Source organism: Macaca thibetana, chromosome 10, assembly GCF_024542745.1.
Source record: "Macaca thibetana thibetana isolate TM-01 chromosome 10, ASM2454274v1, whole genome shotgun sequence".
In the NCBI taxonomy this organism is placed as follows: domain Eukaryota; kingdom Metazoa; phylum Chordata; class Mammalia; order Primates; family Cercopithecidae; genus Macaca; species Macaca thibetana.
In genome coordinates, this window is record NC_065587.1 from 93,528,728 (window position 1) to 93,589,675 (window position 60,948).

At 48.4% G+C, this 60,948-nt stretch overlaps 2 protein-coding genes and 1 non-coding gene across 10 annotated transcripts; 2 read left to right on the forward strand and 1 right to left on the reverse strand.

Annotated features, from left to right (window-relative positions):
• The first annotated feature begins 17,997 nt into the window (after positions 1-17,997).
• CST7 (cystatin F) lies at positions 17,998-28,544 on the forward strand. Its single transcript, XM_050745512.1, has 4 exons — positions 17,998-18,310; positions 25,888-26,060; positions 27,549-27,665; positions 28,252-28,544. Exons 1-4 carry the CDS (start codon positions 18,175-18,177, stop codon positions 28,327-28,329), a joined length of 504 nt encoding a protein of 167 aa, XP_050601469.1. The 5' UTR covers positions 17,998-18,174; the 3' UTR covers positions 28,330-28,544.
• Positions 28,545-31,147: 2,603 nt separating this feature from the next.
• On the reverse strand, positions 31,148-59,170 carry APMAP (adipocyte plasma membrane associated protein). 8 transcript variants are annotated; one of them, XM_050745476.1, is made up of 10 exons: positions 48,631-49,097; positions 48,356-48,469; positions 48,131-48,303; positions 47,419-47,534; positions 42,347-42,439; positions 39,631-39,747; positions 38,354-38,528; positions 37,688-37,822; positions 37,057-37,249; positions 31,148-32,248 (listed from the first exon to the last, which is right to left on the reverse strand). In XM_050745476.1, exons 1-10 carry the CDS (start codon positions 48,736-48,738, stop codon positions 32,039-32,041), a joined length of 1,434 nt encoding a protein of 477 aa, XP_050601433.1. In that variant the 5' UTR covers positions 48,739-49,097; the 3' UTR covers positions 31,148-32,038. The 8 variants fall into 8 exon arrangements, with proteins under 8 accessions (XP_050601433.1, XP_050601437.1, XP_050601436.1 ...); XM_050745480.1 differs by having other exon boundaries at positions 48,356-48,412; positions 48,579-49,095; XM_050745479.1 differs by having other exon boundaries at positions 48,356-48,412; positions 48,527-48,696.
• On the forward strand, positions 42,875-42,981 carry LOC126929979 (U6 spliceosomal RNA). Its single transcript, XR_007717404.1, has one exon. It is a non-coding gene; the product is annotated as a U6 spliceosomal RNA (small nuclear RNA).
• Positions 59,171-60,948: the final 1,778 nt, after the last annotated feature.

Genomic DNA, 60,948 nt, shown 5'->3' on the forward strand with positions numbered 1-60,948 from the left:
GCAATAAGTATCTACAATTAGCGCAAGTTTACTCTTTCTTTAATTACTTAATTTGCAAGAGCAGAGGGTGAAATTCAGCATTCCCCAGCCTGCGGAAAGAGGTAACGGTATTGTCCAGGCACACATTTTTCTTTTACCAGAACATTTTAGCTTTGGGCAGTGAGGAAATAAATTGGGCAAAGATGGGTTGCTGGATGCCAGGGTTCATCCAGTTCTAATGGTGACACCACTCTCTGGGGACTTGGCGAGGACCCCAGCCCCAGGTGCTCAGCAGAGCTAGTGACACGTGGGAATGGAGAGTCACAGAGGCTACTCTATGGCCTGGCCAGCCCCTGAGAAGACCCCACCTGAGAGGGAGCCATGCACCAAATGCAAGCAACCTGCTCCAGGGAGGCACCTGCCCCTGGCTAGCAGCCAGCGTGTCTGAGGCCACCTGCAGAGGGGCTGGTGTGGCTGCCCCAAGAGTAAGACAGGTATCCTCAGACAGGACACGCAGGACTCTGGCTACCACTCTAGACCTTCTGGCTATTTTAGGGGCAACTGTTTCCCCAGGAAACTGTGTAAGCTTAGACCAGCAATTCTCCAGTTCTCCAGGTGGGGCCCTGGGTGGGCAGCACCAGCCTCCCACTGGTGAAAGAAGCTGGAGAGTACCCTGCACAAGAAGCCTTGGGCATGGGCCCAGCCCTATGCTCTCCATCTCTTGAACAGAGATCAAGCAGGCATTGGGCAGGGGGGTCCTGGGAATTTAACATTCACTATAGTGCAGTTTACTTTGAAAAGTGCCAAAACAATCAAATTCATGGATGGATAAATGGATAGATACAGGATAAAAGAAGAAAGAGTTCACTGTGAAATCTAGCGTGTGGGCACGTGAGTGTTCACTGAGCAATTCATCCAGCTTTCCTGGAAAAGTTTAAAAACCTTTATAATAAAATGTCGCAGGAAGAAATCAAATGAAGAACTGAGTGAGATCCCTTCCAATCCTGGATTGCGGTTCTCCCACATCAGATGGTAACTGACACCAACGCCAACCACAAGGAATGATCTGCAAATCCAAGCCAGCCAAAAACACCTAGGGCAGAGCCTCCTGGAGACTAAGCAAGGTCAGCAAGGATGGGTCAAGGGTGAGGGAAGAGGAGAAATCAACCCTAAATCGTCCACACAAAGGGGGGTTTGCTCAAGAAAGACCAATGCAGAACCTGCAACCTGGAAATTTACACAAGAGCTACAGAAGTTAATGACAGAGCAAAACCAGTGAAATACATTTATCCTCAGTTCCATGTCAGCACTGGGCAGATGAGTGACGCCTGGGAGCTACAGATGCCTGTGGGGAAGATCCATGGGAGCTTAATTACGCAGTCATAATGGGTCGTCAGAGCAGAAGGAGATTGAGGCAGAAATGCCATCTCCATAAATTTACATCAGCACTCACGCTGGGAGAAACAGGAGGGAGGTCCTGGAGAGAAAGCGGGTGAGGCGGGGCAGGAGCCTCGGCCGGCCGGGTAGCCTGCCTGTGAACCCCGTGGAGACGCCATGCACAAGGTTCTACCTGGGTACCCAGGGAGCCTGTGAAATGCTCATTCCCGGGCTCCATGCTCTGATCTACAGAATGAAACCTGAAATAAAATTCTAAGTCCCCCAACCAACTGACGGACCCCTCCTCTTGGCCAAGGACATTCCAACATAAATCTGAACATCTAATTCTGGCCATGATGGGAAGTGGGGGCCAGACATGCCTCATTATTTCCTCCTCCCATTTGAATCCAGGCACAGCTGACCAGCATTCACATCAAAACAGGGCAAGACTCTGTAGCAATGAGACACCGAATTCCAACCTAACTCTAGTATAGCCTCACATGACAGGCAGCAGGTCCTGAAAGAAATCCAAGTATTTTACCCTAAAATATCTTTCTTTGACATGTTTTGAAACGTCCCTGCAAAGCTGTCTCTCGTGGGGAGAATCCACATTCTGTAGAGAATCCCTTTCCTTTCCAGGTCTTTTCCCTGATGCAGGAGAGAATTAACTAAGAGCCTGGCACCTTTTCAGGTCTGATAAGAGCTCGGAAGCCGCTACCTGGAGGCTTCGTCTTCATGATAAATCTTGCTCTCCACAATCCCCCATCTTAACCCATACATTCCCTTCTACTGATTCCAGGTCTTCAGATAATAACTCTTTCAGCCAATTGCCAATCCACCTGTGACCTGGAAGCCTCCTCCTCTTTGCATTGCCCCGCCTTTCTGGACTGAACCAATGTACACCTTCTATGTATTGATTGATGTCTTATGGCTCCCTAAAACTCAAAAAAAAAAAACAAAAACAAAAAAACACACAAGCTGCAGCCCGATCACCCTGGGCACATGTTCTCAGGACCTCCTGGGGCTGTGTCACAGGCCTTTGGTCCTTATATTTGGTACAGAATAAATTTCTTCAAATATGTTTCGAAGTTTTTTTGGAGAAGAATGAGGGGTCCTTGAGGAACACCGGCTGCATGTTCCCAGGTTTGCTGGCTGTTCTGATGAGCAGCACTGGAAGAGCCAGAAAGCCCCAGGGACCCCACCCACACCCCAGTGCCTTCCTGGGCTCCAGCCCACAGACCCAGGGGCCACCGTCAGCACCGTCTCTGCCTGCTCTTGCACGTGGGACGCACAAGCCAGGGCTGCTGCCCTCCACCTTGAGCCCAGCACCCACCTCTCCTCCCGTGGCCAGCATGAGTCCCCCAGGGAGCCTGAGCCCCAGTGTCCACGGCCACAGCTGCTCTTAGCCCTCCCTGTTCAGATGGCTCATGACCCTGCCCGGCCCACAGCCCGCCCTCCCGCCATGTGCCCTGGCACAGAAACAGACCAAGAGCATCCAAAGGAGCCTAGGGGCTCAAGGCATACAGCAGCGGGAGGCAGCACCACCAGGCGGGGACCTGCATGCAGGCAGGTGTGGGAAAGCCTCACAGAGGAAAGAGGGGGCTTCAGAGGTGCCCCAGTGGGGGTGGCTGTTGGGCAAGCAGGAGGGGCTGCTAGAAGTGGGGTGGCCCCTGTGACTGGCCAGCGGAGCATGTCTGGCTTCCTTCTCTGGCTGATCCTCAATTGAAGAAGGATGAGGGAAACTGGCAGTTACTGGCCAAGCCTGTGGGCAGTAGTGATCTGGCTTCCCGGGCTGGTGCTACAGGCTGCGGGTCCGAGTTCTCCTGTCCTGCGTGCTCTGGCTATCACCATTCCAGTTGGGTTCTCCAGTTTTGCTTGGCTTTGTTTTTCAGCATGGAGGAGCTGCAGCTGGCACAGGTGAGAAGCAGCTCTGTGGCTGGGTCAGTATCAGGTGTGCAAGTTGCCAGTGGCCAGCAAATTGGGAAGGGGGAGGGTTAGAGAGGCTGGAAATGGCATTTCTCCGAAGAACCGAGAGCCCTCCCGGGAGGCTTAGACTTTCATTCTCTTTGGACATACTTGAGCAGATGACGTTCCAAAGGTGCCACACCAGTACATCCCCTCCCATCTGCTTCTGGTGGTGGGACCTGACACTGTCCCACCAAGAGGTGGGGTCTGCTTGGTTCCCCATCTCTTGAATCTGAGCGGGTCTGCAATTCTGGCAGAAGTGATACTAGGTGACTTTCGAGGCTAAGTCATAAAAAAGGATGACTTCCACTCGCTGTCCCAGGGAACACTCATTCTCACAGCCCGGCCACCATGCTGTGAGGAAGCCCAGGTGGCCACCGGGCAGGCCACGTGGAGGCGTTCCCGCCCCAGCCCACTGAAATGCAGTCAGCAGCCAGCGCCACTCCAGACATGTGAAGGAAGAGCCTTCCAGGATGCCAGGCCCCACCCTCGGATCCCCCAGCTAGCATCCCAGACCTGGTGGCCACAGGCAACCCCACCATGTGGTCCCGATCCCTGGCCTCAGAAGGTCTGAGAATGATGGAAGGAATGGTGGCTCCAGGGCTAAGCTTGGCTGTGACCCGTGCAGCTAAGTTAAGAGAAACCCTCCAACCCCTAAACGCCGAGATTCTCCACGCCAGAGGCCCGGTGGGTGGGTGAGGGGCCTGCCAAGCCTGGAAGATTTATTTGCAGGATTTTCCCCACGGACTGATAACTGAAACTGCAGAAGGCTTTGCGGTTTAGAGACCCTGTCTCATGCCCAAAATTGCATTTCCCCAGAAAGGGCGCAGGGTGGCCGAGGTCCCAGCCGCTGCGGAGCAGGCTAAGGACTGGGGCAGGTCCCGGCACAGGGGCGGGGGCGCTGCCAAGGTCTCACAGCTGAAGAGAGAAGCTGGGGCCTGCGGAAAGCCGGGAAAGGCGCTCAGGCAGGGCCCTGCTCATGGCTGGGATCACAGCGCCACCCTGTGGCCGACGCTCTCCTTCCACTCCCAACAGTCTGGAGAAACTGAATTGCATTCTTCACGGAGAAATACAGACAGAAAAAGATCTTCCAGCCCGGCAGCCAGATAACCACCGCTGACTTTTAGAAGTTGAGTGCAGATAGAACAGAAAGGTAGTGAACGCCACCGCCCCCTGACTCCTCCCCTTCTCTAGAAATCCACCCCAGGGGATTTTGTGTTTCTTTCATACATTGTTTTTGCACAGAAAAAGTCTCTCTCATGCACACATGAGACTCCTGAGGCGACCTCACCCCTGCCTTGCATACTTTGTGGGTAGTCCTGGAGCAGTGATGCCCTTCTGTGTCTCCTGGCACACGCAGGTCACAGCCAGAGGCCACCCCCACCCCACTGGCAAGCTGGCGTCTGCAGGCGGAGTTCACAGGTCACTCAGTCCCAGGCCTGGGCCCAGCAGAGGGCCTGAGTGGCCCCTGCCCCTCAAGGGGGACAGCCTTGAGGACCCAGGAACCAGGACCATGCTTCCAGGGCCTGATCCCCAGCCTTGCATAACTCTGGCAACTTCTCGCTCTCTGCATGCCCGTTTCCTTGTCTGTAAAATGAAGGATTCAGTGAAGACACAGCTGGTTCAGGAGATCTGTTGTACAACATGGTGACTCTAGTTAGTGACAGTGTACACATGCTTGAACATTGCTGCATAGAATCTTAAGTGTTCGCATCATCAGTAAGGGTGTACAGTAGTGTAGATGTTCATTGGTTTGATTTAGCTGTTCCACAATGCAAACAGACATACTTCATGCTATACAAATCTTCATGCTACACACCATGTGTTCAATATGTATTTGTCAATTAAAATAAATTGTGTTAAAGAGAAAAGGGAAGTCATACAATGTTAAGGAAGTGCCTGGTGCCTAGTAGTACTATAAACACCATTCTCTCATCATTATTATTTCTATCATTGTAGTTAATGATATCATGTTACCCTGCAGCCTCCTGGCGCCCTTGGTGGAGGCTGTAGTTTTGGAAGCCACAAGTCAACTCAGGTCCCTGCCCTTCTCACAGAGTGGCACGGCAGGGCCACTGGCACAGGACAGCCCACCATGAGCGTGGCATGATTCCATCAACCCACACCCACATGGCACAAACGCCTCCCTGCAGGAGCCCGGCCCTCCGGGCCTCTCAAGACCCAGCCCAGACCTAGCACTCTGGGTCAACCACAACCTCCTTCCCAGTGGGGGCTCTGATGGCCACACCCTGCTCTCCCTGCAGCCCTGCAGCTGGGTGTGGTGAGGGCTATGTGCTGAGGTCCATGCTGATGTCAGCACCAGCTGCAAGGACAGAGGGTCCTCTGAACTGAGCACATTTGCTTCAGATGACCGCTCGCAAGGACCCCAACTCACAACCCACCAAGCTGTGTTCTGGCCCCCACACTCATCCCTGCCTCTGCAGAAACAACAGACACTCAGGGAGTCACAGGTCAGACCTGCAGGCCCTTCCCTCCAGAAAAGGGGTAGCCTCCAGCGGTGTCCTAGGCTGCCAGCTCCAGAATGTTCTCAAGTCACCGGGCAGGTGCATTTGCAAGCAGACAGCTATGCAGATGGTCAGACCATGGCCTGAGCTGTCAGAAAGGGCAGGGAGTAAATGAGCCTCACTCCCCTGAACCTCAGTTTTCTCATGTGTAAAGTGGGGACACACACACACCTGAAAGGGTCGTGATGAAATGAATTGAACCAGTGTGAGAATGCACACAGGAGACTGTCAGTACATGTCAACGGCTCTGAGGATCTCCATCCACTCAGCCACCTCCACCTTTGCTGCCTCCACCCGCAGCTCTTGGGGCACAGCTCTGGGGGTCACTACAGGTGAGTTGACCCCAGGAACGCAGGTGCAAGGCCACCCAGCCGGCTGCTTTGACAAGTCTTTCAGGAAACATGGCTTTTCACAGTCACCCACAATAACAGCCGCTGCTTTTTGAGTGTTGTGTGGGGACTGCTCTAAGTGCCCCGGAGCGCTGTCTCATTTATCCTCCCAGGGCTTCCAGCAGTGGCCATTTCACCCCCATGTGTCTTCAGGTGAGATGGAGGCCAAGGCTGGCTTCACATGTGCAGCACTCCCCCTCACCCCACAGAGCCTGGCTGGGGTCCTTCGTGCAGGGCAGAGTCTGAGGTTCAGAAGGCCTGTGTGCTGCCTACAGTCAGAGGCAGCTGAGCTGGAGCCAAACTCAGGGTCCCCAACAACCAGGCCCACTCCTGCCCAACAGGCCTGGCTGCCCTCAGCCTCCAGCACCGCCAGCCAGGGTCAACAGCATGGGACCCGCCCTGACAGGAGTCCTGTCTTGACTGGGCCCAGGAATGCTGTTTCATATCAGGCCTGCCTTCCCATGCATCCTCAAAACCCCAGGGCGGGCAGCTGCGGGCCAGACCCGCAACTCCCTTCAGGGTTCTAGGCCTTGCCCTGTTGTTTGTTTCTGCGGCTCCCTACTTGTCCCATGCAAAGGCCCTCAAACCCAAGCCCCAGATGGCATCAGAGATGCTCTGAGCAGAGGCGGTTCCATCTGCCTTTGTAAATGAATATAAGCATCTGCACACCATACCTGCCTTCTAAAGGCTCTGAGAAGTCCTGCATCAAGAGACTGCTTGGTTTTCTTTACCTCCACATTCCTCGTGTGTCTTTGTGCAAGGGAATATGTGGGTACACACACCTGACATCTGACAGTTTGGAAGCCCCACTCCTGCTGTAAGGATAACAGAAAACCACGTCACTGTCAGGGAGCTCACTCTGAGCCATGCCCCGTCACTCATCTCCACCTCACATGAAGCCTAAGAGATGAAGAGTCGACTAGCCGGGGGGGCGGAGCAAGATGGCCGAATAGGAACAGCTCCAGTCTCCAACTCCCAGCGCGAGCGACACAGAAGACCGGTGATTTCTGCATTTTCAACTGAGGTACTGGGTTCATCTCACTGGGGAGTGCCGGACGATCGGTGCTGGTCAGTTGCTGCAGCCCGACCAGCGAGAGCTGAAGCAGGGCGAGGCATTGCCTCACCTGGGAAGCGCAAGGGGGAAGGGAATCCCTTTTCCTAGCCAGGGGAACTGAGACACACAACACCTGGAAAATCGGGTAACTCCCACCCCAATACTGCGCTTTAAGCAAACAGGCACACCAGGAGATCATATCCCACGCCTGGCCGGGAGGGTCCCACACCCACGGAGCCTCCCTCATTGCTAGCACAGCAGTCTGTGATCTACCGGCAAGGCAGCAGCGAGGCTGGGGGAGGGGCGCCCGCCATTGCCGAGGCTTAAATAGGTAAACATAGCCGCTGGGAAGCTCGAACTGGGTGGAGCTCACAGCAGCTCAAGGAAACCTGCCTGTCTCTGTAGACTCCACCTCTGGGGACAGGGCACAACTATACAACAACAAAAGCAGCAGAAAACTCTGCAGACGCAAACGACTCTGTCTGACAGCTTTGAAGAGAGCAGTGGATCTCCCAACACGGAGGTTGAGATCTGAGAAGGGACAGACTCCCTGCTCAAGTGGGTCCCTGACCCCTGAGCAGCCTAACTGGGAGACATCCCCCACTAGGGGCAGTCTGATACCCCACACCTCACAGGGTGGAGTACACCCCTGAGAGGAAGCTTCCAAAGCAAGAATCAGATAGGTACACTCGCTGTTCAGAAATATTCTATCTTCTGCAGCCTCTGCTGCTGATACCCAGGCAAACAGGGTCTGGAGTGGACCTCAAGCAATCTCCAACAGACCTACAGCTGAGGGTCCTGACTGTTAGAAGGAAAACTATCAAACAGGAAGGATACCTACACCAAAACCCCATCAGTACATCACCATCATCAAAGACCAGAGGCAGATAAAACCACAAAGATGGGGAAAAAGCAGGGCAGAAAAGCTGGAAATTCAAAAAATAAGAGCGCATCTCCCCCGGCAAAGGAGCGCAGCTCATCGCCAGCCACGGATCAAAGCTGGACGGAGAATGACTTTGACGAGATGAGAGAAGAAGGCTTCAGTCCATCAAATTTCTCAGAGCTAAAGGAGGAATTACGTACCCAGCGCAAAGAAACTAAAAATCTTGAAAAAAAAGTGGAAGAATTGATGGCTAGAGTAATTAATGCAGAGAAGGTCCTAAACGAAATGAAAGAGATGAAAACCATGACACGAGAAATACGTGACAAATGCACAAGCTTCAGTAACCGACTCGATCAACTGGAAGAAAGAGTATCAGCGATTGAGGATCAAATGAATGAAATGAAGCGAGAAGAGAAACCAAAAGAAAAAAGAAGAAAAAGAAATGAACAAAGCCTGCAAGAAGTATGGGATTATGTAAAAAGACCAAATCTACGTCTGATTGGGGTGCCTGAAAGTGAGGGGGAAAATGGAACCAAGTTGGAAAACACTCTTCAGGATATCATCCAGGAGAACTTCCCCAACCTAGTAGGGCAGGCCAACATTCAAATCCAGGAAATACAGAGAACGCCACAAAGATACTCCTCGAGAAGAGCAACTCCAAGACACATAATTGCCAGATTCACCAAAGTTGAAATGAAGGAAAAAATCTTAAGGGCAGCCAGAGAGAAAGGTCGGGTTACCCACAAAGGGAAGCCCATCAGACTAACAGCAGATCTCTCGGCAGAAACTCTCCAAGCCAGAAGAGAGTGGGGGCCAATATTCAACATTCTTAAAGAAAAGAATTTTAAACCCAGAATTTCATATCCAGCCAAACTAAGTTTCATAAGTGAAGGAGAAATAAAATCCTTTACAGATAAGCAAATGCTTAGAGATTTTGTCACCACTAGGCCTGCCTTACAAGAGATCCTGAAGGAAGCACTAAACATGGAAAGGAACAACCGGTACCAGCCATTGCAAAAACATGCCAAAATGTAAAGACCATCGAGGCTAGGAAGAAACTGCATCAACTAATGACCAAAATAACCAGTTAATATCATAATGGCAGGATCAAGTTCACACATAACAATCTTAACCTTAAATGTAAATGGACTAAATGCTCCAATTAAAAGACACAGACTGGCAAACTGGATAAAGAGTCAAGACCCATCAGTCTGCTGTATTCAGGAGACCCATCTCACACGCAGAGACATACATAGGCTCAAAATAAAGGGATGGAGGAAGATTTACCAAGCAAATGGAGAACAAAAAAAAGCGGGGGTTGCTATACTAGTCTCTGATAAAACAGACTTTAAACCATCAAAGATCAAAAGAGACAAAGAAGGCCATTACATAATGGTAAAGGGATCAATTCAACAGGAAGAGCTAACTATCCTAAATATATATGCACCCAATACAGGAGCACCCAGATTCATAAAGCAAGTCCTTAGAGACTTACAAAGAGACTTAGACTCCCATACAATAATAATGGGAGACTTCAACACTCCACTGTCAACATTAGACAGATCAACGAGACAGAAAGTTAACAAGGATATCCAGGAATTGAACTCATCTCTGCAGCAAGCAGACCTAATAGACATCTACAGAACTCTCCACCCCAAATCAACAGAATATACATTCTTCTCAGCACCACATCGTACTTACTCCAAAATTGACCACGTAATTGGAAGTAAAGCACTCCTCAGCAAATGTACAAGAACAGAAATTATAACAAACTGTCTCTCAGACCACAGTGCAATCAAACTAGAACTCAGGACTAAGAAACTCAATCAAAACCGCTCAACTACATGGAAACTGAACAACCTGCTCCTGAATGACTACTGGGTACATAACGAAATGAAGGCAGAAATAAAGATGTTCTTTGAAACCAATGAGAACAAAGATACAACATACCAGAATCTCTGGGACACATTTAAAGCAGTGTGTAGAGGGAAATTTATAGCACTAAATGCCCACAAGAGAAAGCAGGAAAGATCTAAAATTGACACTCTAACATCACAATTAAAAGAGCTAGAGAAGCAAGAGCAAACACATTCGAAAGCTAGCAGAAGGCAAGAAATAACTAAGATCAGAGCAGAACTGAAGGAGATAGAGACACAAAAAACTCTCCAAAAAATCAATGAATCTAGGAGTTGGTTTTTTGAAAAGATCAACAAAATTGACAGACCACTAGCCAGACTAATAAAGAAGAAAAGAGAGAAGAATCAAATCTACGCAATTAAAAATGATAAAGGGGATATCACCACCGACCCCACAGAAATACAAACTACCATCAGAGAATACTATAAACACCTCTACGCAAATAAACTGGAAAATCTAGAAGAAATGGATAATTTCCTGGACACTTACACTCTTCCAAGACTAAACCAGGAAGAAGTTGAATCCCTGAATAGACCAATAGCAGGCTCTGAAATTGAGGCAATAATTAATAGCCTACCAACCAAAAAAAGTCCAGGACCAGATGGATTCACAGCTGAATTCTACCAGAGGTACAAGGAGGAGTTGGTACCATTCCTTCTGAAACTATTCCAATCAATAGAAAAAGAGGGAATCCTCCCTAACTCATTTTATGAGGCCAACATCATTCTGATACCAAAGCCTGGCAGAGACACAACAAAAAAAGAGAATTTTAGACCAATATCCCTGATGAACATCGATGCAAAAATCCTCAATAAAATACTGGCAAACCGGGTTCAGCAACACATCAAAAAGCTTATCCACCATGATCAAGTGGGCTTCATCCCTGGGATGCAAGGCTGGTTCAACATTCGCAAATCAATAAACATAATCTAGCATATAAACAGAACCAAAGACAAGAACCACATGATTATCTCAATAGATGCAGAAAAGGCTTTTGACAAAATTCAACAGCCCTTCATGCTAAAAACGCTCAATAAATTCGGTATTGATGGAACGTACCTCAAAATAATAAGAGCTATCTATGACAAACCCACAGCCAATATCATACTGAATGGGCAAAAACTGGAAAAATTCCCTTTGAAAACTGGCACAAGACAGGGATGCCCTCTCTCACCACTCCTATTCAACATAGTGTTGGAAGTTCTGGCTAGGGCAATTAGGCAAGAGAAAGAAATCAAGGGTATTCAGTTAGGAAAAGAAGAAGTCAAATTGTCCCTCTTTGCAGATGACATGATTGTATATTTAGAAAACCCCATTGTCTCAGCCCAAAATCTCCTTAAGCTGATAAGCAATTTCAGCAAAGTCTCAGGATGCAAAATTAATGTGCAAAAATCACAAGCATTCTTATACACCAGTAACAGACAAACAGAGAGCCAAATCAGGAATGAACTTCCATTCACAATTGCTTCAAAGAGAATCAAATACCTAGGAATCCAACTTACAAGGGATGTAAAGGACCTCTTCAAGGAGAACTACAAACCACTGCTCAGTGAAATCAAAGAGGACACAAACAAATGGAAGAACATACCATGCTCATGGATAGGAAGAATCAATATCGTGAAAATGGCCATACTGCCCAAGGTAATTTATAGATTCAATGCCATCCCCATCAAGCTACCAACGAGTTTCTTCACGGAATTGGAAAAAACTGCTTTAAAGTTCATATGGAACCAAAAAAGAGCCCGCATCTCCAAGACAATCCTAAGTCAAAAGAACAAAGCTGGAGGCATCACGCTACCTGACTTCAAACTATACTACAAGGCTACAGTAACCAAAACAGCATGGTACTGGTACCAAAACAGAGATATAGACCAATGGAACAGAACAGAGTCCTCAGATATAATACCACACATCTACAGCCATCTGATCTTTGACAAACCTGAGAGAAACAAGAAATGGGGAAAGGATTCCCTATTTAATAAATGGTGCTGGGAAAATTGGCTAGCCATAAGTAGAAAGCTGAAACTGGATCCTTTCCTTACTCCTTATACGAAAATTAATTCAAGATGGATTAGAGACTTAAATGTTAGACCTAATACCATAAAAATCCTAGAGGAAAACCTAGGTAGTACCATTCAGGACATAGGCATGGGCAAAGACTTCATGTCTAAAACACCAAAAGCAACGGCAGCAAAAGCCAAAATTGACAAATGGGATCTCATTAAACTAAAGAGCTTCTGCACAGCAAAAGAAACTACCATCAGAGTGAACAGGCAACCTACAGAATGGGAGAAAATTTTTGCAATCTACTCATCTGACAAAGGGCTAATATCCAGAACCTACAAAGAACTCAAACAAATTTACAAGAAAAAAACAAACAACCCCATCAAAAAGTGGGCAAAGGATATGAACAGACATTTCTCAAAAGAAGACATTCATACAGCCAACAGACACATGAAAAAATGCTCATCATCACTGGCCATCAGAGAAATGCAAATCAAAACCACAATGAGATACCATCTCACACCAGTTAGAATGGCGATCATTAAAAAGTCAGGAAACAACAGGTGCTGGAGAGGATGTGGAGAAATAGGAACACTTTTACACTGTTGGTGGGATTGTAAACTAGTTCAACCATTATGGAAAACAGTATGGCGATTCCTCAAGGATCTAGAACTAGATGTACCATATGACCCAGCCATCCCATTACTGGGTATATACCCAAAGGATTATAAATTATGCTGCTATAAAGACACATGCACACGTATGTTTATTGCGGCACTATTCACAATAGCAAAGACTTGGAATCAACCCAAATGTCCATCAGTGACAGATTGGATTAAGAAAATGTGGCACATATACACCATGGAATACTATGCAGCCATCAAAAAGGATGAGTTTGTGTCCTTTGTAGGGACATGGATGCAGCTGGAAACCATCATTCTTAGCAAACTATCACAAGAACAGAAAACCAAACACCGCATGTTCTCACTCATAGGTGGGAACTGAACAATGAGATCACTTGGACTCAGGAAGGGGATCATCACACACCGGGGCCTATCATGGGGAGGGGGGAGGGGGGAGGGGGGAGGGATTGCATTGGGAGTTATACCTGATGTAAATGACGAGTTGATGGGTGCAGCACACCAACAAGGCACAAGTATACATATGTAACAAACCTGCACGTTATGCACATGTACCCTACAACTTAAAGTATAATAATAATAAATAAATTAAAAAAAAAAAAAAAAAAAAAAGAGATGAAGAGTCAAACCTCTCCTTTATCCTTTCTTTTGTTTGGGTATGTTTTGTAACAGACAAGGAGGCTAGAGTTTGGGGAAGTCCAGCGAGTCCCCTGCATCCCACAGTCAGCACCCAGGAGACCCCTGAGGCCTCCTGGGAACATGGCATTCCATGGGTCAAGGAGGGTGGCAGGGTTCCCGGTGCGGAGAGGGGCTGGGCACCACTTCTCCTTCCTGAGCTTTCTGAAGGCCAGAAGGATGCCACCATGGCTGGGCATGTGGCATAGGGATCAGTTCCTGGGAGAAGGGGAACTGGCCCCACTGGCCCCACAGCCTTTGGAGGTTGCAGAAGGATTATAATGATTCTCATTGTCATCATTATCAGTATCATATGGATCTAGGAGCTTTTTAAATATCTGTGTGCTTCAATCCCCTGTAGTTATTATTCTTATTAATGCTAACTTGTCCCTTCCCTGGGCCAGTGGGAGCCTCTTCAGCTTGGCTCTGATGCCTTTGACACGGCCCCAACAGCCTTTGAGGGTTTCCCTGCTCCCTAGAAGGTGAGATGTTTCTGGCTCATCTTGTACATTTCCTGCCCTGGCATGGAATCAGTCATTTCTCCAACAGCCTTAGTCCTTAGTGAGAAACCACTTTTAGGGTGCTCACTGCCACCTGGTTGGTCACTTTTTGTGGCCTCCTCAGTGCAGAGATAGCGAGGGTTTGTAGTAAACTTTAGTAAGTGTGGCAACAGGCTCTGTAGTGGCTCCACTGTCCCAGCCCTGTGCTGTTCCCTCCCCTTTAGTGTGGGTGGGACCTGTGACTCACTTCCAGGCATTCGAATATGGCAAAGGTGATGGGAGGTCATCTCCATGTTAATGGTATGTGAGACTGTAGCCCAATTTTCCAAGAAGCAATCTCTCCCATGCCAGCTTTCAGGAAGTCAGTGGCCCTGTCAAGAAGGCCCACATGGCTAGGAGCTTAAGGTGGCCTCTAGCCAACAGCCAGTAGGAAGCTGAAACTGACAATCTCAAGGAACCGACAGCTGACAACAAGCCTTTTACCTGGGAAGCAGCCCCTTCCCTAGTTGAGCCTCTGATGAGACTGCAGCCCCAGCCAGCCCCACATTGCAGCCCCAGCCATAATGCCCCACTCCACCCCTGGCCAGCTTGGTGAGACTCAGAGCACCCAGCTCGGCCAGGCCAGACTGCAGGCCCACAGAAACCATGTACCAGAATCTCTGGGACACATTTAAAGCACTGTGTAGAGGGAAATTTATAGCACTAAATGCCCACAAGAGAAAGCAGGAAAGATCTAAAATCAACACCCTCCCATCACAATTAAAAGAACTAGAGAAGCACAAGCAAACAAATTCAAAAGCTAGCAGAAGACAAGAAATAACTAAGATCAGAGCATAATTGAAAGTGATAGAGACATGAAAAAACCCTTCAAAAAATCAATGAATCCAGGGGCTGGTTTTTTGAAACAATCAACAAAATAGATAGACCACTAGCCAAACTAATAAAGAAGAAAAGAGAGAAGAATCAAATAGATGCAATAAAAAATGATAAAGGGGATATCACCACTGATCCCACATAAATACAAACTACCATCAGAGAATACTGTAAACGCCTCTACACAAATAAACTAGAAAACCTAGAAGAAATGGATAAATTCCTGGACACATACACCCTCCCAAGTCAAAACCAGAAAGGAGTCGAATCCCTGAATAGACCAAGAACAAGTTCTGAAATTGAGGCAGTAATTAATAGCCTACCAACCAAAAAAAAGTCCAGGACCAGATGGATTCACAGCCGAATTCTACCAGAGGTACAAAGAGGAACTGGTACCATTCCTTCTGAAACTATTCCAAACAAGAGAAAAAGAGAGAATCCTCCCTAACTCATTTTATGAGGCCAGCATCATTCTGATACCAAAACCTGGTAGAGACACAACAAAAAAGAAAATTTCAGGCCAATATCCCTGATGTCCCATTGATGTGAAAATCCTCAATAAAATATGGCAAACTGAATCCAGCAGCACATCAAAAAGCTTATCCAGCATGATCAAGTCGGCTTCATACCTGGAATGCAAGGCCGGTTCAACATATGCAAATCAATAAACATAATCCATCACATAAACAGAACCAATAACAAAAACCACATGATTATCTCAATAAATGCATAAAAGGCCTTCAACAAAATTCAACACTCCTTCATGCTAAAAACTCTCAATAAACTAGGTTTTGATGGAATGTATCTCAAAATAATAAGAGCTATTTATGACAAACCCACAGCCAATATCATACTGAATGGGCAAAAATTTGAAGCATTCCCTTTGAAAACCAGCACAAGGATGCCCTCTCTCACCACTCCTATTCAACATAGTATTGGAAGTTCTGGCCAGGGCAAGCAGGCAAGAGAAACAAATAAAGAGTATTCAAAAAGGAAAACAGAAAGTCAAATTGTCTCTGTTTGCAGATGACATGATTGTATATATAGAAAACCCCATTGTGTCAGCCCAAAATCTCCATAAGCTGATAAGCAACTTCAGCAAAGTCTCAGGATACAAAATCATTGCGCAAAAATCACAAACATTCCTATACACCAATAATAGACAAACAGAGAGTGAAATTATGAGTGAACTCCCAGTCACAATTGCTGCAAAGTGAATAAAATACCTAGGAATACAACTTACAGGGGATGTGAAGGACCTCTTCAAGGAGAACTACAAACAATTGTTCAAGGAAATAAGAAAGGACACAAATAAATGGAAAAACATTCCATGCTCATGGATAGAAAGAATCAATATTGTGAAAATGGCCATACTGCCCAAAGTAATTTACAAATTCAGTGCTATCCCCATTGTCTTTCTTCACAGAATTGGAAAAAACTACTTTAAAGTTCATATGAAACCAAAAAAGAGCCTGCATAGCCAAGGCAATCCTAAGCAAAAAGAACAAAGCTGGAGGCATCATGCTACCTGACTTCAAACTATACGGCAAGGCTATGGTAACCAAAACAGCATGGTACTGGCACCGAAACAGATATATAGACCAATGGAACAGAACAGAGGCCTCAGAAATAACACCACACATCAACAACCACCTGATCTTTGACAAGCCTGACTAAAACAACCAATGGGGAAAGGATTCCCTATTTAATAAATGGTGTTGGGAAAACTGGCTAGCCATTTGCAGAAAACTGAAACTGGACCCCTTCCTTACACCTTATACAAAAATTAACTCAACATGGATTAAGGACTTAAACATAAGACGTAAAAACATAAAAATCCTAGAAGAAAACCTGGGCAGTACCACTCAGGATATAGGCATGGGCAAAGACTTCATGACTAAAACACCAAAAGGAATAGCAACAAAAGGCAAAATTGATCAATGGGACCTAATTTAACTAAAGAGTTTCCACATAGCAAAAGAAACTCTCACCAGAGTGAACAGGCAACCTACAGAATGGGAGAAAGTTTTTGCAATATATCCATCTGACAAAGGGCTAATGTTGAAAATCTACAAGGAACTTAAACAAATTGACAGGAAAAAAAACAACCCCATCAAAAAGTGGGTGAAGGATATGAACAGACACTCAAAAGAAGACATTTAAGCGGCCAACAAACATATGAAAAAACGCTCATCATCACTGGTCATTAGAGAAATGCAAATCAAAACCACAATGAGATACCATCTCATGCCAGTTAGAATGGCGATCATTAAAAAGTCGGGAAACAACATATGCTGGAGAGGATGTGGAGAAATAGGAACGCTTTTACACTGTTGGTGGGAGTGTAAATTAGTTCAACCATCATGGAAGACAGTGTGGCGATTCCTCAAGGATCTAGAACCTGAAATACCATTTGACCCAGCAATTTCATTACTGGGTATACACTCAAAAGATTATAAATCATTCTACTCTAAAGACACATGCACATGTATGTTTATTGCAGCACTCTTCACAATAGCAAAGACTTGGAACCAACCCAAATGCCCATCAATGGTAGACTGGATAAAGAAAATGTGGCACATATACACCATGGAATATTATGCAGCAATAAAAAAGGATGAGTTCATGTCCTTTGCAGGGACGTGGATGAAGCTGGAAACCATCATTCTCAGCAAACTAACACAAAAATAGAAAACCAAACACGGCATGTTCTCACTCATAGGTGGGAGCTGAACAATGAGAACACATGGACACAGGGAAGGGAACATCACACACCAAGGCCTGTCTGGGAGTGGGGCGCCAGGGGAGGGATAGCATTTGGAGAAATACCTAATGTAGATGATGGGTTGATGGGTACAGCAAACCACCATGGCACGTTCTGCACATGTACCCCAGAACTTAAGTATTTTTTTAAAAAAGAAGAAAATCAAGTGATTCTGCTTTTGAAAATTTCTGCTAATGTTTTTCATGCAACATCTCTTTGGTGTGTGGCTCAGGGGTAGAACATTGCACCAGGATTTGCTCACGGGTCTCGTTTCTCTTCCTCCTCCCCCAGCAAATGACGACTGCTTGGAAACTTTTATAAAGGAAGCGGTTGCCTTTGTGGCTGATAGATCTAAAGGTGAAGAGCTTCTGGCCAAAATGATTCAGCAGCAAACCACTCCCCTCCCTAGCACCACGCAGGCAGCCCCCTAGCCCCGCCCCTGCCCCGTCCCAGAGTGGTTTGCAGGGTAGGGTTCCACGCTGTGGCCCCAGCACCCGCCCCTGGTTTGAGACAGCCCACTGCCCCGTGCTACCCGAGAAGGCTCAGCACAGGCACCAACCACTGCCCAGCATTGCCCCGTGCTGCCTGAGGATTGGCACGGGCACCAACCACTGCCCCCAACTGCCCCATGCTGCCTGAGAAGGCTCTGCACGGCCACCCCCGACTGCCCCGCACTGTCCCCACCCGGGCAGCCATGCAAGCGGCTGGAACTCTGCTGGCCTTCTGCTGCCTGGTCGTGAGCGCCACCGGGGGCCCTTCCCCAGGTAAGTAGCGTTCTCCCCTGGCCGCTCCCTTGGGGTCTCTCCCTGAGATTGGCCGCTGGTGCCTTGGGTCTTCCCCAGGGCACTTTCCTGGCTTGGAATCCCCAAAGGACCATGCGGTGGTAAGAGGTGCTGGGAGTGGTGAGAGGGGCAAGGGGCTCCATCCGGCTGCAGCCACCTTTGGGGGTAGCAGGCTACAGGAATGAAGGGTGTGGGGGCTGCCCAGAAGGCTAGGGGCAAGGGAAACGTCTTCCATTCTCTGGTCTTCACAGAGGTCTGAGAAAGGTCTGAGCAAGGCAGATCTCCCGCAGCCCTTCTGCGGGACGGAGGCGACAGGGCAGCCACATGCCTGCGGTTAGCCTCTTCTATCTGATGGCTTGTCCTTCCTTCCTGCCGGCTGCTGTCCTGTGACTTGGCTCCAGGGACCCTAACGATCAGACTCTTTCACCCTTCCTGAAATCCACTCCCTGAGGGTCAGCACTCAGGGGGAGGGGGGACACGGAGGAAGCAGCCACTGCCTGTGCACTGGGAAACTGAGGCACAGTCAGGCTAGGTGATTTGCCCAAGTCACACAGCCAGGGACAACCTTCCCTCCCCCAAAGGGAACTGGGCCATGCCCTCCCTGGCACAGGAATCAGACCAGGATACTGATGGGAACTTAAGAGGCCCTCGCCTCATTTAACCAACCAGGAAGCTGGCATCAGAGGGTTGAGGTGACCCGCTCAAGTCACACGACCCCCACTCAGCAGATGGGGACAGAAGGGGGCTAGAGTCTGGCCAAAGGGGCCCAGGTTGGGGGGTGTGCAGCAGGACCACTGACAAGAGGACGGCCCCAGAGCACCCAAGGGGTCCACGGAGGGTTCTCACCTCCTCCTGGTGAATCAGAATACTGAGGACTCAGTGACGCTGGGGGACAGTGTTGAGCTCCCAGGCCTGGCCTAGGGTGGGTGTTGCAACTGAGTGCCCAAGAGGACAGGGCAGGCTGGAGGAGGGAGGCAGCTTCTGCTGTCACTGATGGGAACATGCCACCACCATGGGCTCTGGGTGGTGCTCAGTGAACATGGAGCTCACCCATGGCCGGCAGAAGGCTGGGGACAGCACGCCTGCCCTGCCTCCCAGCTTGGGAGTCTTCTCAGCTCACGCGTGGAGCCCTCCACCCACTTCCCAGCCTCACAGGGGCCTCTCCTCCTGGTCCTGTCATGATGCAGCGCCGCCTGCCCACCGCCGTCTTGTGCCCTGCCCCTTCGTGTCTCCAAGGTCCAAGAGGGAAGCGGGGAAGAGACGCACGTTCACCCAAGAGAAGTGGCTCCTTCTCACACCTCAGAAAAGGCTCTCCTGGAGGGGACATGGAGCCAGCTGTCCTAGCATGTCATGGGATCTAATTAAACCTACTGACTGCTGAGGGGTTTCAGAGCTCTGCTCATCTCATGGAGCAGGCTAGGGACTTGTAGCAGAGTGGTGTGGGAGCTGACGTGCTGGGCAGCTGGCAAAGTCACTTTCCTGGGCTGTGCTCCTGGTCCCTCACTGGTGTGTAATGCTGCACCAAGGCTTTCCCTCCGTTCCCAGTAGATCTGCTGTCGGCCACCAAACCCCAGACGGAAGCTCCAGAGCCCACGTTCACACACATGGAGCGGGCCCTCAGCCTCAGTCCTACCATCCGTGAAATGGGAAGATAACTGCACCCCGCCTCCGATCTTGGGGAGGCTGAAAAGAGGTGGCTCGGGGAAGGCACAGGCATGGAGGCACACGGGGCGTGGGGTGCTCTCTGCTGGCCTCGGCCCCCTGCTCTCTCCAGTGCAGGACCTTCTGCCGCTGTGCTAGTGACAGCCCCCAACACCCTGCCCATGTGCTGTGATCATTTCTGGTGCTTCCAGCAAGGGCCTTCAGTCTTTGGCTGTACAGGGAGGGTGCTGGGAGGCCCCCAGTCTAGCAGCAAGAGAGATGGGAACCTGGGCCCCAGACACAAGCATGCATCCTGCCTCCACCCCACAACTCCTACAGCCCCTCCACTGCCTCCTCTGAGACTAAATTACAGAGCCTTCCTCATGACTGAGCGGGCTGGGGGGCGGAAGAAGCAACAGGGAACCCGAGGGTGGTGCCGTCTGAGCATCTGGCCTCTCTCCACGCCCAGGCACTGAACTGCACAGACCGCAGCACCGAGTCCCTCAGGGCACCTTTCTTCCCTGAGGCTTTCAGAACCTAGGAAATTGCCACACTAGCTTCCGCCACCCTTTTGAAAAGGGCTGTTTCTTTCTCAATCTGACGGGCATCTCTTCTGGGAAGCTCTGCGAGGTGTCATGTCACCCTCTGCCCCCTCCACTCTAGCTGCAACGGTCCATCTGCCTGGACAGGGGCCCTGGGGTCAGGGAGCCATTTCGGCTTCCCTCTGCAAGGTGATGTCACTCCTTACTTCCCAGTAGCAGAGAGACCACCTGCAGCCCGGGGACCTCCTGCCTCCCGGGGAGCATTGAGAGCTGCCGCAGGCTGAGCCACCCTCTGTGCGGCAAGATTTGTTTTTCCCAGTGGGGGCATTCATTTGCCCTGAGACCCCTGCTGTGGCCATGTGCATTTTGATGTATTTGATAATGATTACAGTATTGCACATCATTTATTGACAAGTGCTTTGTGTATGTTGCCTCATATATTCTCACTGTCGTCAACATCCTCATTTTACAGGTGAGGACACGGAGGCTCAGAGAGGTTAGGCAGCTTGCCTGAGATCACACAGTCGGTGAGAGGCAGAGCTGGAATTCAAACTCCGGGTGTGTCCCAGTGGGTTAAGGTCGGGACTGATCCTGGGAGAGCTGTCTGTGTCCTGTCTGTGCCAGGGGCATGTGTGTGCCCTCAAAAGAAAGTCTCCACCATTAGCCATCACGCAGAGACCCGAGAGTACAGTGGGCGGGTGTGGCCCCAAGGACCCGGGCTTTCTGAATTTTGATGGTGTCATGTGAGAGGGCTTGGGGTGACGGGGTGAACACCAGCACCCCTAAGCTGGACCTGTACCCCCCAACACCCCAGTTCTCAGGCACAGCCAGGCAGACCTTATGCTCTGGGTGATGGGGGCCAATGGGGCCCCTCCCAAAGGGTCTCCCCACCCAGCTCAGTACTGGCCCACGGAAAGGGCACCCCCTCAGGTGACACAGGGAGGGACACCAGCAGGGACCATCTGCATCCAGCTCTCGGCACCCAGGTCCCCATCTCAGGGATAGTTTCACAAGCAGGGGCTTCCCAACCTCTCGGCCACACCTAGAACACTCCTGAAAGAGGGAGGCGGTGCGCAAGGCCAGCCCCTGCTGTTCCCACCCATTTTCCTACTAAAGGCAGGTGGGAAGGGTCTGCCTGGTGTCACCACAGCGATCCCTGTCCATGTTCTCTCTCTTCTCAGAATGGCTTAGTACCAGCTCTACCACCAGGCCAATGCCCCGAGGACAGGAACGTACCCTGCCCAGGGCATGCCCAGCAGCTGTCAGAAGCTGCAGCTCCCTGCTGCCTTGGGCAGAAGCCCTGGCAACTCCCCTGGCACGGCAGCTTCACATCTGCACCCCAGTGCACACTGGTCCTTGGGTGCCCCGATAGGTCTGTGCCCCATGCACACAGCCAGTCAACGCTCAGAAACACGGGGCTGCAGCACGAAAGCAGGATGATCGCAGGGTCCCAGGACAAGGAGACGGAGGAAACTCAAATCCATCTCCCCGAGGAGCCTGGGGCCCGGGTTTTTAAGGGTTCTGGAGTGGCGAAGTGTGGAGATCGACTGTTGGAAGGGGCAGCGTGATGTCACAGCACAGGGAGAGGAAGCAGCTGTGTTTTCGTGATGATTCCGTTCCTCTGTGGGGGGGTTTCCAAACTGGTTGCTGGAATTGGGATCTGAAAAACATCTTGGGCGAGAGAGCAGCCTGATTCAAGCTTAATTATGAGTATCTTTCTGTCCAGAACCTGGCATGCAATTCTTGTCAATGTGCGGGGACGGTTTCATTCGCCTTCCCATGACTATGTGTCCTGGGGCCTGCTCAGCACCTGGTATCATCAGGCCCTGCCCACCCCCGCCCCACCTCCAGCTTCTATGTCTGGAAGCTCCCTACCTGTCTCAGGCACGGCCCACCTCCCCTCCCACCCTGCATTAGAAGCAGTGGTGGGCTGAGGTCAGGCTGCCCTGGCAGGCTCCTGGCGGAGGCCTCGCACAAAGCAGGTACCCCCACTCCCCTCCAGCAGGCCTGGTAGGCCCCAGGCATTGTTTCTATACAGACGAATTTTATGTGCCTTTTGTTTCTTCTCACAAGCCTGATGGTCCGTGGGTTCTTTCCGTTCATGTCACCCTGGCCATCACCACCGTCACCCTCTGCACCCAGCAGCAGCCTCCAGCGTGGTCTCCTCAACTCTTCCCAGCACTTAGCTCCCTCCTCCCCTAGGTCAGTTCAGCCACCTTCCAGCTGCTACCCCGTACCCTGCCCCTCTGCTCACCCATTTTACCCTCAGGTTGGCATCCTGTCCTGTGCCCCAGCCTCTGCCTCCCCTCCACTGCGGGCGGGGCCTGTCTCAGAGTCCACCCTGCATCTCCCTTAGCACCTGCCAAACAGTCCTTGAATGAGGAAAAAGCGAGAGTGGTGTTCCGAATTAGTCACACCTGGGTTTAGCCCCCACCCTGCACTCCAAGCTCTTGGTCTCCTCGCCTGCAGAATGGGCATGCAGCAGAAAAAACAGCATCGCGGGGCCCTCCAGACAGAGCAGGAGAGGAGGAGAGCACCCATTCTCCCACGGCCCACCTTCAGCGGCACAGAGCAAACCCGAGTCCCCTCCCTGGGGGCGGTGGGGGGGGTCCTCTCCACAGTTCTTTGACTCCAGCGGAGGTTCTCAAAGAGCTGCATTCGCTCACCACCTGCTGGGCGCTTGTTTTCTTCCCTGAAGATGACTGGCCCCTCTGGGGTGTTAATTCTTAACGATCAACCTTTCCTTGTTAATTTCTCTTAACAAATCATCCTAAAAATAGGTTTGACTTTTAAACATTTTTAAATTAAAAATTGAGCTTTTAATATCTGTTTAGACAACTGTAAGACAGTGAAAGGTTTAACTTGAAGCCTACATTTTAGGAAACATGTAGTTAAATAAAAATATACCAATTTCAGTATTTCTCATAAGCTTTTCATAACTTTAACACAACCTTTTAGGAACTAACGTCATGAGCTTGAAAGGGAAATTTATCTGAAGTTCAGTGTAACTGAGTTTCACTTCATTTTTAAAATTCTGTTAATCTCAAGCAAAATTAAATACATTTTATTTTTTAAAAAGTTAATAATGGTTAGCTTTAAGATACCAAGAATAATTATTTTTTGTTATGCTCCTCTGTATTTTTCAAATTTCCTACCAAAAATAGGTAAGTTTATAATCAGAAAAAGTGATAAAATATAGTATTTACAAAGAAAAAAAATGGACAGCCATATTAATTTAATGTGAGGAAAGAAAGCAAAAAAATAATAATAATAATAAAAACACTAATCTCTGATAGCAAAAATACACTGAACACACACTACCCCTTCCACACACGTGTCTCTTTCTTTCTCTGCTGTTCAGATGACAGTGATGAGCAGAAACCAAGCTAGTTTCCAGAACAGTTTTTTGTTTTAACTAAAAGCCACATTCAACTTCCTGTCATCAACAAGTGCAGGGACCAGAAGGAGCTGGCTTTGGCACTGGGGCCCCTCCTTCCTGATGGTAACACTGCAGGTCCCAAGGACCCCCCACTGCCAGCACCAGTGTCAGAGTCACCTGAGAGCCTGGGGAAATGCAGGTTCCAGGGCCTCCCCTAGATGGCCAAGCCCAGCCCCTGCTGCTCAGGAACAGAGCAGTTTCTATTCCATCTTCAGAGGCCTAGTCTTAAGCAAAGGCTGCAGCAGTTTCAGGGGGGATGTGTGTGACACTAATTACTGTCAAGGACAGTCCCAGGGCAGGCCAGTGCAGGACACAGCTATCCAGCAGCACACGGGACCAGCACTGCGCTGCTTTCTTGGGATGGAAGGCCAGGCTTCCTTGGCTGCTAAAGCACGAGGCAGGCACAGTCATCCAAAGCCCAGCCATAAAGCTCACCTTCTGGCCCGGAACCAACCACGGGACAGCCACCTGCCAAGCGGCCTCCCTTCACAATGGACACTCTTTACCGGGATGGGGCAACATTCCCAAGGCCACAGAACTTCTAGTCCAACACCTTCTTTGCCCACTCCTGGCACTGCACCGCCCAGCCTGGGGGTGCCACGTGGTGACCAGAAACCTCGGCATCCTGGCTGTCTACCCTTGGTGGGGTCTGGTGTGCACCCACAAACATCCAGGACCCAGGAAGGGCCTCTTGCAGACCTCAGGCAGCAGTGGGAATGGCCTCCTCTGGGGCCCTCGCACTGAGTTGACACTGACGTCCTGGCAAGGCCTCCCTGCCATGCCCAGCTATGAAGCCTGTCCCCTCCCGTTCCCCAATCACCCTGCCCCCAGTGCCCTGGCACCCAGCTTTCCATCCAGACCATAGCAGGCTGCAGCCTCAGGCACAGATGCTAGGGGACAGACTGCGGGGGAAGCCCCCGGTGCTGCTTCCCCATCTTGTATCCAAATATAGGCCTCCTTGGTACAGGAAGGGCAGGCCTCCCTGACCCCAACGAAGCTTGTGGACACAGTGCACTGTCACCCACAGGAGTGAAAAAGACTGTCCCTGGAAAGTCAGGAGGCAGTGCAGGGGTATCAGGTGCTGCAGGCTGCCAGGAGGGGTGCCCTCCTAGGAGCTGGGCCTGAGGCTGAGAGCCAGGCAGGCAGAAGGCCTTGAGAAGAGGACGGCGCCATCTCCTTCCAGTGGGAGGCCCTACCTCCATCCACCGCCTAGAGGGCCAGGCTGGGGCTGACTTTCCCTACCGTACTAAGGCTACATCCCGTACTTAGGTTCTTACCTGTGGGACATGTTCTGCTTTTATCACATATGTTGGAAATAACCCTGGGTTCTGAAAGGGGGGCACAGGTTCATTGCACCCCCTGGCACCTGGTCCTCAGCTCTGAAAATGCAGCAACAAATGCACTGCAGGCGTGTCGGTCAGGGGACAGGTGAGGGGGCAGGTGAGGTGGGAGAGGTGAGGGGGCAGGTGAGGGAGCAGGTGAGGGGACAGGTTGGGGGACAGGTGAGGGGGCAGGTGGGGAGCAAGTGAGGGAGGACAGGTGATGGGGGCAGGTTGGGGGGGGCAGGTAAGAGACGACAAGTGAGGGGGCAGGTGGGGCATGTGTGGGGGCAGGTGAGGGAGCAGGTAAGAAAGAACATGTGAGGGAGGACAGGTGGGTGGACAGGTGAGGGGGGCAGGTGAGGAGGGACAGTTGAAGTGGGGCAAGTGACGGGGCAGGTGGGGGGGCAGGTGAAGGGTGGGTGGGCTGGGTAAGCGGGGACAGGTAACAGGGGCAGGTGAGGGTGGGGCTGGTGAGGGGGGAGCAGGTGAGGGGTGGGTGGGGCCGAGAGGCACACGCCAGCGGAGAACTGAGAACCACAGAGGCATGAGGTATGACACCTGGACTGAAGACCCCGCTAACATCAGTGTTCTTATCTGGTTCTTCGTCTCTTTCAGATACTTGTTCCCAGGACATTATCTCAGGTGTGAATCCAGGATTTCCTAAAACAATAAAGACCAACGACCCAGGAGTCCTCCAAGCAGCCAGACACAGTGTTGAGAAGTTCAACAATTGCACGAACGACATGTTCTTGTTCAAGGAGTCCCGCATTACAAGGGCCCTAGTTCAGGTAACGGTCTGGGTTCTGGTCACATGTCACGAACAGCCCTAAGCAGCTGAGTTGCTACAGTACGACACCTAGGCGAGCAGGGCGGATGTAACGTAAAGTCGCTCCTGAGTGCAGAACTCTGGGCAGAAAGCAGATGCATATGGGGTTGGAGTGGACAGCAGCAGCCGAGGCCAGCATCCCCAGGGCAAGGCACAAAGGTTACACAAAGCACACGGCTCCCTGGCAGTTACCAGGCCCCTGGCCCAGAGCCCACTAGGCATGGGGTAAGAAGGCGCCAGGGCCCTAATGGGGCTCCTGGAGGCGGGCGCCAAGGCTGACAGGGGAGAAAGCCACTGTCCGAGGAGCTGTCCCTGCTGGGACCAGGGTCCCCATCTGGTCTCACCCCTCACGTGCCCTGCAGCCCAGAAGTGTCCTTGCCACTTTCCCCCTGGAGTGCTCACTCACATCCCAGAGTCCCAGAGCTCTGCCCAAGCCACTGCCCTTTCCCCGACTCATTTTTACTGTGCCTGCTCAGCACCCTCCCTCCTAGGGGACCCTCTGGGACACAGCCAGGCCTTGCTCGTCTGTGTCCTGAGAACACCCACTTGCTAATGTGGGACACAGGCTGTGGATGACACCCACCACCGCGTGCTGGCGCCTGGAGGGAAGGGACAGAAGCAGCCCTGTCCAAGGCAGTCTTCACAGTGTTCATGGTTATGCTGGGTCACAGGTCGGGGTGATTTTTATAACCTAATTATTTCCGACAATTGCAAACTTGTGAAGGGCAGCATGCTTTCCTATGAGAAGCGCGCTACAGAAGGCAGTATGGCGTGTAGCCAGGGTCGTCACTCCACAGCCTGGCCTGGGTGACGCAGGCCCTCCCTCCTTCTCCGGGAGCCAGCGGGATGCCCTGGGCCTGAGTCCTCGGGGTTCTCTGGGAGGGGGCTTGGAGGTTGTCCCTCTCCAGCTTGGCGATATTGGGGACAACGTAATTTCCCTAGAGCCGAGACTAAAACCTGAGGAATTTTTCTTCAACTCCTCCGAGACCACAAATGAGAAAGAACCAGGCGGCTGCCATATCCAAGTGGAGAAGGGCTGTCCGGAAACTCAAAACTCCCAACCCCAGGAATGGGGAGGGGAAGCCCACAGACCCCAGGCCTGACACAGAGGCCACAAGAAACAGCCATCATGGGGCTGGAGTGAGGGCTGCAGGGCGGGCTCAGCAGGGCATGCAGGAGACCTAGTGTGACGTCCCTCCTGAGTGCAGAGCTCTGGACAGAAAGGAGACACCTGTCTCAGGAAGGGGCACAAACCCCAGCACGGGCAGGGAGTGGAGTGGGAGGGGTCTGCAGGCTCTGCCGTAAGCCGGAAGCATTGCCCCAAGACGCCGGCCCACTTCCCTTCTCCTGGGTGGGCACCTGCACCACTGTCTTGAGGCCCCGCTTGCTAGTGGAGGAGCCTGCCCTCCCTCCCCGGTGCCCACTAACCCAGTCCCTTTGCTCCCTACAGATAGTGAAAGGCCTGAAATACATGCTTGAGGTGGAAATTGGCAGAACTACCTGCAAGAAAAACCAGCACCCGCGTCTGGACGACTGTGACTTCCAAACCAACCAAACATTGAAGCGGGTAAAGCAGCAGGCCCTTCTCTCAGATGCGCCCTCTCTTCCCCAGCCCACTCCCTCCCAGGGCTGTGAAAAACACCCTGTCACCATTTCTCTAACACAGCACTCCAAACCTCACCCCTGAGGAAGCCAGGCCTTCCAGACTCCCGCATGACCAAGGATCCGGGAGAACAGGAGGTAGAGCCTGTGCCAGGAGGTCCTCAGACGACATCCTCCCGTCCTAGAGGCGGAGACACAGCTCGGGAAGAGCGTCCTGGGGTGCGGGTGGAAAGGGTTAGAGTAAGAAAAGCTTTCAAACAATCCAGAAATTATATATATATATCATATACATGTATATGATATATATGATAGATATCATATATAGCATATCTCTGCAGAGAGAGCAAGAGAAAGGAAACATGGCAACATTCAGCAATTATAGAGGTGAAAAGCGTATCTTCTTAAATCATTCAAGTTTTCTGTAGGTTTGAAATTTTTCAAAATGAAAACTAGGGGCAGGAGAAGAGCTCCTCTGTGAGGAGCACCCCTCCACGGGCAGAGGGCTCCCCGCAGGGCAAGTCTGAGCTCTCAGGTGTGCCCTTCTGTTTCAGACTCTGAGCTGCTACTCTGAAGTCTGGGTCGTGCCCTGGCTCCAGCAGTTCGAGGTGCCTGTTCTCCGTTGTCACTGACCCCCGCTTCTTCAGCAAGACCACAGCCGTGACAAACACCAGGATGCGTGCTCCCTGTCCCCTCCCACCCATCTCATGACCGGCCTCACAGACCCTCTCAGGCCTCTGACGAGTGAGCAGATGAAGTGCCGCTGGGTCACTGCAGGGCAGCTGGAATGGGAGCATGGTAGAGCCTCCTAACAGATTAAATAGATCACATTTGCTTCTAAAATTAACTCCTGTTTCTGAGGCTGCACACCTAGATTCCGGGTCTGGGTGCAGGGGACTGAGTCAATGGAGGGAGTTGTGAAAGTAAGGGATGAGCCCCCGTGGCTACAGGCCCCCAGGAGAGCAGGGTACAGCTCTGGGTCTGAATCAGCGGCAGAGCTGTGGGCAGGGACCCCATTGGCCACTGGGCACCTTGGCCTGTTGTGATGAACACAGCTGGGAATCAAGATGAACAGCGAGCAGCATCCATGCTGGCCCTTTTAGGGGAGCGTCGGGAGGTGAGGCAAACCTTACCAGGGATCCCCTTTACCAAGGGTTCTGACAAGTTGAAATTACTTCCTCTGGGGGCCTGACCAGCCTGAGCTGCTAGCTATAACCCTCCAAAGGCCAAAGCCCCAGAAGAGGTGAGCTGTCCACACCAGGAGCAGCAGGGCCACGGCTGTGCCTCCCTGAGGTTCAGGCCTCGCAGGGACTTGCCCTGCTGCCTGAGTGTGGGCAGAGCAGCAGACCACTCCCCAGAGCCCTCCAGAGAGGGCGCCCCACTGAAGATGACTGTGCTGGGGGTGCAGGAGGAGGGAGAGGCCACCAAGGGCTGGAGGGCACCAGGATTGGAAGAAGACTGGAAGAAGTGCCAGACTGGGCCACCTTAAGATCTGGGCACCCCAGAGGACTCTGCTGTGCAGCCAAGGTTTGAGTCAGTGCCCTGCCATGATCCATAGGTTGCGGGGGCACTGCACAGCCAGCCGCTGTCACCCTTGCTCCCAGATTCACCCGCGCGTTCTCCAGTCACATCCCCAGGAGGCTGGCTCGGCTGTGCTAGCTGTGACTCTGGCAGTCACTAACCTAACCCTTCGGAGCCTCAGTTCCCATTGGTACAATGAGGCCATGTCTTCTGGAATCATTAAGAGTCAACATACGTGAACAACTTTCAGAACTACAGACCACTCTGCAAGTGTAAGCTGATGATAAAAATCTCAAACTGAGATCTCTGTCCTATGAAATGTAATAGCTGAATCTTGATGGAGTTTCTGTGAGGGATAACAGAGGCACACGATGAGTCACCCGATTAAGAGCATGTTAGTAATTCACGTTAGAATGAATCCCTTTTATGTTTACAGCAAAAGCATATCACATATTAAAACCTAATAAGAAGACTCTATTTCACACCTCACCATGTCAAATTACCAGATAAAACACAGGAAATGACACTTGGAGACAGAAAATCAACAGCTAAGTCAAAATCAAGACTCCTTTGCTAAAAACTGTGACTAACAGTTTGCCAGCTTCTTTATATTTGTGAAAATTATGCACTGAAAGCAAAGCTCTCTGTTCTCAATTTGAAAAGGGAAGTCTACCTATAAGCCCAGTACATTTACATTGTTTGTATAGCAGAATGATTAGGTATTATCTTACTTTCTTTGTATACTTGACATACAAGGTACATCATTTGTTACTAAAAGTATTTCTAATGACCACTAATTTTCTTTCCTATAGAGTCACATAAAAAATTTTGAGTTGTTCATCTGACACAATGTGGGTCACACCAACTAGATAGAATCTCATCTTTGCCTCTGTCCTACTGGTGCTGCCCCCAGGAGCCAGCCTCGAGAAGGGGGGACACACAATTAACCACCAGAATCCCAACTCTCTTCCCCAACATGAGGCCTGGCCAGTGCTGGGAGAATTAACCATCAGACTCCCAACTCTCTTCCCCCAACATGAGGCCTGACCAGCGCTGGGAGGAATTAACCATCAGACTCCCAGCTCTCTTCCCCCAACATGAGGCCTGGCCAGTGCTGGGAGGAATTAACCATCAGACTCCCAACTCTCTTCCCCCAACATGAGGCCTGGCCAGTGCTGGGAGGAATTAACCATCAGACTCCCGACTCTCTTCCCCCAACATGAGGCCTGACCAGCGCTGGGAGGATTAACCATCAGACTCCCAACTCTCTTCCCCCAACATGAGGCCTGACCAGCGCTGGGAGGAATTAACCATCAGACTCCCGACTCTCTTCCCCCAACACGGGGCCTGACCAGTACTGGGAGGAATTAACCACCAGACTCCCGGCTCTCTTCCCCAACAGGGCCTGGCCACCACTCAGGGGAGAGGAGGGCACAGGAGTCTAAGGCCAGTCAGTGCACACAGATGGTCCCGATGTTACCACAGCTATCAGTTCTCTGAATTTCTGTATCATTACATATTTATCTGATTTTTTTCTAACTTTTATTAGTATCCATTTAAAATACTGTCTCTGTGAAGTTACTCCAAACATTTTTGGAGGCACAATCTCTATTACTCTCACAAATACCCAGGAAAGAAAGGAGCAGATGTCAGCCCCATTTCGTAGGCTGGGAAACAGGAGAGAAGTGTAATATCAACTTACACCACAAGGAGTCAACGTCAAGAGCAGATGGCCTAAGGCTGCCTGCTCCCTGCCCGAAGACGGCTGCCTGAGAGGTCCCGCCGCTTCCCTCCTGAGCTAGTCGGATGGACTACTTGGCCTTAAAACATCGTCCTCACCAAGACAATCCTTACATCAACACCTGATGAAATTAAACTTCAGTACTGTTAATTAAAGTAGTGAAGAAACTCCCAGGCCACACCATCAAAAAAGGTTAATCAGCAGAAGTCAATTTATCATTATTTATTATCAAAATCATGACCAGTGTGTAGACATACTTGTGAAAATATACAGCAACTTGGGGCTTATAACACACGAGCAAAGATGACATTAACACGTGCACTGTTCACATCTTGGGGTCTAGAGGTCAACAACAAAGGTCACAGACAGGACGTTACTAAACGGACCCCTGCAGTAGGTCCCAAATTGCAGAAGCATCCAATTCCAGCATGGTCAGTGCGGAGATATTCACAGAAAGAAACCCAGCAAAGTCCTCTCTGAGCCACTAGAGTCAACATGCTTTTCCTACACACTATGGAGAGCCCACGTCCCACACAACCCTTGAGAACACAGTTCCAAGTCTTGGCTTACACAGCTCTCACTGCTGGCCTCGACACCCTTGGGCCATCCTCCCTCTGCTCTTCCATTCCCACCCCAATAAAGGTATGACCACACGTTATATAATAGTAAAGAAGGACTCTGAGGCCACAGGACAGGGCCACAGCAGCAAACTTCCTGGGCAGTGTGTTACTGCTCCACCCACCTGAGCCCTGTTCCAAGTGCAAGGAGCTTCCCAAGTCCTAGAGAATGATTGTACTTAGAAAGCTTTGTTTGTTTTTTTTTTAAGAGAAAATTGCTTCACATGAATTTATCTTCCCAGTGGCAGATATGTTATGCTTCCCTCTAAACAGAAAGATGAGCCCAGATGGGGCCCGGGCATCCTCAAGGGATGAAGCAGCCATGCCCACCATCCCTCAGGGACTGACAAGTGCATGTGGACACTTGAACCATGACTGTGTCCACAGCTCCTCCTGGACCAGGCCTGGTGCCTTAGTGTGAAGACTCCTGGCTTACATGGCAGGGGCAGCTATCCGGGAGGGCTAAACAGCCTGGAGGCTGAGTCTGCAGAGGAAGGGGGACCTGAAAGAGCCCAGGTACAGGTGCCTGTCGTGCTCGTGCACCTCACTGACGTAGGCGGCCACCAGCCCGTCGGGATCATGCAGGCTTCTCCGGAAGGCACCGCTGTCGCTGAGTTCTAGGACGAGGCTGTACCGCGGCACAAACTTCATCACCGTCTCCTGACTAAAGAGCTAGAGGGAAGCACAGTGCAGGGAGAGTTCACTATCTGGCCAAGAATGCTGTGCACAGATCAACCGCGCCGCCCCCACCATCCAGGAAGGGTCTGACTCCTTTCCAAGACAGGGCAGCCCCACAGGGCAGTGCCCCACAGGACAGCTAACCCAGCTCCCACTCCCAGCCCCAGGGGCCCCAAAGCAGACCCCACCCCACCCCTGTCCCTGTGAAGATCAGGCCAAAGAGGCTCCCCAGCACAAGGACAGCAACATGAGCACATCTCTGGACTGCCTGGCTGAACTCAGAGAGACACATCACCTCCAAGGCGGTCACAGCACTGGAGCCAAGGCTCAGAATGACCTCCACCCACCAGACAACAACCAGCACAGCTTCCCTGGAATACACAAGTCTTCTGTTTAGGTTTAAAACATTTCAAATAGGCGAGGTGCAAACGATGGAGATTTGAGAGCAGCTCATGTTCAAAAAAAGGCGAGCAGGTCCACAGACCACACAACATGGCTTCCAAAAGAGACAGCAAAATCCCACTGCTTTCATCAAAGCGGGGTGTGTAGATCCTGAGGGATGCCTCCAGGGACGGAGGCAAAAGAGCTTAGACCTAGACTGTTGTCACATGGGACTGCTGAAGAGTTTTAAGCAGAGAACAGATGGCGAGAGGCATGATTTCTGGCAGAGCAGGACACCTGGTCGGAAATTATGACAAAGCACTCCTCTGCCTAAGATCAAGGAATGGAAATTAACAGACAGATTTCTAGCATTTAATACAAGTGGAAATATCCAAACAGTGTCCAATGAATAATGTCTCCCAGTCACTGGAAATGTTCAAGCAGACAGACAAGTTGACTAGACTCTACGTTCAACAGCGATAGATCAACTGCATTACAGCTCAAAAAACTCCCAAGGCTTCCCACTACCCACGAAATGCCACCTCCTGCTGTTCGGCCATGGATCCTTCCCGCTCTCCTCTCCTCTCTTCTTCCTAAGAGATCTCATCTTCTCTTACTATTACAACTAGTCACTTTCCCAGAAATCTCTCAAATTGCCATCTCCATTTCCAACACCAGTGCTGTCTCTCACCGTCTGGGACCCATGTCTGCCTGGACTTTCTAATAGCACTTCAAGTTCGACAGCCTCCCCAGCTCCGGAGACAGGGCCAGGACCCCAGCCCTCCCTTGATCCCGGTCTCTCTGTGCCCTACAAGCCCAGCCACCAGTCTTGCCATCTGTTGTGTGTGTCCCTGGCCTGGGCCTTGCCCTGCCACCTCTCCCCAGTCACTGGGACAGCTTCCACACAGGCTCCCACAGCCAGCTGAGACCTGCTGCAAGCTGTTCTCCTTTCAGTAGCTGCAGCTCTCTTTAAAAACATTCTTTGTACTACATCACTCCCCGCCTGAACAACTCCATCAGGAGCATGGGGCTGAGCAGGGTACACGTGTGCAGGGGATGGCAGACCACGGTGACCCAGACCAGCCCACTCCGCTTGGGTAAGGAGGTGTCCCTTCAGGGCGGTGGCCTGGCACAGGCTGTCAGGGCCCACATGGGGTGAGGAGGTATCCCCACAGTGAGGCCCAGATCAGGCTGTGACAGCCCATGCAAGTGAAGAGGTGTACACCCAGGGACAGCCCGGTGCAGACATCACAGCCCTTGAGGGGAAAGGCAGCCTCTAGCACACGGTCAGGGAGGAAGGGGACAGCCTAGCATGGGGTGCTACAGCCCTGGATGGGGCCATGTGACAGGGCACAGAAGCCACAGATTGGTCACATACAGAGAAAATGGTTGAACAGGTAAACCTAGGGAGGACAATGGGATCCAGGTTTCTCACTGTTAGAGAGGTACAAATAGGGGGAGAAATAAGGGGAGAAAACTTGGATCAGTCTGTGGTGTTGTCATGGTTTTCAATTTACAGATGACAGATGCAGGCATAAGCATGAGCGGTGTGTGTGTGATGTCTACGCATGCGGGCATGTGTGAGTACGTATCATGTGCTTGTACGGCCAGCGCAGTCCCTTGGGGACCTGGGAGCGGCGACACCCAAGGCAGCGAGTACACTTAGCACCCAGATCTCCTCCACAGGCAACCAGGGCTCCTGGGAGAAATGGCCAATTGCAGAGCTGGAGCAGGGACAATACGAGAGGAACCTGGAACAACTTACATGCTGGAAAGTGAGGAGCTAGCCCAAGACAACAGGACATGTCCAAAGGCCCAGAAGCCACACTGAAGGGGCTCCTCCTGGCCACAGATGGGTAATTTGAACATCAATATCAATGATGACTGTAACAAAATCACCATTAAGAACATGGGAAACCATAAGATGGCACTGATGATTACTTACAGAAACCTTCTCTCCGTGAGCGACTCAGTAATTAAACACGAAAGAACCACGTCAAGGTGGAGACACCTGGCATTCCTCGCCTGAATCAGGTGGCCGAAGTTGCCCCACCCCAACAGAGCAAACTGATACTGTGCCCTCATGACAGCCTCGTCAAGATGAGCACAGCTTCATGGCTGTACCACTACTGCCAGCGATACGAGACCAGAATCTCAACATGAAAAACCCTACTGGAGGGACATTCTGGGACACAGCTGACCTGTACGCTTCCGAAGGATCAAGGCCAAAACTTCAAACAAAAACGGGCTGAATATCCCCAGACTGAAGGAGATGAAACAGAGCTGACAGCTAACCACCACTACTGATCCTGGGTTGGATCCTTTGTTATAAAGGACAACAGCAGGACAACTGGCGAAATCTGACTGGGGCCTGCAGACCAGTCACAGGGGAGCTGTGGGCATCTCCTGGTTTCGACCGGTGGTAATGAGGAGAACGTGCCAAACACACGCTCAGGCATCTGCAATGAGTGACAGGACATCAGGCCGGCAGCTAACTCGAAAACAGTGCTGGGAAAAAAAATCCCTTGTACCCTCCGTTTCCACAGCTTTGATACTGTCTCAAAATTTAAAAAAAAAAAAAAAAAAAAAAAAAAATCAGGCTGGGCATGGTGGCTCCCGGTTGTAATCCCAGCACTTTGGGAGGCCGAGGTGGGTGGATTACTCGAGGTCAGGCATTCGAGACCAGCCTGGCCAACATGGTGAAAACTCATCTATACTAAAAATATAAAAATTAGCCGAGCGTGGTGGTGCACGCCTGTAGTCCCAGCTACTCAGGAGGCTGAGGCAGAAGAATCACTTGAGCCCAGGAGGCAGAGACTGCAGTGAGCCGAGATTGTGCCACTACACACCAGCCTGAGTGACAGAGCGAGACTCTGTCTCAAAAACAAAAAACAAAAAAATCTTCAATGACTTGGATTACATTTTGAATAAAACTGAACCTTCTTTCCAAGTCCATGGGGCTGTGGTTCTCCCTCTCACCCCTCCTCACCCAGCTGCAGGAAGATTCCGTGTTCCCTCATGCTTGCAGCCCCCTCCCTAACCATGCCCTCAATCAACGGTACGTCCTCACGCCTACATGTGCCAGGCACTGTTGCAGGTGTGGAGGATGACAAATGAACTGCGCAGAAAAACACCTGCTCTGATGGTATGCACATTCTATTCAGGGGAAGAGACACAAACAACCACCACTAACACTACCCTAAGCTAAGAGCGCTATGTGCAGATTCTCACTAAATGTTCCCAGCACCTGATGAGGTGCTATTATTCTTTCCACTTTACAGAGTACCTGAGGCAGAGAGTCCAAGTCTCTGGCCCAGGGTCCCACAGCTGGTCTGGCAGCCTCCAAAACCCCTGTGCTAGCCCACCTGCTATTCTGCCTCCCCCTAGGTGCCAGCAGGAACAGATGGTATCTCTGGAGCCAATAAGGCAAAGAGAAGGACAGATTTCTCAACAGATTAGGACTTCCCACACAGTAACCCACAGAACTCACATCACTGAAGACCGTGAGCCAGTCTGAGAATGTGCACGCAGCCCCTAGGAGGGGTCCAGGCACACAGCCCGGCAGGAGGACTCAGCAACTGCTGCCTGTCAGCCCCAGGACCGTAAGCTAGTATTTCCATATCAGTTCAAATATTCAGTATCAACTTCAAATACCTATTCAGCCTGTGACATGGAGCTTGCTGGAAAAGCAGATCTCTATATTACACAAGCGCCCATGTCAGCAAGTGACCCCTCCACAGTGTAAACGTGCTGAGTTATGATGTGGGGTGCTTCATGGAAGCCACTGGGAAAACGGCAAGCTTTAAAGGCTGGGTTGAAGGGGCTGTTGTGTTGAAGGGGCTGTTGTGTTGAAGGGGCTGTTGTGTTGAAGGGGCTATGGCTGGCCATTGGTGGGGGTGGGTGACTTTTTTTTTTTAAAGGGAAAGATTTGGGTGTGGTAGGAGGTCAAAGGGCAGAACTCCATAGAGAAGGGTGCCTGGCAGTGAGGCTGCAAGAAGGCAGCAGACAGCAGGCGCAACGGCAGCTGTGGTGACTGGGTTACAGGGGTGGCCACACCTGCAGGGAGGGGAGGAAGGGGCACCTTCCGACTCTTTCCCTGAGGAGGCAGAGAGGAGGGCGGAGAGCAGAGAAGGCCTGGCACAGCCATGGCAGATGGAGGAGCGAGACTGACAGGCAGGCGGATGCCCAGAGCCATGATGGTGAGGGTGGCAATCAAAACACCCAGAAACAGGGAAACCAGAAGAACCAAAGGGTCCAAATGTTTAAATCTGCATTTCAGGATGAAGAATAAAATGTGTTTCTAAGTGTCATTCAGAGCCAAATACTATAAGCAGAATTAGATTTTTAAGCTATAAGGGTCAAAAAAATATGATTCAATTCACTTCCATTTTCTTTTTTGGAGTAACAGTTTTTATAGTTACCTTAAAAATCATCCTTTTGATCCAGGGTCTCTCAGATAAGAAATCCAGCATGGAAAACCCAGGGTTAGGGCGGATGGTTGACATGCCGACCCAGTACCCCCCAAAGCTGCTGGGCCGGATGTTGTCTGGAAATCCAGGCATGTTCTCCACAAACAGATCAGCCCCGCCCTTCATCAGGCCAGAAACATAGACTCTGAAAAATTCACCCAAGCAGACAGTGAGCCATAGCCCCTCAATTTAAGATAAAAATTTTAGCCAAGCACCAAGTCTTGGTCCAAATATATATATGGAAAGTGCTCTAACTATGTCCATCATGAACAAAGGCACAGCTGCTGAGAAGAAACCTTTGTGCACAGGGCCCAGCATGAATAGAGGGGAAGCAAGTCGGGGGATGACCAAGGCCCTGCCAGCAGGGGAATGGGGCCCGGGCTGCACCAGCTGGCCTGAAGACACTCCCAGACTACGACTCGCAATGGGAGAAAGAAAAGTGCACCCTTGAATTTTCTTTAACATGCCATGCAGAAGGTGCACTGCTGCCTCTGATTTCTGTCGATCCCATTTCCATGCCCACTTTACCCCGCCATGATGTGCTCTGGCCAGCAACTGACGGCTCAGCTAATCCCACACACACCTTCGTATCCTGGCCATGGTCGTTTCTGCCACCAGGACAAAGTCTTCTGCAGGAGACAGCTGGACTCCATTCGGGAACCGCAGCTGGTCCAATAAAACTTTTACTTCCCTGGTCACAGTATCGTACTCCAGCAGGCTGTGGAACACCAAAAGCAGAGGGTTATGCGGGAGAATCCCTGGCTCCCACTCTGGGCCTTCAGGGCATGGGCCTGCAGAAGGTGACTCCACCTCAACCTGGAACAACAGGCCCTGGGTCCCCTGCTCAAACCTGATTCAAGGCTGGCCCCTGGGGGCCCTTCCCCATCCAGAGCAGATCCAGTGTCCTCTCCAGAGAATCCCAAGTTCTCTTGCTGACCTGGGAGCCGGACAGGAGTCCCCCGCAGAGAGGCAACTCAAAGCCCCGGCCTGCCTCCAGGGTTTCTCCTGACTGCCTGGACTTGCACCCTCAGACGGACTGGCCTGTTTTATTTCCTCAGAGAAAACGAAAGCACCTTGTTCCATTCTGTGACATCCATCACCTGCCTCCAGAAGCCACTAAGGTCCTGTACTAGAAGCTGAAATATGATGCTGAAAATACTCCCTTGGTCCCTAGAAGTAACAGGCCCTGCTGAAGCGGCTGGCCTGGCTGGTGAACTCAACAAATGGGAGACCTGGAGCAAGGCCTCACCGCCCGTCATCTGTGCCCTCCATCACCAGAAGCAGGTAGTCTCGTCTTTGCCATTTGCTGCTAGAATCAGTGAAATAAATCTTCCTCCCATCCTGAGTGACCGTAAGATCATTCACAAAGGACATTTTCTTCCCCTCAATGGGTGTCTCGGAGGACAGCAGCAGTTTCACTTCACCTGAAGTTTAAAAAGAAAGAAAAAGATTGACTTGAACTAGGAACTTTCTTTTCAATAATTTCAAAATATTAACCAGCCTGATTTAAAAAGAAAAACGGAAACTTCTCCATGTCATATGTCAGAAGATTCATTCCTTCTTATAGTAAAAACAGTATTAGGTGTTAAATGATTTTTTTTTTAGACTAACTTCATTAAAGGCAGAATCTTTTCTATAAAGATGAGGAATTCTTTCTTCTAGGTCAACTGACCTAGAAGGTCAACTGACTTGATAACATATATTGCAAGTGTTAGGCAGGCTGTAGTTCTATTTGAGAAAAATATGACATAGTCTACTCATCTGCTTTTAGAAAAAAAAAGCAGTAGTATAAGTTTTGAAAAATAATAGAAAGAACATGGACTGAGTGCTAAGCACTCTTGAGGTGTGACCGCCTTTAAACCTTCACAACAATCACACGGGCAGGGTTACTATGACCCCAATTTGATGAGGAAGCTGCGCACAGAGCAGTCAAGGGACCTGCAGTCACAGCTGGTGGCCAGCAGAGTGGAACGGCCCCAAGCAGCTGGCCTGCAGGGCCTACATTCGGGCCCCCGTGCACTGCACGAGACAATGGACTCCTCCCCAGCAGGAACCTCCACTGAGACACACAGCACATACTACAGTCTGGTCAAGGGGACTCATGAGCAGTCAGGGGAAAGAAGAGGAGGAACTACAGGAGAAAACAGAAAAGCAGAGACAAAGGGGAGGGCCACAGAGAAGAAAAAGAGAGAAAACAAATAGACAAGACGCAGAGAGACACACAGAAAAATAAAGACAGAAAGAGGTCTAACTTCCTCAAAATAAGTCCTTTTGAGACCCTGTGGCTAAAATATAAATGCTTGGAGGAAATTAGGGTAGGGACCAAATGCAATCATGGGTAGGGAGTTTTCTGGTGTTTAAAACTAGCTGACTTTTGCAGGCAATGCTTTCAGTACTGTTCAGTGAATAAGAAATATCAGAGTCTTTAGCAGACTGTTGTTAACAAATCCTATTAAGTCTATACATACATATACTGTTTAAAAGATCTAAAATCATCATAGAAGGAAACAATACATTATCACATACGTTTCCAGGGATTTACTTCAAATAGTCCCTTGTATGCATCAGCCACAAAGAGAGTCCCATTGGGCCCTGCACGGATACCCAGGGGTCTCCCACACACAGGCTCATCATCTCGGGTTTCTAGAAAAACAAACAGACGGGGATTGGTAGCTGGTCCCAGATTCTACCTGTGCTGTCCTCAGCATCCAAGTATCTCATCCATCCTTTCCCATACAACATGCTGTACAAGACTATGGCATTAGAGCTAGAACTGCCCTGCAGGTGCTCACTGCACTGCAAGTGCTTACTGTAAGGTGTTCATTGTGGGGTGCTCACTGAGACGCTTATTGCAGGGTGCTTACTGCAGGTGCTTATTGCAGGGTGTTCACTGTGGGGTGTTCAGTGCAAGTGCTTATTGCAGGGTGCTTACTGCAGGTGCTTATTGCAAGATGTTCATGTGGAGTGCTCACTGAAGGTGCTTATTGCAGGGTACTTACTGCAGGTGCTTATTGCAGGGTGTTCACGTGGAGTACTCACTGCAGGTGCTTATTGCAGGGTGTTCACTGTGGGGTACTTACTGCAGGTGCTTATTGCAGGGTGTTCACTGTGGGGTGCTCACTGCAGGTGGTTACTGCAGGGTGTTCACTGTGGGGTGCTCACTGCAGGTACTTATCGCAAGATGTTCACTGTGGGGTGCTCACTGAAGGTGGTTACTGCAGGGTGTTCACTGTGGGGTGCTCTCTGCAGGTGCTTATCGCAAGGTGTTCACTGTGGGGTGCTCCCTGACGGTGCTTACTGCAGGGTATTCATGTGGGGTGCTCATTGCAGGTACTTATTGCAGGGTGTTCACTGTGGGGTGTTCAGTGCAAGTGCTTATTGCAGCTTGCTTACTGCAGGTGCTTATTGCAAGATGTTCATGTGGAGTGCTCACTGAAGGTGCTTATTGCAGGGTACTTACTGCAGGTGCTTATTGCAGGGTGTTCACTGCAGGGTGCTCACTACAGGTGCTTACTGCAGGGTATTCACTGTGAGGTGCTCACTGCAGGTGCCTATTGCAGGGTGTTCACTGTGGGGTCCTTACTGCAGGTGCTTATTGCAGGGTGTTCACTGTGGGGTGCTCACTGCAGGTGGTTACTGCAGGGTGTTCACTGTGGGGTGCTCACTGCAGGTACTTATCGCAAGGTGTTCACTGTGGGGTGCTCACTGAAGGTGGTTATTGCAGGGTGTTCACTGTGGGGTGCTCTCTGCAGGTGCTTATTGCAAGGTGTTCACTGTGGGGTGCTCCCTGACGGTGCTTACTGCAGGGTATTCATGTGGGGTGCTCACTGCAGGTACTTATTGCAGGGTGTTCACTGTGGGGTGCTCACTGCAGGTGCTTATTGCAGGGTATTCACTGGGGTGCTCACTGTAGGTGGTTATTGCAGGGTGTTCACTGTGGGGTACTCCCTGCAGGTGCTTATTGCAAGGTGTTCACTGTGGGGTGCTCCCTGAAGGTGCTTACTGCAGGGTATTCATGTGGGGTGCTCACTGCAGGTGCTTATTGCAGGGTGTTCACTGTAGGGTGTTCACTGCAGGTGGTTATTGCAGGGTGTTCACTGTGGGGTACTCCCTGCAGGTGCTTATTGCAAGGTGTTCACTGTGAGGTGCTCCCTGAAGGTGCTTACTGCAGGGTATTCATGTGGGGTGCTCACTGCAGGTGCTTATTGCAGGGTGTTCACTGTGAAGTGCTCATTACAGGTGCTTACTGCAGGGTGCTCAATACAGGTGCTTTTGCAGGGCATTAACTGTGGGGTGCTCACTGCAAGTACCACTGCAGGTGTTCACCATAGGTGTTCACTGTAGGTGCTTACTGCAGGGTGTTCACTGTGGGCTGCTCACTGCAGGTGCTTATTGTAGGGTGCTCACCATGGGTGCTCACTCCAGGTGCTACTGTAGGTGCTCACCATGGATGCTCACTGCAAATGCTTATTGCAGGGTGTTCACTGGGGGATGCTCACTGCAGGGTGCTTACTGCCAAAATGGCATGGAAAAAGGTAGGTTAAAGAACTGATGTAGAGTATAATTCCATCATATGTGTGGGTGTGGATGTCTATGAACAAAAAGATGTCTGAAAAGTAAACCACTAAAATGTTCATAATAATTACATCTGAAAAGACTAAGGTGATTTTTATTTTCTCCTTTGTACCTTTGTGTTGTTTGTGTTTATTAAAATGCATCATTTTAATAAAAACATTCCAGCTATTAAAAAATGGTAACCATTAGGTCTATAGACTATCAGTTATAAACAGTGAGTCTACTACTCTAGTTTTCCAAAATTTGAATGACTTAAGGGTATTCTCACTTACAGGGCTGAAATTCCTGAGACCAAGGCAGAATAACACTTACACATCCGAGTAATGACAAGGCCACCTGCTTTTCCACAGCAGCACTGTGATAACACCTATTAGCCTCTGAAGTACTGCAAAGGTAAACAGGGACCCCAGTAAAACGGTGAGGGGCGAGGCCCACGCAGTACCAAGCAGGGCTGCAAAATGGGGACTGCAGGTGACCATCAGGCACCATGAGGCCCAAGGACCACCAGGGAAATGAAGGGCTCATGGTGACGTCATGTTCCATCTACTATATGGTCAGAGGTTCTTTTTCTCCTACAGGCATTCTAGGGAAAAGCAGTTCCACACAGTGATCCGACATCTTTCTGAAAGACTGGAAGAGACATGTCAGGGGATTATCACCAACTTACTGCACGGACCCGAACCAAACCGGGCAATGGTCTCTATTTCACCATTTTCAAGTTTTACAACCCGGCCATCTGCTGTCCCAGTAAACATCACATCTGTTTAAACACACAAAAAGGAGGAAGAACAATGTTAGCCTAAGAACTGTGACTAAGCCACCTTCTCCTCTAAGAGGGCTTGTTTATGTGTTCCCCCTGCCCCTCTAGAGGAAATGCCAATTTTGAAGATGAAAGAGAAGCAATTTCTGGGAATACAAAAAATCCTTAAAACTTAACAGCGATAAAACTGCGGGGGCCTAGGGAAGCAGCCTGTGGGTGTGAACCGGACTTGAGAGCAAGGGTGCAGCAGACACTCATCAGTGATGAGAACTGTGAGGATTTTCTCCAGTCCTGAAGCACTCAAGCTGACACTCAGTACTTAGGGGCATGAGTTTATATTCACCTCACATCAGTGTCTGCTACTGATATTGATCATATCCAACTAAAGGGGAAGAACTGCCAGAAATCCTTTAGGAGAAAATTACAGCACATGAAGCGCTTACTTCAGCAGCACATATACTAAAATTAGAATGATACAGAGAAGATCAGCATGCTCCCTGAGCAATGATGATACACAAATTCATAAAACATTCCATAGTTTTCAAATGTATATAGTAAACTCAAGGGTAACCACTATAAAAAGTAAAAAAGAAGTATAACTGATACGCTAACAAAGGAGAGAAAACGGAATCATATAAAATACTCAGTTTAAAACTACAAAAGACAAAAAGAGAGTAGAATGCAAAAACAGAAACAAGAATAAGGGCAAAGAATAGAAAACAGTAACAAATATGGTAGCTATTAATCCAATATATCAATAATCACTTTAAACATAAATGGTCTAAATATACCAAATGAAAGAGAGACATTGCCGGAATTATTCAAAAAACAAGATCCAACTCTATGTTGTATACAAGAAACCCACTTTAAATATAAAGACATATATAGATTAAAAGTGAAGGGATGAAGAAAGTACATCATGTTAACACTAACCAAAAGCAAGCCAGAGTAGCTGTATTAAATTCAGACAGAGAAGACTTCACACCAAGGAAAGTTATCAGGGATAAAGAGGAGCATCACACAATGACAAAGGGGTCAATTCCTCAAAAAGACATAAGAACCTTTAATGTGTATATGCTTCACAACAGAGCACCAATATGTGAGGCAAAAACTAATGAAACTGCAAGGAGAAACAGAATCCACTATCACAGAGACTTCAACAATCTAAACAAGAATAATCACATGATCATATCAACAGATACAGAAAAAAACATCTAGTAACATCCAACACCCATTCACGATTAAAAGCTCTCAGCAAGCTGGGAGTAGAGGAAAACTTTCTTAACTTGATCAAGAACATCTATAAAAAAATCTACATAAAACATCATACTTATGGATGACAAACTAGAAGCTTTCCTGCTAAGATCAAGAACAAGGCAAAGATGCCCCTGTCACTACTCCTTTTCACTATCACACTGGAAGACCTAGCTAATGCAATAAGACATGAAAAGGAAACAAAAGGTACACAGATTGAGAAGAAAGAAATAAAACTCTCTTTGTTTGCAAGTGACATAATTGTCTAGGTAGAAAATCTGAAAGAATCAACAACAACAAAAAACCCTTCTGGAACTAAGCAATTATAGCAAGGTTGCAGGATATTGCAAGATATTGACTCACCTTCCTTTATACTAACAATGAACAAATGGAATTTGGAATTGAAAACACAACACTATGTACATTAGCATCCAAAAGAATGGCATGCTTAGGTATAAATATAACATAATATGCACAAGGTCTATATGAGGAAAACTACAAAATTCTGATGAAAGAAATCAAAGAACTAAATAAATGGAGAGATATTCCATGTTCATGGATAGGAAAACTTAATACTGTCAAAATGTCAGTTTTTCCCAACCTTAATCTATAGATTCAATGTAATCCCAATCAAAATCCCAGCAAGCTATTTTGCAGATACAGATGAATTAATCCTAAAGTTAATATGGAGAGGGCAGAGACCCAAAATATCCAACACAATATTGAAGGAAAAGAATAAAGTCAGAGGACTGAAACTACTCAACTTCAATATTCACTATAAAGCTACAGTAATCAAGACAATGTGGTATTAGCAAAGAATAGAAAAATAAATCAATGGAACATATAAAACTTTTATCCCAGAGACAGACCCACATAAATATAATCAACTGATCTTTTGACAAAGGAGTAAACGCAATACATAATGGAGAAAAGACAGCATTTTCCACAAATGGTGCTGGAACAAATTTGTTTGCATCCACAGGCAAACAAATCTAGACACAGATCTTATACCCTTCACAAAAATGGAATTCAAATTGGATCATAGACCTAAATGTAAAATACAAAACAAATTCCTAGAAGATAACATAGGAGAAAATCTAGGTCACCTGGGGTATGATGATGAATTTTTAGATATAACACCAAGGTGAGATACATGAAGAAATAAAAAGCGAAACTTCATTAAAATTAAAAATTCTTGCTCTGCAGAAGATACTGTCAAAAGAATGAGAAGCCACAGACTGGGAGAAAATATTTGCAAATGACATGTCTGATAAAGAACTATTATCCAAAATACACAAATAACTCTTAAAACTCAACAATAAGAAAATGAACAACCCAATTACAAAAATGGGCAAAAGGCCTGAACAGACACATCACCAAAGAAGATATACAGATGGCAGTTAAGCATATGAAGATATTCCACATCAAATGTCATCAGAGAAATGCAAACTAAAACAACGAGATACCACTACACGCCTATTAAAAGGGCCACAATCCAAAACACTGACACCACCAAATGCTGGCAAGGACATGGAGCATCAGGAACTCTAATTGTTAATGGGAAGGCAAATGGTACAGCCACTTTGGAAACGCTTGGTGGTTTCTTACAAAACTTAACTCTTACCACACAATCCAGCAATTATGCTTTTCAGTATTTACCCAAAAGAGCTGAAAACTCAGGTCCACACAGAAACCTGCCCACAGATGTTTGTTCCAGCCTTATTCATAACTGGCAAAACTTAGCAGCAACCAAGATGTATTTCAGTAGGGAACTAAACTGTGGCACATTCATACAATGGAATATTATTCAGTGCTAAAAAGAAATGAGCTATCAAGCCATGGAAAGACATGGAGGAACTTTAAATAAATGCATACTACTAAGTGAAAGATGCCAATCTGGAAAGGCTACATACTGTATGAGTCCAACTACATAACATTCTGGAAAAGGCAAAACTATGGAGATGGCAAAAAGATCAGTGGTTGTCATGGGTTAAAATTGGAGGATGGGATGAACAGGCAGAGCAGAGAGGATTTTCAGGGCAGTGAAAACACCCTGTATGATACCATAATGGTGGATACATGGCATTTGTCCAAACCCATAGAATGTATAAAACCAAGAGTGAACCCTACTGTAAACTACAGACTCTAAGTAATAATGACGTATTGATGTGGGTACATCAGTTGTAACAAACGTGCCACTGTGGTGGGGGATGTTGATCATGTGGGAGGCTGTGCATGGCATGTGTGCAGAAAAAGCATTTGATGAAATGCAACACCCAATCATAATAAAAACTCTTTTTCAGAAAATCTCTGTACCTTCTGCTCAATTTTGCTGTGAACCTAAAACTGCTCTTAAAAATAAAGCCTGCTATAACTGGTGATTGCTCTCTCCCAGCACTCCCCAGATTAGTACCTGCCTCCACTGTCAGCAACCTGCCAGCCAGCCCCCAGGGCAGCTTCCAAATGAGGTGGCAGAGATAGCAGCGGCAGGTCCCTGGGCGCCTCCCAGGGGCTCACACCCACCAGAAAGGACCCCACTGTGCCTGGCCAAGAAATATCACCAGCTCACCAAAGAAAGACAAAAAGCTGGGACCTGGTGACAAAGTACAATGAGAAGTAATCCCAGTGAAAAGGAAAAAGGCAGGAAAGTGCTCTCTTTGGGAGGTAAGATCATTGGTTTGCACTTCAACTGCTGTTAAGTTTCAGTTTTAAATAGCAATATTTGATTTTTCACCAAAAAAAGCTAAAGCTTATAAAATTTACACAAATAAATGCCAATGTCTTTTTAAGAGAAATGCAAAGTTCTATCATGATATTTACTTTTCTTGAAACAATTATGACTTTGACAGTCAAGAAAACAAACCAACAGCAGAAATGGACCAGTCCTTGGGGCCTGTGTCAAATAGCAGGGCCTGGGCAAAAGAAGCTGGTCAAACGTCACTGGAAGAGAGGCCACTGACTGGCCTTGAGAGCACAACAGAAGCACCCTGTGTGCACATTCACAGCCACCTACTGCCTGGAGAACAGAGTGTGTTTCGGAATAACAAGCGGCACTTACAAAGAAGCTGCTCAGCAAGCCCGTACCAGATTAAGTTTTAAATTATCTGTGACTATCTGTGCCTTTCCAATACGAAACTTAATTCTCATTTTCACAAACAGAAAATGCCTTGCTCAAGGTTGCTAGAGATGCAAGTATTCAAACCAGATCCAATTCTAGCTCTGAGGTGTGGGCAAGTGTGATATAGATGGTTATCCTTAAGTGTACCCACCAAAGTGAGCTTTCAAACAGACAGACAAAAAAACAGTGGAAATATTGAGAACCATTTGTCTTCACTTCACAGTGAAATCTATACAAAGCAAAGGGAACTAAGAAATGCTGTGCTGTCAAATACCTATTTAACTTTGATAAATAAATTAAACATCAGTATCTGTATTTGGCCTTTTTCCTTTCACAACACTCTGAGCACAACAAAGTGCTCCACAGAGATGAACTGAAAACCACCAAGTGCTAAAACGGCATGCAATCCTGCGCAGATGAGACCAGCAGAAAGAGCCACCAGGCACTAGGGCCTCCCATGTAATGTCTGGGGTCCAAGCCCCATGTCCGCAGCTAAGAAGGACGTGCAGGGCCCCAGTCCAGGGGCAGTGTGCCACCGCAGCTGCTCCCACAGAACCCGCCCCCTCAGACAACAGACAGCCTGGAAGGACCCCCAGCTCAGACTTACCCCCGATATGTGCTATGGACTCCGGTCCAATAAGCTGATTTTCAAACAGCCTTTCTGCCTGTCGCAACTTTGTATTTGGATGCAGAACGCCAAGCAAGAGCGGGGGTTCTTTGAAGCTGCAAAATAATGCAGTTCCAGAGATTTGTCCATAAATACACATGTGAAGAAAACCTGTACCAAGCACCTACTCTCGGTTCTTTCATAAAGATGGCACTTTCTAACAACATCCTCAGTTGCCAGAAATAGAAGGGTTAAGATATCACCTGAGAACATCCTGGGGCCTGTGCCCACCCACCCTCCAGCCTCCCCAGCTCCCCACTCCCATCCAACGCCTCAGGGCAGCTGGACCTCCTCACCCCTGTGACTCACACAGCCCTATAGCCACCGCAGTCCACCTAGGGTGGTGGGGGGCAGTGCCCACGTTTCACACCTGATGGCCCGGCCTCATGCTTCATAGAGAAGACCAAATCCATTCTCCAAAATGCTGCTCTATTATTATTATTTTTTTTTTTACCATAAATTTGACTTTAACTGATATTTTTTCAGTGACTGGAAACATCCATATCCTTCTGTGAAAAATAAACTTTTTGTTCCCTTCTGAAGAGAAACCATGTCCTTCCACAGACTGACTGTGGGCTGAGAGGGCTGCAGCTGAGTCGGTACCCAGTGGGATGGCATGCATGGGGCACAGGCTGTGTCATGGCCCGTGTACCTGTGTGAGACACACCAAGCTCTGTCACGTAACAGGCTTCTGCTTCTGCTCTGTATTTTGGGGCCTATCTTCCTGTTTTTGAGTGTGCCATTCCGAAAGCTGAGCCCAGGAGAGAGGTCCCTGTTGGCTGTGACAGTTCCACTGCCATTCTGAAAGCTGAGCCCAGGAGAGAGGTCCCTGTTGGCTGGGACGGTTCCACTGCCAAAAGCTGAGCCCAGGAGAGAGGTCCCTGTTGGCTGTGACAGTTCCACTGCCATTCCGAAAGCTGAGCCCAGCAGAGAGGTCCCTGTTGGCTGTGACGGTTCCACTGCCATTCCGAAAGCTGAGCCCAGGAGAGAGGTCCCTGTTGGCTGCGACGGTTCCACTGCCATTCCGAAAGCTGAGCCCAGGAGAGAGGTCCCTGTTGGCTGCGATGGTTCCACTGCCATAAGCTGAGCCCAGGAGAGAGGTCCCTGTTGGCTGTGATGGTTCCACTGCCATAAGCTGAGCCCAGGAGAGAGGTCCCTGTTGGCTGTGATGGTTCCACTGCCATTCCGAAAGCTGAGCCCAGGAGAGAGGCCCCTCTTGGCTACGATGGTTCCACTGCTTCTCTTCCTTTCCTTCCTCATCAGGCTCTTCTACTCAACAATCATAACTCACTTTGTACAAACAACTTGCAATCCCCAGTGGGCCCTGCTTCCTTTCAGTGTCTGGCCAGGGCTACATAACCCATTTCCCAGTGCATTTCTTCACCACTCTTTCCACATATACATTCATCTTTCCTGAGATCAAAGGTCTGCAATCACTGAGGCTCCAACCTCTCTCTCCAACTCAAAACTCAACCTCAGCCTCCTTTTCCAAGGCCAGCCCCCCAACCCAAGCTTCTAATCCCCAACTGCAGATACAGTTCACTTCCCCACCTTAGCCAACTGGACTATCTAAGAAGGCCCAGGTCAGTTTATCTTTGGGTAGAATGAGCCATCCTGCTCTGTTGAGAAGGGTTAGAAAGAGAAAAGCCCCTCCCTCAACACATCAGGGGACCACCCCCCCACCCGCCCAACGCCCCTCCTTTGGAGACAGGATGTCCTCAGGCATGGCTCAGGCAGAAAAATGCATCTGAGGATCCACTAGCACACTAGGAATTACAGAGCTGACATTCCTGGGGCTGACTAGAGTCCCCAGTCCTTCACCCATTCTCAATCCTACCGAGCAAATTGTGTGTTTACAGCACCTTGTGCCTTCACTATTCTAAATCCAACAACAAAAAGTTCACTCAGCTACACATGTCAATCTAAGGTCAGAACCGTGTCCTCTACATTCTTAGTGAATTGGATCCAATATAAAGCCTTAATTTTTATGGATGAAACACTATTCAGTTAGTATGTTATATTCACTCTTTAACTAGATATGATTCTTATCTGAAGTTTTTCAAGCCTTACATGGACTAACTCATTTACAATAAGCTTCAGATGGCTTCACCCCATCAGCAGTTGCAAGGGGAACCAGGAAATTACTGAATCAGACAGCACAACCCTCCTGCAACTAGGTCAACATGGAAGTCACAGATCGTCACATTGATGAGAGCCTGGCTCTGTACACTATAGTTATAAACACGAATCTATTTCAGGGGGCCCTACATATACAATACTTTTTTCAAATTATAATGGACTGCGTTACTCATAGATCTCTATTGGTGAAAGGTAACTCAGGAAAAAATGAACACTAATTATAGGTTTTGTAGAAAATCAGTTACTTATAAAATTTAAATGAGGTAACTGAAGCTCCATTCATGTGTATTTTTGCTACTTGAAATGAATTATCGTTGACTGTCTCTAATGATTATTAAGCTTCTCTAATTTTGAATTTTTGTTTTTGGTTTATGCAGTTTTTTTAAAACAATGACAGGGAAAATACCATGCATATTTACTGAGTAACATCTAATTCAGCATAAAAACCCAAGTACTAAAGAAATCACAAAACTGCGTTTCTCCTAACTTACCTTTCAGATCAGACTGATTTAATCACCCTCCTTTCCTTGGGAATTATTTCAGCCTATTACGTTTTGTCAAGCAACCCCTCCTGAGGACCGCGGGGCAGCCTACCTGAGAGGCTGTGGATCTATAGGAGATTCCAGCAGCATCATGGCTCCAAGCAGGGGAACAGTGAGAGAAACAGCCAGCATCAAGAAGGTCACTCGGAAAACTCTGCCGCTAAAGGAGCTGCCAGAAATAAAAGATACAAAAGCAATCAGCTGAGTCTCAGACAGTGACAAGGTTGGCCGGTCCGAAAGCCCTCCTAGCAGGAGCAGGGACACTCATCCAGTTTCTCCACTGCAAGGTGGCCGACCTCTGGCCTGTGATTAAACTTCAGCACTGTTTGCTAGGATTGGCAAACACACTTTTGTTGTTGTTCTTCTTTTTAATCTTCCAGCTTCCCCTGTGTGGGATACATTGGATCAGTTACTTTCCAGATCTTGAATCCTCTAGCAGGGTTTTAAAGAAGGCAAAATCAAAGAACTGATGAACACAAAATGTCATGGGGAAAAAGAGTTCTAATGATGTAAATGATACACACTCATCCACAGAAAAGGTGGGTAATTCTCAAAATCTACGATTTCCCGTGCATGGATTCAAAGCAGCAACACTCAGTACTGTGCAGCCCTAAGATTCTCACAGATAAAAGAGACAACTAAATTCTTGAAAGAAATGGAAACAGAACAACTTCCTGAGGATCCAATTCCCCAATCACTTTTCCCAACCTACTTTTAAGAAATCAAAAGGAAATCCCAGCTCTTCAACCTAATAGAAGTCTGACAGATACTGACAGTTATCTACACAGGATCTATAAAATTATAATTCAAAGTCACCACTCCTAAACCCTTGGGAAGCTGTGAAAGCTTCCCTGGGAATCCTGGGTGAAATTTTTGGACAAATGACCAGTAGTGCCTTAAATATCTCTGAACCAATCTTCAAATACAGTATTTCTCACCTGGCAAACAAGTGAAAACATTTGGCCTCTTCCTACTAATAAACCTCATAGGATCATTACTAGCTTACATGAATTGAACTCAAATATACCAAATGCTTGACATTAATATTAACTTAAAACAAATAAAATCATGAGTTCCTAAGGTAGAATTTTTTTCTTCCATCAAAAAAATTAAAGTGTTGACAAAGGAAAAAGACTCACACTTAACAAAACAGACTTGATTTAAGGGGGCAGGGTTTGATTTTTGACAGAAGTGTAGTCTTCTGCCACTTAGACGTGTTAAACTCTGTTCCGGATATGGTGTAGAAACATATAGGCCAAGTCCTCTTTCCCAACAACCGGCCAGGGAACTAACTGCAGGCCAGTTTCTCCACTCCAAAACCCACAGTTTCCCCCAGTGTGAAACGGGGTGTTGGGCAGGGTAACTTCCTGAACATGCATGATTTTAACAAACGAATAAAGCAGAAAAGAAAATAAATCCCTCTATTTCTACTGGGGTAGGTGGAAATAAGACAAACGAAAGACCAAGGGGAAGAAGAGGGAGCAGCTTTCACAAAGTGTCCCTCGCGTGGACAGCACCTCTGCAGAGCGCTGGGTTCTGCCACCAACCTGAGTGGGCAGGAAACAGAGTCTCCCCAGAGCCTCCAGAAACAAAGCCCTACTGACACCCTGATCTTAACACAGCGAGACCTGCCCAGGACTTCTGACCTACGGAACAATTATATAATAAATTTGTGTTGTTCAGGACACTCATTGTGTGGTAAATTGTTAATGGCAGCCATAAAAATTAACAGTTTTCTAATAAACTAGTTTCCAGCACCCTAGAAGTGGGGTGTTGCTGTAACAAATATCTAAAAAAATGTGGAAGTAGCTTTGGAATAGAATTGTGGGTGAAGGAAGGAAGAATTTTGAGGAGCAGCACAGAAAAAGCCTAGACTTCCTTGAACACAGTAGTAAAACTATGGATGTTAAAAGACTCGGCTCGTGAGGTCTCAGAAGGAAGAGAAGAGCATAGCAGGAAAAAACTATCGCCTTGGAGAACACCTAACTGGGCACAAAGACTGTTGGCACTGCTGGGGAGGGTGCAGAATGATGTCAGGAGCATGGGATTGGAAACTGGAGCAAAGTGGATCCTGTAACACAGTGGTAGAAAGCTTGGTTGAATCATGTCCTGCAGTTACGTGGAAAGCAGAGCTTCTAAACACTGAAACTGGACCCAGGTGAGGACATTTCCAAGCACAGTGATCAAGGCAAGGCCCGGTTTCTCCTGCGGTTTCTCCAGAGCAGAACAGGCCCGAGAGCAGTGCTAACCACTGCCTTCTTCCTTTGGCATTTCCCTTTGCTGATGAGAATTCTGTGTCTATTTTTCTTCTAATAATCTTCCAAAAATGAATTTTGTCCCTAACTTCCTCCTCTTCACTCGTAAGGGGTTCAGAGCTCACCCCGTACACCTGAGGCCAGGTAAAAATGCCACATAGACAGTCCTTACCCCTTTTATTGGGAAAGGAGGTGGTCCAGGCCGTACAAACCCAAACAAAATGCCACAGACCCAAGCAGGGAGAGGCCAAGAGAGCCCAAGTTCCTAGAAGAGGGCAGGTGAGAATGAAGGGAAAAGTCAGGTCAACCTCTCCCTCCCAGTCCTGTCTCCAAACCCCAGGACCAAATAATCTTCTTCTAATGTGACTGACTTAACATCAGTCAAGGGTATAAGCACCACAGGCATAAAAATGTCTACAAAGCACAGAACTATGACTTGACACAATGGCAGGCTCAGGCAACCTGAGAGGTCTGCAGCAGGGAAAGGAGTAAGGGCCAGGAAAAGAGGAATGGCAAACAGTCAAAATGAGAGTGTGCCAAGAAAAGTGCTTTACGTGGGCAACCAGATGGAACCAGGTCTCTCTCTCTTTCACAAATGAGGCAAGTGGGCAGGGAAAGGCTCAAGCGGCTTTCCCACAGACAACGCAAGAGCTGAAAAAGCGTGACTGAGAGCCAGATGTGACTCTATGGCTGCAGTCACCATTAGAAGAGCTGCCTGCCAAGAGCAAGAGGAGGGAGGGGAGGATGCCCAGACCTAGAGCCCTCAGAGCTGGAGTTTGAAAGCTCTGTGAAAATTCATGGTGATTTGCCTATTCTAGGCATTTCACATAAGCAGAATCATACAATACGTGTCCTTTCATGACTAGCTTCTTTCATTCAGTGTGGTTTTCTAGGCCCATCTAAGTTGCAGTATGTATATGTACATGGTTCCTTTTACCAGTTGATTACATATGTATATACCACAACTTGCTGCCCACTCATCTGATTTTTTGTTTTTTAAATATAAAGACACGGTCTCAGTATGTTGACCAGGCTGGAGACTCCTGGGCTCAAGTGATCCCCCGTCTCAGCCTCCCAAAGTAGCTAGGACTACAGGTGTGCATCACACCTGGCTAATTATTTTACTTTTTGTAGAAAGAACATCTTGCTACGTTCTCCAGGCTGGTCTTGAACTCCTGGCCTCAGTCTTCGCACCTTAGCCTCCCAAAGTGCACCCTGAAATGAGTAGGCATGAGCAACCATGTCCAGCCCCACTCATCTGTTGAACATTTGTGTGGGAGGGTAAAATGAGAGTGATTACTTAATCGGTACAAGGCAAACACCTCGCTTTTACGGGGTGATAAAGTAGTTTTGAAAGCAGGGAGACCTGGTGGTTGCCCAACATTGTGAATACACTAAATATCACTGAACTGTGCACTTTAAAATGGTTAATTGTATGTTATGCGAATTTCACTTCAACTAAAAAGAAAGGTGACAGTGACAAGAATGTTCTAAACTTAGATTGTGGTAATTACTGCAAAACTGGCCATTATACTAAAAATCACTGATTTGAACATTTTAAGTAGGTTAATTTTATGGTATGTGAATTACATCTCAATAAAGATGTTAAAAAAAAAAAAGTCAGTGACTCCACTATGCAAACTGCCACACCAGTGGCTAGGACACTCTTCAACCCAAGTGATTTTCTTGAAGTGACCTAAAGTCTTCCAACACAACAGAAATGAAGTACTTGTACAATAAAGCAGGGCTGGTTACAAGTAAATGACAGAAACGCTTCTGACAGTGTGAATCCCAAAGAGAGACAAGCACACGGAAAGGTGGATGGTGAAGATGTGTGGCTGCCAGCCCTGAGAGCTGCCCTCACTGCAGTCTGGTACTGAGTCCAACAGGGATGTTCCTGTCCTTAAAGGAAGCTGATGCCCTCACCTACCCCACTCCCAGTAGAGGAGAGTACCTCTAGGGAAGGTGCATTGTATTTTTACCTTATGACTGTCACTACAAAAAGTAACAATCTGGCCAAAAGCGCTACTTTGTTTGTCCTTGCCTAACCTGATTCTACCTAAGGCAGATCTTCCTCATTTGTCTTGACTCCAACATTGTGACCTCTACTTTACCACACTGCAGCTTACATTTTTAAAATCTTGATGTGGTAATCTGATTCAGAGCTGGTGGCACCCCATTTAAATATCTGGTTGCCCCTTCACACAATGAAGTCTCAATTATGTCCCAAACAAAAAGTCCAGCCAGGACTGAAAGCCACGGGGCTTACAGCCAGAAAGGAGGCCAAAAGTCCAGAGACAAAGATTTGTGTCCCAGTGCTGGGGGATCTAGCAGTAACACTCTCTTAAAGCTGGAGAAGAATTTAGAGGCCACTCAGGCAACTGTTCCCAAAGGCAGCCAACTTCTGGATGGGTTCCATCAAGATGACCTGGGCCAGAGATTCTGGTTTGGTAGGTGCAGGGCGGGCCTGCGAACTCTTTCATCCGTTGTTCCTCATGTGCAGCTGGACACCACTCACTCTATCCAGCTCCCTTCCCAGTCAAAACTTCACCAACATCTCCCCAACCTCACCCGATCAGCATCCAGCCTCCACTGGAACGTTCTGTGCTCACACAGTAGAAATACTAGCTTAAATTTAAACAAAACTCCTTGAGCAGCACTGTCCAATAGAACTTTCTGCAATGATGGAAATACAATAGCTACTAGCCATGTGTGCTTCCTGAGCACTTGAAATGGAGTTAGCTTGTTATATAAACGAGGTAAGCCCAGCTCCTGGACCCCTGCTCTGGGTGCCACACTTATTTTAGCCCAAGGTTCGTTAACTTTTTGGCAGGCCCTCGTCAGTGTTGCTTCCTCTAAACTCACAGTTAACTACAATTCTTCTGTCTTTTCTTGGTGTCTGCCTCCCTCTTACTCTTTTTTTAACTTAAATAAAGGACACTGTATCGATCCCTATCCATTTTCACTGACAAAGCACTGCAGGTTCCCAACCTGTGCTGACACATCCAGGAACGCTGGCAACTTATTTCCCAGGTGCAGTCTGAGAAATCAGTTTGTTTGCCCCGATCTCTCGGAAGAGCCTGGAGGGATGCCCATCTCCATGAGGACATCTGCACCCTGAAATTGCCTACACTCTCTAAAGGCAAGAGCACAACGACAGTGATGCAACAGGATTTGACAACTGCTGTTGGCTGGGCCGCGATTTACACAATCTTCTGTAGATTCACCAGCCAATTTGATTTTGAAAGGTATGCTCTAACTCTGCACCCAGGACATCAGGGCCTTGGGTCCTGAACTGAAGTCCAACAAGCAGACTCCAAGAGATCAAAATTTACCTGTGATTGTTGTGGAAAACCTGATAGCCCCAAATCCATGAGATACCAGCAATCTCAAGTGTCAAGGTGATTCCTGAAGCCTGAGAAAGCCAAACAGCATCAACTCATCTTTTTTAGTGACAGCATCTTGAATTTGTTCATTTTTCACAATCCTTTAAACTGGGGCTCCTAGATTCATCACTTTATCCTTGAAAAAAAATTAAGAAATCAAGAAACAAGTTTAAAAAGCTATCTGAAAATACACACCTGGGGCAAAGCTGAGACAAACACTCCAGTTGCCTGACTCCTCATGAACTCCTGAATGCCCCATCTGTTTCTCCATACTTCCTCCCTTACTCTTCAGTCTTCAAGAGGAAAAAGGAAAATGGACCTAGCAGAGACTTTTAATTAGACTAAAATCCTTCAGTTTATTGTAAAAGCAGAATTATATGGAATTTAGTGTACTGAAATATATTAAATCCTCAATGTATTTATTCTGCATCCCTAAACAGTCATATACGGACATTAAACAGTTCTCTTCCTAGATAGAACTGTGTTCCAAAGAGAAAGGAACAGTTCCACAGAATACAATTAAGTTTCTAAAGCATTTTGGGAAATCAATGTCAAATAATAATTATAAGCTTGCACTGGTATGTTAAAGTGCTTAGCTCATCTATGTTCCACACTGAATAAAAGAATTTACCAATCAAATTCTCCATTATATCTTAAACACAGTAATTCAAGAGCTTTGGCATAAAATCTTATTTCCAAAGCATAATTTAAAAAATACACTTCTCAATCATTGTCCAGCTGCCGGTTCTATCCTTCTTCATTCATTTCTCTTTTGACTCTATTCTCTGTAATTTCATATAAATTAACTCGCACACACAGACCTCAATGATCTCATCGGCAAAACAAAGCAAACACCACTTTTCACGCCAAGAGTTGGGAGACCAGCCAACATATTGCTAGGGGTCCCTACCACTGCTAAAATCTATGTCTTAGTTCTGTCAGTTTAGTAACATGTCTTTCAAAGCTTCCTTTATTCTATTTAGCACATCTAAAGTGCTAAAGTTTATTCTAACAGTTTCGTATTTTTATTTCTGAATTTAGATTCCTTTACTTCACCCACTATACACAGGCTTCCCTGGCTTATGTTGAACCCTTGAGTTTTAAGGTAATCAAGAATACTATTACATGAACTACTAGAAATGACCACAAAAGAAATGAAAAATATAGGAGAGCTGCAGAAGAAAAATAAGAAAAACAGCTACATATTACAATAATAACCGCAGAAAGGAAGGGTGGTGACAAGACCTCACTTTGAAAGAGATCATTACAAATATACAGAAAAGGGATAAACAAACAAGGACAAACACAGGGAAACAGGAACAATGTTCATGGACAGGGAAGTCAAGGAAATAACGTAAATGTAAAAGGCACACTGGAAAAGATCAAGCAGTAAAAGATGACTTTAGAATCAGATTTACTTAGTCATTATGAAAGAAATCCCCACAGAGAACCTGAAAAAAACAATTAAGTCTACTGCTCTGCCCTGGGGCCAGAGGTGTAAGCCAGCAGACTTGAGAGTTGGGACCACCTAACCAGTGCTCTCAGGGGCTGTATGCCCTGGTTTTCAAGGCACTGCACCTAATGACAAACTCAGGCCACTGCTCTTTCATTTCTCAGGTACAAATGGCTTGTCTTCAAGATTTCCGTAGGAAAGTGTTGCCAATTCTTGCATGTCCATTCTAAATGGCTCCTCAACCATCAACAGATGATTAATTCACAGTAAGTAGGGTGACCAAATTGTCCCAGTTTGCCCAGGTTTAGCACTTAAAGTTCTACATCCTTGGAAACCCCAGTCCAGGGCAACCCAGGATGGTTGGTCAGGATATATGGGAGCATCTTCCCGATCTTTTCACTGGCCCAAGGTCAACTATCACCGCAAAGTCTTCTCTCTAAATTGCTTCTCTAGAGCCTAAATGCTCCTCCCTGCCATCGTTCTCCTTTAAATGTGTTCCTCTCATCATCAGTCAATAAACTCAGTCTACAGGGGCAAAAACTGCCTCTCATTCATATGTACCCCACCACCTCTCAGCACATTACTGAACAAATATTTCCAGTACTTCTATCAAATATAAGTCAATCTGTTCCACAGCTTCAAGCTTGGTCTGTGGGGCCTCTTGATTCTCCCTGAAACTTAAAAGTTATTAAATTCAGGACACATAATTGAAAAGCGAATTTCAAGTATCTTACATTGAAATCTATATTTGCGGATCATGATTCAGTTTTTAGCTAACAAAACATAGCATTCTTATATTCTAGAAGATGGCAGAGGAGGCTAAAGGACAAAACCTGGTATTTCTGAGGTGTCAGCAACTACAGTTTCCTATGTTTCTCCATCCCTATCGGGAAAAACTGCAAGGCTGAATTCTCACAAAAATTGCCTACAATGTCACTTCTGTTCTCCACTCTTTCCAAGAACCGCGGTGAGGACTGGTCACACAGCGTGAAGGGGGCAGGTGCAGAAGAGCAAGTGTAGAAGCCATCTCTTCGCCGGATAACGAGGCAGGACCCCAGCATCTCGTGGGACCTCCTCCCTTCGAGAAAGTGCGAGCGGGGGACCAGGAGGACGCAAGACACTGGCCAGGTAGCTGTGCCCAGGGGGATCAGATGAGCCAAAGGAATGACAGCGCGAGGGGAGCGAGGGAAAGGCGAGGAAGCAACCGCGCTGCAGGGTGGGGCAGGAGTGAGGGGAGGGAAGGCGCAGGAGCAGCGCGAGACGGTCTAGGGTCCCGGAGAGCCGAGGATAACGCCGCGACTGGGCGCTGGGTGCACCCGAACCTCAAAGACCTGGCAGGTACATCCGCCTTGTCGGAGTCTGCTTCCTCCTCGGAAAAATGAGTTTTTCCTGGGGATGAAACGAGAGGGCTCGGACAAGGCGCTCTGCACCACATCCCCAGGTTACTGTTACTGCCGTCGCCGCTGTCCAGGAGGCTCGCCCTCTACTCCTCGCGGCCCGGCTCCAGCGCCCGGTCTGCGAGTCCGGCCTACCTGCCGTCCTTAGCCTCCGGGGCCTGGCCATCATCGTCCGTGACGACCTGCGGCCGCAGAGGCCGGCGCTGTCGCAGCCCGTCCGCCTCGCTCATGGTACGAGCGCCAGCCTGCCCAGCAGCCACCACCCCGCAGTGAGCAGCAACGGCTCACGCTCCAGGCCCGCCCTCCCCGGCGCGCGGAAATGACGTTGAGCCCAGGGACCAATCCGCAGCGTTGTCCCGCGCCTTCCGGCCTCATGGGCGGGCGGTCTCCAGCGCGTCGCTCTTCGGCGCTCGGAGGCGAATTTTGAGCGCCCGGGAGCGGCGCTGGGAAACCGCTCAAAGCGAGCACCGGGAGCTGCTGAGGTCCCCGCCCGTCTCGGACTCCGGAGCCCAGAACACGAGTGGTTCCACCTTGGGCTCGCCTAGCTCAGTCCCTGCGCATGCCGCCTTCGTCTTACGTTTCTGAGGACGGGAATGCTCATGACGCACTTGGGAATTGCTGGCCCGAGATGTTGGCCACTTTTATCGTTAGAGAGGATGGCGCTGTTTATGAAATGTCAGCGACCCTGCTCTTACGGGCAGCGTCAAAAATAATGCATTCACACCCTTGGAACGAAGTCACCTCTGCCTGAAAATTACGTCCTTCCCCGACTCATCCGGTTAAGGGGAAAACGGGCTAGAAAATGTTTCCCTCTGGTTAAGGCCAGATGTTGAGTATTAAATCTTTTTGTGACCGTTACAACAGACATTTGATAAAGTTTATTAAGTTTTGATAAAGTGTATTAAGGGTTACCCTTAAGCAAAGGCCAGGTAGAAGTAGAAATTATCACTAACGAAGTTTAAGAAAGCATAGAGTGGGATCGTTCTTTCAACAGTATTGCAGTGAACCAGAAATGTTCCCAGGTGCTGGGAGATGATGGTGGGCAAATCACAGACAAGGCAGTTAAGCTTATGGAAATTAAGCTAGTGGGAAAGATGACTTCAATCAGACCATCGTCATAAAATAGACATGTAAAATTATCAAACGTAATAATTGCTTGAAAGGGGAAGAATTGGATCTTGTGAGAGCCTTTGACAGGCAAAGGGATTGAAAGAGAAATCGAATCCGGAGGAAGTGACAGGGAGGATTTCCAGGCAGAAGAAATCAAAGCCTGTTACCAGTGGCACGAGGAATCATGTCTGGAAAAGCCACGTTCAAAATGCAGTGTTACTAACAGAAATAATTTCCTCTTGGAGGCATTCCTGATAGAAACATGCCATTACCTTTTTAAGTGCTAGATGGCACTAGAATTCCATGTGAATGTTTTTTGTTTATTCATTCAAAGAGCTGAAGAACCAGCTTGAGGGAAGTGGAGAGCTGTGCAAATCCAGTTCTCCAGAGATCCCAGGTAATAATTCAAGTCTCGGCAACATTTTACTTCATTCTGTGTCATTGAGAATAGCCAGTACAGCCATTAAATCAGGGATAGTGTTAGCAAAGTGCTGTATGGTCTGACACCTTCTTGCCTGTCTGGACTGTCCCTCTTGCTCTGCAACCCCCATTTCAGACACTCAGGATAACTTACTATGTCTAATCTCATGCCTGGCTGTCTTTGTCCTTGAGGTTCCTTCTTGCTGTGATACACTCTTCTTCACTTCCACTTGGCCAATTATTTTTATCATTCAGGACCCACTTCAAGTATCCTTGCTGAAAATTCTTCTCCCGGTTTCCCAAGCAGAACATCTTCCTCTTTGTCTTCAAGGCACTTTAAACACGCTCCAGCCGTAACATTTGAACCCATTGCATTGGAGCTATTTGTGTTCCATGCCCAGTGTTAAAGCCCATGCACTGCAAACACCCAGGGACACATTCATAAGAAAAATAATGGCAGGCCGGGCGCGGTGGCTCAAGCCTGTAATCCCAGCACTTTGGGAGGCCGAGACGGGTGGATCACGAGGTCAGGAGATCGAGACCATCCTGGCTAACACGGTGAAACCCCATCTCTACTAAAAAAATACAAAAAAATAGCCGGGCGAGGTGGTGGGCGCCTGTAGTCCCAGCTACTCGGGAGGCTGAGGCAGGAGAATGGCGTGAACCCGGGAGGCGGAGCTTGCAGTGAGCTGAGATCCGGCCACTGCACTCCAGCCTGGGCTACAGAGCGAGACTCCGTCTCATAAAAAAAAAAAAAAAAAAAAAAAA

Excerpts from the sequence above, each read along its gene's own strand:
- CST7 (XM_050745512.1), top strand. The coding sequence starts at position 18,175 with ATGCTGCCTGAGAAGGCTCTGCACGGCCACCCCCGACTGCCCCGCACT. Across the intron at positions 26,061-27,548 it reads TTACAAGGGCCCTAGTTCAG|ATAGTGAAAGGCCTGAAATA; the intron begins GTAACGGTCTGG and ends TGCTCCCTACAG. Across the intron at positions 27,666-28,251 it reads CCAACCAAACATTGAAGCGG|ACTCTGAGCTGCTACTCTGA; the intron begins GTAAAGCAGCAG and ends CTTCTGTTTCAG.
- APMAP (XM_050745475.1), bottom strand. The coding sequence starts at position 48,610 with ATGGCAGTGGAACCATCACAGCCAACAGGGACCTCTCTCCTGGGCTCA. Across the intron at positions 38,529-39,630 it reads TGAAGTAAATCCCTGGAAAC|GTGAAGTGAAACTGCTGCTG; the intron begins GTATGTGATAAT and ends TTTAAACTTCAG. Across the intron at positions 37,823-38,353 it reads GAGGGCACAGATGACGGGCG|CCTGCTGGAGTACGATACTG; the intron begins GTGAGGCCTTGC and ends GGTGTTCCACAG.